General features: G+C 27.5%; 5 protein-coding genes across 6 annotated transcripts in view; 3 read left to right on the plus strand and 2 right to left on the minus strand.

The window, feature by feature from the left end:
• Window positions 1-4651: 4651 nt before the first annotated feature.
• Window positions 4652-11276, minus strand: LOC127239889 (uncharacterized). The gene is made up of 2 exons (XM_051258249.1): window positions 10819-11276; window positions 4652-4950 (listed from the first exon to the last, which is right to left on the minus strand). Exons 1-2 carry the CDS (start codon window positions 11260-11262, stop codon window positions 4792-4794), a joined length of 603 nt encoding a protein of 200 aa, XP_051114206.1. The 5' UTR covers window positions 11263-11276; the 3' UTR covers window positions 4652-4791.
• A 14008-nt stretch (window positions 11277-25284) lies between these two features.
• On the minus strand, window positions 25285-32020 carry LOC127239605 (uncharacterized). Its single transcript, XM_051257837.1, has 2 exons — window positions 31785-32020; window positions 25285-25646 (listed from the first exon to the last, which is right to left on the minus strand). The coding sequence occupies exons 1-2, from the start codon at window positions 31920-31922 to the stop codon at window positions 25497-25499; spliced, it is 288 nt and encodes a 95-aa protein (XP_051113794.1). The 5' UTR covers window positions 31923-32020; the 3' UTR covers window positions 25285-25496.
• A 2784-nt stretch (window positions 32021-34804) lies between these two features.
• Window positions 34805-38792, plus strand: LOC127239959 (uncharacterized). The gene is made up of 3 exons (XM_051258357.1): window positions 34805-35233; window positions 37012-37197; window positions 38494-38792. The coding sequence occupies exons 1-3, from the start codon at window positions 34805-34807 to the stop codon at window positions 38776-38778; spliced, it is 900 nt and encodes a 299-aa protein (XP_051114314.1). The 3' UTR covers window positions 38779-38792.
• A 7562-nt stretch (window positions 38793-46354) lies between these two features.
• Window positions 46355-49714, plus strand: LOC127239933 (O-fucosyltransferase 36-like). Of its 2 annotated transcripts, none has more exons than XM_051258318.1 (3): window positions 46355-48128; window positions 48217-48466; window positions 49190-49337. In XM_051258318.1, the coding sequence occupies exons 1-3, from the start codon at window positions 46879-46881 to the stop codon at window positions 49274-49276; spliced, it is 1587 nt and encodes a 528-aa protein (XP_051114275.1). In that variant the 5' UTR covers window positions 46355-46878; the 3' UTR covers window positions 49277-49337. The 2 variants fall into 2 exon arrangements, with proteins under 2 accessions (XP_051114275.1, XP_051114274.1); XM_051258317.1 differs by having other exon boundaries at window positions 46375-48128; window positions 49307-49714.
• Window positions 49715-67686: 17972 nt separating this feature from the next.
• The window catches only part of LOC127239842 (transcription factor bHLH133-like), a 10740-nt gene continuing 6337 nt past the window's right edge, over window positions 67687-72089 (plus strand). The window contains exons 1-4 of the mRNA XM_051258184.1: window positions 67687-67943; window positions 68578-68707; window positions 70135-70218; window positions 71511-71576. Of these exons, the coding sequence (XP_051114141.1) occupies window positions 67789-67943; window positions 68578-68707; window positions 70135-70218; window positions 71511-71576 (435 nt within the window). The 5' untranslated portion in view covers window positions 67687-67788. The remainder of the gene's footprint in view (window positions 67944-68577; window positions 68708-70134; window positions 70219-71510; window positions 71577-72089) is intronic.

Here is a 72089-nt window from a genome sequence, read left to right on the forward strand (position 1 = left end):
CCCTTCCAATTTACAATATATTACACAAATGCTATTACTTTTATATCATACAATACTAATACTAATAGGGTTAATTTAATCTTTTTACATTTATTTCTACTTTATCCCAATATAATACTAATATTTCTAAAACTCCGTGCAAAAAGGAAATTGATATATAGTTATAGGATGGAGGAAATATTATATTACAAATTTATTTTACATTCAAAATACTACATCATTATCTATTTTTACTATTTAAAAAATTCAAACCCACAAACCCAAACCCACAAACAAACAAACCATATATATATATATTCTGCCACAAATTATTCCGCAACAATATTGTATTTTTCTGGTAATTTTACTTTTCTCTAATTAGTTTGACATAATTTTATGAAGATATTTGTTTATGTATAACTGTTTTGAACTTAAACTGTCGATTTGGCTACGAAATTGTTACTATATTTTATTTATTAATTTCTTTAATAGTAAGATTCCAATTCGAATAATTGATTTATAGTTTCATAAAATATGTAATAAAAACCAAGCTCTAAAGAATCTGATTTTCATTATAAATTGTTCACAATTTCGATTTGAATTTAAATAAAAATAAAAATAAAAACAAAATCAATATCAATGATTCATGAAATTGAAATTATCCAAACAAATCTACCTAAATGCTTTAATATGTATATATGTATGTAAAAGCTAGAGGGGAAAGTCCATTTAAAGAAGATCATAGTTTTCTAAAATTATATATATATATATATATGATATATATCGTTTTAGATTATTTATAAGATGCAATTTAAATTAAAATTAAATTTTGTATCTGCATTATTATTTCCCAATATAATTTAATATTGTTTCATGTAATATAATTTAATATTATTTCATGTATATTTATTAAAGGTGTATTTGCTTTGGAAGATAAGATTATACTCCCTCCGTCAACTAATTCTGTGCTCATTTGACCGGACATGAGTTTTAAAAAAAATATGTAAAAATAAAATTTTTTACTTTTTTTATAAAGAAAAGTGATATTTTTTTACTAAAAAAGAAAACGAGAATAAATTTGGATGACAACCAAAAAAAGAAAAATGAAAATAGATTTGAACGACTGAGGGAGACATACATAAAATTACTTTAATAGATTATACTCCCTCCGTCCCATAACTAGGTACCCATTTGTTTTTTACACGTAGTTTTAGAAATATTAGTATTATACTCCCTCCGTCCCAAAACAAAGTATCCATTTTTTCATTTTAGTCCGTCCCATAACAAAATATTCATTTCATTTTTTAGTAACTGTACTATCTACCTAAGATTACAAATACCCTTACAACTTACAATATATTACACAAATGTCATTACCTTTATATCACACATACTAATAAGGTTATTTTAGTCATTTCTATTTTATTCCTACTATATCACAATATAATATTAATATTTCTAAAATTACGTGCAAAAAACAAATGGATACTTAGTTTCGGGACGGAGAGAGTATTATGATGTAATATGAATAAAGTAGAAATGACTAAATAACCTTATTAATATGGTGTGATATTAAAGGTAATGACATTTGTGTAATATATTGTAAGTTGTAAGGGTATTTGTAATGTTATGTAGATAGTACAGTTACTATAAAAAGAAATGAATACTTTGTTATAAGACGGATTAAAATAGAAAAATAGATATTTGTTATGGGACGAATGGAGTATAATAATGAGACTAATTAATATAATTTTTACTTTACTTGCTTAAATGTCGAATAATAATAATATTTAGTACAAATATTATTTGAGATAAATTAATCTTACTCGTCTAGGATTAATTATCTTTAATTAGTATGCATTTTCTATGAAATTAGAGCAAATAATATTATTTTATCTATACTAATCCATTAATCTCCTATATACTCTAATGCATTCGGCCGAGATAAAAATGAGTTTGATCCAATAATAGCAATCTGTAGAATTATTTATTGGGTATATAAAAAGTGAAAGGCTATTTTTTTCGTATCGTATAAAATGTCTAATATCATGTATATACTGTATATATTTAATAATATATTATTAAATATTTATTAAATATAATTAAAATTACAAAATAATTTAATAATGTGAGAATCCGCAGACTAGGTCGGATAAGACAAATCACACTAGGCGAACTATATGTGGTCGGTGAACCTGGAGGTGTCGGAGTTTGAATCTATACCTCACGTTTTACAAATTCACTTTCCACACCAAACCATCTCTTCCCGGACCTTTTTTTTTTTTTTTTTTTTTGTCTTTCTTCCCCTCAATTTCTTTTTTGTTTTTATTTTTATTTTATACTTTCTCTATTTTTTTAGTGCGTCCATTTTTCCTTTTATATTTGTACTACTTATTGTGTAACTTTATTCTTTTAAAGAAAAATTATATACTTTAATTTTATTTAAAAAAAATTAATTTATATATTTTTTTTAATTTTTACTAGACTCACTAGTTATTTTAATATTAATGTAAAATTGTTTCTATTATACAACGTTAGAATATGAAACTGAAATTCTCTATTTTTCAATAATAAGAATATGTACATATTTATAATGACATACAAATCGTCTAAATAAGACAAGAATCCTATAAATTTCTTAAATAAGATAACTACCATAAATATAATATATTGCTTCTAAATATATTTTAACACCCCTCTTCAAACTCAAGATATGATCGAACAAACTTGAGTTTGTCAGAACTGACCGAAAAAGATATAGTCGAGATCTTCCATGTAAGAATTTAAATTCACCAAGATTGACTGAAGATGGTGTAACTGTCCAATGGATCATAATCAAAAGCAAAACTCTCAACATTGTTAGAGTTGGAAACATAACTCGCTCCCTCACAATGGAACTAGAGCCGAAAACAGGACTCGCTCACTCTATAGAACTAGAGTCGAAAACAGGATTCGCTCGCTCACAATAGAGCTAGAGTCAGAAACAGGACTCGCTCGCTCACAATAGAGCTAGAGTCGGAAACAGGACTCGCTCGCTCACAACGGAACTAGAGTCGAAAAGAGGACTAGCTCATTCTATAGAGCTAGAGTCGAAAACAGGACTCTGAAAGGCATTAGAGTTGAAAGTAGACGCTGTCGGTGGAGTAATAGAGACGGAGACAACATGAAAATAACAACATGACCGAGTATGACTGTGAATAGAAGCAGATACATCAATAAAATATAAAAATATATATGAGATATAACGGGTCATGGATGTACCCAGAAAGAATTTGTCTCTGATAACATGTTAGAATATGAAATTGAAATTCTTTTTTTCTTCAATAATAAGAAATATACAAATCGTCTAAATAAGACAAGAATCTTATAAATATCTTAAATAAGTTAATTACCATAAATATAATATATTATTTCTAAATATATTTTAACATACAATAATTATTTTTTCTTAATTTTTCGTGTCTACGGTGAAGGAAATATCATAATCACCGCGGACGAGGGATTACTTTTCTTCTCCTCAACTTCTATTATGTTTTTTTATTCTATTTTATTTTATTTTTTCATTTTGTCTTTTTTTTGCCCTCCTGTGGTAGATTTCATTTTATTGATTCTCTTTCACTTCTCCATTATTATTATTATAGATTTTTTTTCACTTCTACTTCTATTTCTTTTCTCTTTTTCCTCTCCTTTTAATTTCTTGTTCTTTGATGTTCTTCTTCTTTGATTTTTTTTCTTCTTCTACCTCTTCTTTTAATTTTTTGTACCTCGATCTTCTTCTTCTTTGATTTTTTTTTTTTTCTTCTACTCCCTCTTTTCCTTCTCTTTATTTTCCGTCTTCATCTTTAGGTGCATCTTCGTCTTCGTTTTTCACTTTAAGATTTTTTTTCATCTTCGTTTTCATTAAATCGAGTTATTTGTACAACTCGATTTAATGAGAATTTCGTGTTACTAACCTCAGTTTTTAGCATGAAGGGCTTTTAGAGAAGTAGCTTTGGGATGATTTTTCAACAAGTTTCTTCTTGGCTGGTTTCGACTATGCAGATGTGAAAAATAAGTCTAATGTTCTTCAATATAGAAAATTTTATCTCCAATTTTAGTTTAGAACTTCTGCAATTTCTTGTGCTTATGAAATATGCAGTTTCAGATTATCTATATCCTTAATGTAATAATATATTATAGAATATCTTAGGATAAGAGAATTGAGAAAATCCCAGTATGTCCATTCGAGAAGTAATTTCTTCACTCTTTCTATAAAGAAACAACAAAGCCATTAAGATGATTACCAATAGGGTCCTTTGATATCTAATCTCATGCATAGAATAAACCATAGTAATTTGTGTTTGAAATATAAACCAAACACACCCAAATTCATATTATACATAATTCATAATATTATATAATTACACTTAAAAAAAAAAAAAGAAAAAGAAAAAGAAAAAGGAGAGATGGTTTGATATAATATAAATATGTATGATGTGATATTTTGATTATAAAATTAATTTTTTAGTGTAATACAATAAAAATATATATATTTATTTTATTTGATATAAGAAAAGAAGGGGAATATTTTAAAATAGTTAAACTAAAATTAAAATCTCACAAGTAAACACATCAATATATTTAACTGAATAAAACAACATATACAATATTATCATTGTATCGATAACTATTACAACAGAACCACCACATCCGCTTATATATATGTATATAAATATATTTCTATCATTCAAAGAAAATATACACGCGTAAAAAAAAAATAATTCGAGTCGAATTTGAAATTTGAATGGAATTATATATATGGCTAGATTTGGCCTAAATTAAAGCAGCCCTTTGAACTTTAGTCTTAAAAACGAGGATATACATCTTTTCCATGGTGAAATATATAAAGCAGCCTGTGGAGTGTGTTACGAAAGATCCGAAGCTCGAACCAACGATGCAATGCCATGCCGGACCGTATATCTTATCGAATTCCTGTAAAAAATGTATTATAGTGACATATTTGTAATATATTGTAAATTTAAGAGCAATTTTAATAGTAGGAAGGTATTAGGGCTATTAAAAAAATGAATATTTTATTTTGGGATGAACCAAAATAAAAAAATATATAGATAAGTTAAGTGATGGTCGTATTTAAGAAAATTTAAATCTAAAAATAGGATTAAAATTTGAATGCCTTTAACAATCCCAAATTTATAATAGGTATGCATTTGGCCAGCTAAATAATACTCTCTCCGTTCCATATCTATCTATCAATTTACTTTTTGTACGGAGTTTTAGGAATATTAGTATTATATTGGAATGTAGTAGAAATAAAGGTAAAAAGACTAAACTAATCTTATTAGTATTGCTTGATATATATATATAGTGGCATTTGTGTATTATATTGTAAATTCAAACAGTATTTGTAATGTTAGATAGACAATACAGTTACTAAAAAATAGATACTTTGTTATAAGATGGACTAAAATAAAAAAATTGATAGATTGTTAAGGGACGAGGGAGTAGTAATAGCCTATGGATCATGTGGTGACTCACAATTGAATTCAACATCTACTGAATTATACCTTAACCACTCATCTTGTATTAAAATTTTTTAAATTAAATTATGAATAAAATGAATACTTGTGGTTTAATTTAGCCACACTGAATTACTAAATTCAGCATGGAATCCATAATAATAATAATAATAATAATAATAATAATAATAATAAATATAAATAAATAAATTATTGGATTTTTATAAAAAAATAATTAATGAATAGTAAAATTCGAATTGAAAACCTCAAACAAACTGATATTTAGATGTGTGTTTACTTGTTAGTTCAGAAATATACTCCGTCCGTCTCATAACTATGTATCAATTTACTTTTTACACAAAGTATTAGAAATATTAGTATTATATTGGGATGTGGTAGGAATAAAGTAGAAATGACTAAAATAACCTTATTAGTATTGTGTGATATAAAAGTAATGACATTTGTGTAATATATTGTAAGTTGCAAGGGTATTTGTAGTGTTAGGCAGATAGTACAATTACTAAAAAAAAGAAATGAATATTTTGTTATGAGACGGACTAAAATGAAAAAATAAATAATTTGTTATGGGTCGGAGGAAGTAGTATTTTATACAATTTATTATTATTATTATTATTATTATTATTATTATTATTATTATTATTATTTATTTATTTATTTATTTTTTTTTTTAACATTTCAGAGTTTTGATTTAATGAAAAAATAAATTTCAAAGTTCAAATATCTAAAATTGAATAGCAAAAAAGTCTAAATGAAAATAACCAGAACAATAATTAGTATAAATATGCAATAAAATATTCAATTTTGCACCAATCACTCCCTACAGTATTAGATGAAAGATGACATGGCAAATAAATAAATCGTAAAATTGCTTATAACTCCCCCGTGGTTTTAAAATTCAGCGTAAAATCTCCCTATACTTTAAAAACTGCATGATACGCCTTTATACTTTAAAAAAACGTTGCATGAAACCCCACTACCATGAAACTTTTCTCGTGTGATAAGAAGATGATTTCTTATCTATATATTTTGCATGTCATTGGGGTTTCATGCAATATTTTTTAAAGTATAAGTGAGCGTTATGCAATTTTTTTAAGTAAAATGGAGATTTATGCTGAATTTCGAAACCACAAAGTGGTTTCATGCAACATTTTTAAAGTATAAGGGGACGTCACGCAATTTTTAAAGTAGATGGAGAATTTACGCTAAATTTCGAAACCACAAGGGAGTTATGGACAATTTTGTCTAAACAAATACATAAATAAAAAGTTTAACTTGCTTTCTCAATGCAACTAAAATACTCGTATAAAACAATTTAATTGTGATTTTATATCTGGTTGGTATATATTTAATTCATCTATAATTTGAAAAATAAATAAATAAATAGAGTGTTTCATTTAGATATGATTTGAATTATTTTAATATTTTGAAGAGTTTTTGAAAGACAATCAAATTGTATTAAAAATATGTACGTAATATGATGCAAATAAATATTGAATATGATATTTAATATATATTTTTATTTTTATTTAACATTATAAATATAAAAATAAAATTTAAATATTATATATTATATATTTTAAATATAGCTTATATTAATAATGTGATGCGTGTTGATACAATGATGCAGAACTGTAGCTGATATAGAGCAACTGCGTAGTAATTTCTAAAACAAAATATTAATGTCAATTTAATTTCTAAATATACATATAAGAAAAATTAATAAAAATCATATACTCCTTCTGTTCCATTGAATGTGTGATTTTTACTTTTTGTGCGTAAATTTTTAAATATTATTATTATATTAAAGTGTAGTAAAAATGATAAAAATATATCTATTATTTTTGTGTAATATACTGTAAGTTAAAAGTGTATTTATTATGTTAGATATGTAGTACAATTATTAAATAAGAAAATGATAACTTTATTTTAGAACGGATAAAAATGAAAAATGACAATCTTTCAATGGGATAGAGAGTATATATAACACATCTAAAAGAAATTATGATTAAGGATAAAAACAAATTTGACAAAATATGATTCTATTTACATTTATATTTTTGAAAATTTTGATATTATTTATCAATAGTATTTTTTTTATAAAAAATATTACATCAAATACATATTTTTATTTTTAATAAAATATCAGATCAAATATTTATTTTTTTACTATTTTTATTTTTTTTCAAACTTAAAAAAATTGTATATAAGCGAAATCTAAGTAATTAAAGACCACTACAAGAAAAAATCATTTTTGTAACAAAACTTTTTTGTCTCTAAATCTACTTTTTCCGTTACTAATGACATTAGAGACGGAATTAGGAACGGAATCACATTAGCTACGTGAACTTTAGGGACGAAATTCCGTTACAAATATATTATATTTTTGTAGTGCGACGTATGCACATGCAAAAGGGCGTAGGTCTCCAAACCTAAAAAAAATATTATTATAATGTGAAAATTAATTTTATTTTATTTTTTTCAATTATAATGTTAATTTTAATTATATATAATTTATTATTACATTAAAAAAAAAAGATTTTGTATCTTAATGTTACTATAGTCCCGTCCTGCACCATCATTTTCATTTTCCCTTGCCAAAACCAATGCATATTTTTTCAAAAAATTAATATATTCATTATTTTATATTATTTATACAATTTTCTATATTTTACATAAAAAAAAAAAAAAAAAAACTGAACCGTCAGTTCAAACTAAAAACCTACAATTCACAAAACATATTGGAGCTGAATTCATATAGTAAAAAAAAAAAAAAAAAAAAAAACCCAACCAAACAACTTCGGCAACGGAAAGTTTGAAAGCTAATTCCATTGTACGAGAGAAAAAGGCAATAATTGGCTACAGATCTTGTGCTGATCCGGTCAAATTAAGCCAAATTAGTATGGTGTTGATTTGACCGATCAACATATATTATAAGGATGACCAGCATATATTTATACGTATTTTTGCATACACTGTGTTATAAGAAAGTATACGCTGAGTTATAATATAATATTATACTCCCTCCGTCCAGCTACAAAGTATACATATTTATATTTTGGGATATCCAATTATAAAGTAACAATTTCATTAAATAATTCACTTTTTTCCACAAATACTATTATTTTACATCACATCATTACTTTTATACCAAAAAGTAAGGGTAAAAATGTCATTACACTACTTTTACATACCAACTATAATTAAAATACTATTATTTTTTAAACTCCGCGTCAAAAGTAAATGTATACTTATTGTTTGGACGGAAAGAGTATTATATTATAAATATATTTAGACATATGTAAATATATACTCCCTTCCGTCCCATAAGTAAGTATTCATTTGCTTTTTGCATGTAGTTTTAGAAATATTAGTATTATATTAGGATATAGTAGAAATAAAGTAAAAATGACTAAAATAACCTTAGTAGTATGTGTGATATAAAGGTAATGACATTTGTGTAATATATTGTAAGTTGTAAGGGTGTTTGTAATGTTAGGTAGATAGTACAATTACTAAAAAAGAAAATGGATACTTTATTACGAAACAGACTAAAATGGAAAAATAGATACTTTGTTATGTGACGGAAAAAGTATTAGTTACTAACATTGCTAATCCCTTGACCAAATAAACAAGTGATCCCTACAATAATTTCGGTCACCATATATAAGTGTTAATATATTTTGGTAGATGTGAAATATTCCTTGGTCACATGTTAAGTCTTTAATCCAACCTCTATATTTAGATTTAATATATTATTACCCTATCCCTATGGACAACTAATCCACATATGGAAGAATATAAATTTGACAACTAATTCTAACATAGAACATGCATCTCCTGCAACTCTTCCATTTTAAATACTATATTTATATAAAATGCCAAAGACTACGAAAATAATAATAATAATACTATTAATAAAAATCTAAATTGGAAAACTACAAATTTAGTCTATACTTATGATTACATCTGGCAAAAACTAATCCCACACGATAATAAACGGTCGGGTTAGGGTTGAGATTCTCAATTCGAACTCGACACGACAACTCAATTATAATATATTAATATTGATTAATATATTTATTATATATGTAAAATAATCATAATTTATTAATTTTCTCATAAATTAATTTAAACTAAGTTCAATTTTAAATAATTCAACCTAATTTACGCTCAAATCAATAAAAATTAACATAACACGACAACACAACAAAAAATTATTTAATTTGAATAAAGAAATTCGACTTAATTATGGATACGGGTCAACACGAGTCAATCCGAACCCGACACGATAATAAACGGGTCAACACGAACCCGATACGATAATAAATGGGTTGGGTTAGGGTTGAGTAATTTAATCCGTTTAAAGTATTCAACCCGACACGAATCGATCCATTGTCAGCTCAACTTATGATCAATTATTACATTTATAGCATTTATATATTATCACAATTTGTAAAGTTGAGCAATACTTTCAATTATACAATTTAATTAAACAAATACTGACTCAAAACTTTGTCTGATTTTTACTTATTAGCTTACAAATTATTCAAGATTTTTTTTCAACCAATAAATAATATATATATATATATATATTTAATAAAATTCTGCTGGAACAAAACTAAAATATTCACATATATATCCAAAATACTTTGATTTTGAATCGCATTATTTTAAATAATACAAATAGTTATTTGTATATATTTGGCTTTTTGCCTCAGATTTATATAGTGAAAAGTTAAATAAAAATACACAGTAAAATTATTACGAGATAAAAAAAAATCATAATTAAGTGAATGAAAACACACACACACACACCTAAATATACAGAATCAAAACTGCAAATTTTTACTTCACGTAAAGGAAAAAAAATAAAATTAGTTAACATGTGTGTTTGTTTGTAGATTTGATTTTTGAGTTTGAATTTTTTTGAATAATAAAAGTTTAAATTTAAATAATTGTTTGATGGTATATAAATAGTATATTATAAAAAAATAAAAAGAATTTAATACTTTTGGAAAAAAAATTAAATAGTAAAAATGTTATGATAAATTCACGAAATAACACAACTAATTTGAGAGTTTTTTAGTGTGAAGTTTGGTAGTATTTTGGAGGTAAGATAGTTTTTTAATATCAAGTTTTATTAAAAAAAAAAAAGGGAATGTTAGATATGTATTTTTTAAGAAAAATGAGAGGTTGTAATGAAAAAATACAAAACTTACAAACTCCATGATAAAAAAAATAATAATAATAACAATTAAGGAAGAAAAAAAAAAGATTCAAAAGGGAAATCGAATGTACTAACCTTCTTGATGTTATAAGCCATGTTCTTTAAGCTAAAGTTGTCCATACAATCATAGGTTGTCCGGGCACATCGAAAGGCGTGAACTTGCATAAACCCGGGCATGTCCGTCGTCAAAACCTTAACTTGAAGAAAGGCAGCAACGGATCCAACATTCGTCTCCACCACTGAAACCGATTTTCTTTCTTGTACATAATTAATGATCGGTCGCGCCTTTCTTGATTCCACTATTTCATTTTCATTCTCTTCTTCTTTTTCGCGCTTATTACAACTAATGATCATTTTTTCTCGATCCCTTGTCTCTTTGTATGTCTTGGATCTTGTTAGAGATCCCCAACCCTTTGAGATCATGCTTCTTACCGATGAAGGTGATGGGGCCACGGTCTCCATGTTGTACACGTATGTGCCCCCTTCTCGCCTCCTCGGCTCGCCTCCATCGGTTACCATCGATGTAATAGAAGTTTCACTAGTTGTATGTGTCTATTGTGTGTGTGTATATATATAGATGGATAGATAGATAGATAGATAGATAGATAGCCAAACAATATTATGGAAACATTGGGTTGGTTTTGTTGAATTTGACCCCACAATCTTAGCACTCTTTTGATCCCGTAGAGATAACCCCTTTGGGTCCGACACAAATATTAATAAAAATGAATATTTTATTGAAAATTAAAAAAAGTAAATAGATAGTTGAAAATATTTTTTAAAATTTGGTTAACGATTAAAGAGAATGAAGATGACGAATGTAATAAAATTAATGGTATTTGTACTAAATAAACATTGAATTAAGGATAATAGTTAAAATATTGATTTTCTTTTTGTTTTTTTTTTTTTTATTTGGTCAAATAGTAAAGAATAAATTTAGAGAAGGAAAAGAATATAACATTTTTATTAATTTAACAAATCATCAATCTTTATTTGTTTTTTTCGTTTTGGTTTTATTAGTATAAAATAGTTTTCTTCCAAAGATATCAAATAAAATACATATTATTTATTTATTATATTATGCTAAAATTTAATTTTATATTAAGAAACCATACAATACATATTTACATTACAACAAACAATTATTTCAATCAAAAATTTTATTATTCAAATCCTAAACTTAAAATTAAAACTCTACAAGCAAACACAAGTGTTGAGATATTTTAGATATTCAAATTTAGATTTAGTAGATTTATATTTAGATTTGGTCTTATCTATCGAGTCTGTTTTGTATTGTCTATATATAAGTCCCTTAATTTTTATGATCAATAAGACAATTTTCTTATTTTCCTCAAAATTTCTAACATGGTACCAGAGCTTATTTTTCTCATGCCGTAGATATAGCCTACCAACCTGCGTTTCTCCGGGTACATTCAACCTGGATTGTACCCTGAGGTCTTGTGATTTTGAGATCATGCTATCTGCTATATGTCTGTTGCCTGCGTGCAATCTGATATCTATCTGCTATCTGTATGGTGTCTGCGTGCGATCTGATCTGTTTGTTGCCTGCGTGCTATCTAAAATCTGTCTGCGATCTGTCATCTGCCTACTGCTTGTTTATTGCTTGCGTGCGATCTGAAACCTGTCTGCGATATGCCATATGTCCACTGCTTGTTTATTGTCTGCATGCGATCTTAAATCTGTCTGCGATCTGCCATCTGTCTGTGCTTGTTTATTGCTTGCGTGCGATGTTTGGTGTTTCCGATCTAGGTCGTTTTCGGCTCCGGTGGAGTCATGTCGTTTTCGGCTCCAATGGAGTCATCTCGTTTTCGGCTCTGGTGGAGAGTCATCTCATTTTCAGCTCCGGTAGAATCATGTCGTTTTAGGCTCCGGTTGAGTCATGCCGTTTTATTTTCCCCCAAAATTTCTAACATGGTATTAGAGTTTACTTTTTTCATGCCGTAGATAAAGTCTACCAACTTGCGTTTCTCTAGGTACATTCAACCTAGATTATACCCGGAAGTCTTGTGATTTTGAGATCATTCTTACTGCTATATGTCTGTTGCCTGCATGCGATCTGAAACTTGTATGCGATTTGCCATCTATCTGTTTCTTGTCTGTTGCCTGCGTGCGATCTGAAACCTGTTTTCGATCTACCATATGTCCGTTGTTTGTCTGTTGCCTGCGTGTAATCTAAAATTTGTCTACGATCTGCCATCTGTCTGTGCTTGTCTATTGCCTGTGTGCCATTTGTTTGGTGTTTGTGATTTATCTTGTTTTCGGCTCTGGTGGAGTCATGTCATTTTCAGCTCCGGTGGAGAGTTTACTGTTTTTGGCTCCGGTGGAGTTGTGTCGTTTTCGGCTCTGGTGGAGAGTCATCTCGTTTTTTGCTCCGGGTGGAAAGTCATCTTTTTTTTTGCTCCAGGTGGAAAGTCATCTCGTTTTCGGCTCCGATGGATAGTCAACTGTTATTTTTGTCATCTTATTGTCGGCTTCGGTGGAGTCATGTGGTTTTCGGCTCCGGTGGAGTTGTGTCATTTTCGGTTCCAGTGGAGTCATGTGGTTTTTTGCTCCGGTGGAGTCATCTTATTTTCGGTCATCTCATTTTTTGCTCCGGTGGAGTCATGTGGTTTTCGGCTCAGATGGAGTCATCTCGTTTTCGACTTCGGTGGAGTCATGTAGTTTTCGGCTCCGGTAGAGTCATTTTGTTATCGACTTCGGTGGAGTCATGTAGTTTTCGGCTCCACTGGAGTCATGTCGTTTTCGGCTTCGGTGGAGTCATCTCGTTTTCGGCCATCTCGTTTTCGGCTCCAATGGAGTAATGTAGTTTTCGGCTCTGGTGGAGAGTCATCTCATTTTCGGCTTCGGTGGAGTCATCTCGTTTTCGGCTCCCGTGGAGTCATCTCGTTTTCGGCTCCAGCGGAGAGTCATTTCGTTTTCGACTCCGGTGGAGTTATCTCATTTTCGCCTCCGGTGGAGTTGTGTCATTTTCGGCTCTGGTGAAGATTCATCTCGTTTTCGACTCCAGTGAAGAGTCATCTCGTTTTTTGCTCCAGGGTGGAAAGTCATCTCGTTATCGACTCCAGTGGAGAGTTATCTCGTTTTCGGCTCCGGTGAAGAGTCATCTCGTTTTTTGCTCCAGGGTGGAAAGTCATCTCGTTTTCGGTGTCGGTGGATAGTCAACTGTTATTTTTATTTATGTTTTTTTTTTTATATATATTCAACTTTCTTATCAAATTCAAGTTGTTTATGTTATACCACTTGAGATTGAGGGATGTTGAGATATTTTAGATATTCAGATTTAAATTTAGATTTGGTTTTATCTATAAATTAAATTACTTGTATCTGAGGCTATCGAGTTTGTTTTGTATTGCTTATATACAAGCCTCTTATTTTGATGATCAATAAGACAATTTCCATATTTCCCCTAAAATTTCTAACAACCACCACTAAAATTTTAGTCTTTTCCCAATTACATTTTAACTATTTAGATATAATATATTATTATTATTATTATTATTATTATTATTATTATTATTATTATTATTTGGAACATGTATGTATCTATTCTTTACAAAGTAAGTATAATAGTTTATATAAAATTAAATATTGAATTTTGAGAGAGGAAAAAAAAAGTAATTAATTATATTTGATTTAGTCAAGATTTCAAAAGAAATTGAAGGTGTTCGTTGTTACGACATTTTGTTTTTACAATATATTCATATTTTTTATAAAAATATTCTCCCAATTCCATATAATTTATTTATATTTTATATTTTTGTTTTTCTCACATAATTTTTCGTAAGTTTATTCGTACTATTAAGTCATTTCTTACCGAACACATCCTCAATGTTTATATTTCTATTGGCCTTGGATCATGAGTTACCATAGGTATGGTTGTATTTTATACTTCATATATTTATTATGTAATAATAATATATTATTATTATTATTATACCAACTACACCAACATTCATATATTATTATTTATTTGTCTATAAAAGTATATATTTAATTTAGAATATTAAAGTAAATTATCCAAAATATTTCAATACACAACATGAGATATTGGATTTAAGGACTTAGACATGATTGGGCATGCAAGGCTTATGTTCGGATTAATATTAATTTATAAATACTTATTTCAATAAATCGTCTATTGTTTAATGATCTACCAAATTTATTATATTATATTGTAAATATTTATTTTGATCCGAATGACTCCACTATGTCAATTTTTTTTTGGTTATGTTGTTACAGTGGTTAGTAAAAATTTTGAATTTGAATAGTTGTATGATGTGATATAAATATGTGTTGATGTGATGTTTTGAATGTAAAATTGATTTTTAGTATAATATAAAAAATAAAAAATATGTGTTTGATTTGATATTTTTGGGGAAAATTTTTTGGATAAATAATAGGATTTTGTCAAAATCCTACAAACAAACACACCCCAAGTGTATTTGTTAAGTAATCATTCTGTCTCGGTGGTCAGATGATCTATTTGGTTATAAATATAGTATTTTATATAATATAGTTTAATAAATTATTAATAATAAATTATTATATTATTTTATGATTATTAATATGAATAGTATTGTTAGTATTTTAAATGTTTTTTTCATTATATTTCAATACAGTATACTCCATCCATCTCATATATACGTATCCGTTTGCTTTTTAAACGTAGTTTTAGAAATATTAGTATTATATTAAAATTTAGTAGAAATAAAGTAAAAATGACTAAAATAACCTTATTAGTTAGTTGTAAGTTGTAAAGGTATTTGTGTAAGTTAGAATGAACAAACTCATTATTATCATAGTTTCCATGTAGAGATAAAGTGATATAATTATCTCATGTGAAGAAAATAGAATTTTTACAATTTTGTATTAAAAAAAAAAAAGAAATTATATTACTTTACAAAATATTGCTTCAAACTATTTTTTTAAATTTAAAACTAAAATCTAACACACAAAATTATCATATACTTGTTTAGTTCCAACACAATTGAACTCTTTCATTACTTACACGGTATTTAAGAAAAATAATGTTTAATTAGTTACTAATAGTGAATTATAATATTATTTTTTATATAATTAATAATATTAATAGTTTTAAAATAAATTTAATATATGATTAAGAAAATTAGAATATGTATTTAAATATTTTAAGGTAAACTGTTTTTTAGTCCCATAATTGGACCCCTTATCATTTTAGTCCCGTAAGTGGAGTTTGTCGCAAACTAGTCCAATAAGTGAAAAATTTTCGTTGTTTTAGTCCTCCGGCGCCCGAGACGCCCGCGTGGCTCGCCGGAGGTGACGTGTCCGCCAGGTGTCATTGACCTGACGGACATGTGGATTTTTTTATTTATTTTTTTAAAATTTTTTTTTAAATTTATTTTTAATTTTATTTGTATTTTTTTTAATTTTTTTTATTTGGTCAAATTTAAAAAAATTAAAAAAAAATAATAAATCCACGTGTCCGTCAGGTGTCGCTGACCTGGCGAGACACCTGGCGGACACGTCACCTCCGGCGTGCCACGCGGGCGTCACCGGCGCCGGAGAACTAAAACAACGAAAATTTTTCACTTATGAGACTAGTTTGCGATAGACTCTACTTACGGGACTAAAATGATAAGGGGTCCAGTTACTGGACTAAAAAAACCGTTTACCCAATATTTTAAAAAAATTATATTGCAATAAAAATATATGCAATATGCATATTATTTTATAGAGAATAAAATTTTTATAATACAAATAAATAAAAAGATACTTTTATTTTTTTATAATAATTTAAACTAATTTTGTAAAAGAGCTGAAATTTTAATGTAAATAAAAATATTTATTTTTTAGGAAAGATAAAAATAAAAATAATTTTGAATAGGTCCTACATGATTTATGATATTATATGTTATATAGTAAATTAAGTCAATTTATATAAGTTAACTCTGTATAGATTTAGTAAATTTTATCCCAAATAAAAATAAGTCGATTGTTACGAGATTGATAAAAATATAAAAAAAAATAATAATTGTTATGGAAGGAAGAGAGTATATTAATGAGGTGGAAAATTTTTATTCCATATTCTTTCAAGTACTCTCAAGTAAAATTTAATAAATACTAGTAAAGATAATGACTTTGTTCTTTTACAGTTTATTTTTTTTAATTTTAATTTTTATTTAAAAAATAATTTAAATTTAATATTCATTAGCAAAAATAATAATACCTCCGTCCAATTTTAAGGATCTTATTTACTTTTCATAGGTTAATATTTGAATATTAATTATTATATAAAAAATAGTACAAATTAAGAAAAAAAAATATAAAAATACTTAAATTAGTGTTTAGAAGAATATTTGTACAAAAAAGTTATACAAATATAAGAATATTTGTAATGTTAAGCAAAAGATAAATATGACATTTATAGGCAAACGGAGGAAATATAATTTTATAATAAATTGCAATGATTGTATAAGTAAATATAAAAATAAAAAATAATAATCAAAAGAATACACCCAATATGTGTTTGAATTTTCACATATCTATTTTCGTCTTCTGAAAGTGCGTCAAGTTTACAACATTTACAATCTTATCCGCGCAAAATGTGAGCGCGTCAAGTTTATGACGGATACAATTTTACGCACGCAAAGTGTGATTGTACTACGGATGATGAAAATCGCAAAAATATGACACATATGGAATATATTTTACCAGAGTAATAATTGGTTTGTTTCAAGTCCTAAAACACCTAAATGATAAAAAATGTAAATCATTATTTAGATTCAAAATTTGAGAAAATTCGCACTGTTCATCGAATTGACCAAACAAATTAACGATATTATTTTGTCCATTGAAGATCATTTAGGGCCCGAAAAACCCTAAACACCAAAAGAACGTACATCCACTTTTAAACTCAAAATTATACGAAACTCACACGGTTAATCTAAAACGGAGCAAATTACACTATTATTTTATGGTTGTAATTTTAAATTACACTATCATATGCTTAGTTTTATAAATCTTAAAAATTGATAGTGTAAAGAAATTGTTTTGATTTATTTAATTTACAAAAAATATTAAAATATGGATATATCTCTTTATTCTCTTCAATACTATTTTTCAATTGCGATTCAAAAATAATAATAGAAATACAAAATATTTTATAAAAAGTAAATAATAATAATAATAATAATAATAATAATAATAATAATAAATCACATACTCATTATGAAAAGTCAAGAAAATCAAATATTCAATTTAAAATAATACTACATATTTTATATTTTTAACATAATTTTTCATACCACATGCTAAAAATTATTTCATTCAAAAAAGCACGTTGGGTGAACAGTTATGTATTAAATTGAATATTTTATAAATATTAAATGAAATATTTATACTCAGATTCAAATTACAATTAAAATTTTTTTTATATATATATATACCAAAATTTCTTGTCGTATCGAATCTCATAAATTATTCAATTTATTTACATTAATGTTGTGTTAGTAAGACATATTCTATGCCGAATTAGTAAATTCGGCAGGCTGAAATTTCATCTTTACCATTGATTCTGTTAGAAATTTTGGGGGAAATAATGAGATTGTCTTATTAATCATCAAAATAAAGAGCCTATACATAGGCTATACAAAATATACTCGATAGACTCAAATTTACGCAATCTAATCTATGAATAAGATCAAATCTAGATATAAATTTACTAAATCTAAAACTGAAATATCTCAACAGATTCAAAAAAAATATCATAATTTACTTCATTACTCTTATAAAAAATTGTGATTAATTTTGTAGATTATGGTTTTAATTTTTATCTCAGCATATAATCCATGCTAGTAAGCCCATCCCTAATTATAAAGAAATAACTTAGAATATAAAATTGGTATGTTTCTTTAAATATGCTTGGGTAAACTGTTTTTTAGTCTCGTAATTTGACACCCTTATCATTTTAGTCCCGTAAATGGAGCCTGTCACAAACAAGTCTTATAAGTAGAAAATTTTCGTTGTTTTAGTCCTCCGGCGCCGGAGACATCCGCGTGGCTTGCCGGAGGTCACGTGTCTGTCACCCGGCGGACACGTGGATTTTTATTTTTATTTTTAATTGGACCAAATAAAAAAATTAAAAAAGGCAAATAAATTTTAAAAAAAATAAAAATAAAATAAAATCCACATGTCCGCCAGGTCAACGAGACCTGGCGGACATGTGGCCTCCGGCGAGCCACGCGGGTGTCTCCGGCGCCGAAGGACTAAAACTGCGAAAAGTTTTCACTTACGAAACTAGTTTGTAACAGGCTCCACTTACGGAACTAAAATGATAAGGGGCCAGTTACGAAACTAAAAAAACATACTCAATATGTTTTTAGTGAGACAAAGCATGAAACTCCAAAGAAGCCTAGAAATGTGTCATATGAATGGTCCAAATGTTTATTTTATTTTATTTATTATATATATATATATATATAAATAAATGTTGAGGATTATTGTGATGATAAAAACAACCATTAGAGGAAGCAAACCATGTGCAAATACCTGATTATTAAACCAAACAATTTTGCTTCCATATATGACTATCAAGGGAAAGATTTGATATGTTTTGTTTGGCTCTAGCAACCTTTATGTGATTATTATTATTATTATTATTATTATTAAGAAAAATTTATTTTTTTTAAGTTCGTATGTGGGTCATTTATCATTTAAGAACCATAACTAAACATTGTATTTAATTAGTACCACAATTTAAAAAAAAAAAGAAAAAAGAAAAAAAACGGCAGAGTAAGTTCACAAGCGCTAGAGTTACTTCAATGGCACGCCGGAAATTACATAGACATATGTAAACAACATTTGAGAATAATTTCTGTCAATTTTTTTTAGTTGTTGAATTAATCCAATTTAAAATATAATTAAGTTTTAAAATAATTTTCAAATAGATGTCCACGTATCATCTACGAAATCTCCAACTTACCACGATATGTCACATTAGCAACTCCGATGTCTGAAGATCATTTTTCTCAAAAGTTTTTTAATTGTAAGATTAATCTAATAAAAAATTTAATTATGATTTTATAATAATAATGGGTCAGTACATAACTAAAAAATATTCTCCATTATTATTATTATTATTGTTATTAATTTTTTTCACTATTTATATAATTTTATATAAAACAATATGTATTTTCTAATTATAGAAAAATATTCTTATATATTCTTTCATTTATAATCTCCAATCTCACATTTATTTACAATTTTACTATTATAATTTGTATGTTAAATTTATCTAATTTTTTCTTTCACCTTATTAACTCATCAATTTTTATTTTTATTTTTATTTTTTCATATTACCCTTATATTAGGTTACAATCAATGTTTTTACAACAAATATAATAATATGTTTATTAAAATAAGTATTTAAACTCATATTAGTATATACTCCCTCCGTCTCAGATACCGTGTCTGCTACACTGTAGACACGGTATTTTAGGAGGGATGTAATTAGTAGATAATTAAGAATATATTAGTGAAAATAATTATCCTATAATATAAATAATTATAAATTAAGATTAAGATAAATAATTCGTTTAATTAAAATTAAAAAATTTAAAATGAGATTAAAGTGTGTAATTATATTCCAAAAAAGGAAAGTGACATGGTATGTGGGACGGACAGAAACGACAACGTGGATATGGTATCTGGGACGGAGGGAGTATTTCGTAGACAAAGAGATTATTATTATTACTATTCTTATTATTATTATTAGATAATTTGAGGATTAACAAGGTGTGTTTCTTTAAGATTTACATCTTAATTAGATTTGAAAGACTTTAAATTGAAATAATGATGAATGTGATATGAATATGTATTTAATTTATATTTTAAATAAAAAAAATAATTATTTTTTTAATATTTAAAATAAAAATAATTATTTAATTTAATATTTTTTATAAACACCTACTATTAATAAATAATGCTGTAGTACAAGACGAAAAGTCATTCTTTATGTAATATGTCTGTTACCAAACAGGCAGTACACATGGCCCCCCTTCAATATTAATTAAGCTCTTCTTCCACAATCCACATGGCCCCCCTTCAATATTACTAACTTGCATTTTCAACATATGCATATATATATATATATATATATATATTGATTATATATATCTTTACAGTGACGAAACCAGCAGTAAAATTTTACAGAGATAAAATATCAGTTTCTTTTTATTAATTCAATATTGTCTTTTTCGATTTTTTGGGGACAATCAGGTAAAAGAAGAAGAAGAATTAAAGAAAAATGTAACAAAATTACATAAAATTTAATGTTTTTTACTAAATAAAATAAAATAAAATTTAAAGGATAAAAGTGTAAATCTAACAATATGAGAAATTTCTTTTATTATTTTCTACACTATAAAATAAAAATTAGGGAGACAAATTAATAATAAAAAAATACATAAGTTTATTATTTTTTACACCGTAAGATTTTATTTTTAGGTTTTGTTTTGGAATAGTAAAATTTTGAATTAAAATAATAGTCTTATTCGTATAAATATATATTGATGTGATGTTTTGAATGTAAAATTAAATTTTAGTATAATATAATAAATAAATTATAAATATTTGATTTGATATACTCTCCCCATCCCAAAAATAAGTATCAATTTGCTTTCTGCACGTAATTTTAAAAATATTATTATTATATTGAGATATAGTAGGAATAAAGTAGAAATTACTAAAATAATCTTATTAGTATATGTGATATAAAGGTAATGACATTTGTGTAATATATTATAAGTTGTAAAGGTATTTGTAACGTTAGGTAGATAATACAGTTACTAAAAAAAAGAAATGAATACTTTGTTATGTGACGGACTAAAATGAAAAAATGGACACTTTGTTATGGGACGGAGGGAGTATATATATATATATATTGGAAAGTTGAAATATAAAACCAAGTATATATATATAAAATTATATGTATATATATACATACATATACATTTTAATATATTTTTTAAATACTCAAATTTTTATAAGTCCTTTTTCATTTTGTGAATTTGTATGCCAAAAAAATTTAATTATTTCCCTTTTTACATAAACACAATTTCTAAGTTTACTTTCTTTTTCTTCTTATTATTATTTTTTTTCTAAAGTTTCAGAATAGTATGATAATAACTAGGGATATTGATGTAATGTAAAAGAAAATATTGACATATATTAGTACTTATCCAATAATAATAATAATAATAATAATATTGACATATATTATACTAAAATTGTTGTTCCATCGTTTCAAAGTTTATTGTGTTTGTTTGGGGGTTATAGTTTTTGGGTTTGGATGCTTGAATAATAAAAAGTTGAATTTGAACAGTTGTTTGACGTGATATAAATAGAAATTGACGTGACGTTTTGAATGTAAAATAAATTTATAATACTCCCCCCGTCCCATTGAAAGGTTGTCATTTCATTTTCGTCCGTCCCAAAAAAGGTTACAATTTTCTAATTTAGTAATTGTACTACCTACCTAACATAATAAATACCCTTCCAACTTATACTATATTACACAAATTTCATTACTTTTATATTACACAATACTAATAGGGATATTTTTGTCTTTATTACTACAATACATTATAATACTAATATTCAAAAATCTATGAGTAAACGACAATCTTGCATTGGGACGGAGGGAGTTTAATATAAAAAAAAAAAATTAATTGTCTAATGTGATATCTTTGAGGGGAAAACAAAATTAAATAACAAAAACCAATGGTAAAACGACAAAAGAACAAAACATAAGGGTGTGTTTGTTTGGGGGTTTGGATTTTAAGTTGGGATTTGAATAGTAAAAATTTTGAATTTGAATAGTTGTATAATGTGATATAAATAGGTGTTAATGTGATATTTTGAATGTAAAATTGATTTTTAGTATAATATAAAAACTAAAAAATAGGTATTTGATTTAATATTTTATTTTTTTGTTTTTAATATTGTGTTAGTATCATGAGTGTATGTGTTAGGTAAAATATTAATCTTGTTGTAATATTATTATAGGATTAACTAATAAAAATATTAATTATATTTACTGTTAATCACTATTTTATATTTTGTATATAATATATATAATAGATAATATATATACCAATATGTAAATTGTGTGGGTGCGTGTGTATTAAATATAGGGATATAAGTATATATATGATATATATATATATGTATGTATATATGATATGTATGAATATGTGATATGTGATGATGATTGAGATATTTAGCGTTTTTAATGAGATAAGGAGCACGGCGAGACACAACGAGAGGAATAGATAGAATTTGATGCGTCTTATTTCATTCACTCATACCTATATTTATAGTGAATTTAAGATTCAACGAGTGGTAATGAAGTTGCCACAATGAATACACATACAACCTACGTCGACAGTAATAAACTGCATCCACCTAGTGTACACAGTAATAATAATGTGTATAACAAATCTTGATTTTTAGATAAATATCATTTTGAAGAAAAGTGTTCAAAATCTCGTATAGAAAAAAATATTAGAAAGATTTTATCATTTATAAAGATAAATAACAATTTTTATTTATATTATATTATATTTTATTTTATAACCAATTGATTTTGCGATTATTTACTTAATATTTTATTTGTTATCTAAATTTATTTTTACTTTTTTTTTGTCATCCAAATTCATTCATGTTTATCTTTTTAGTAAAAAATATCGTATTTTTTACTTTTTTTTTACCATAAAATTTCTTTTTTATTTTTATATATTTTTTTTAAAACTCGTTCTCAGCTAAATAAACATAAATTTACGGAATGAGTAGGTATAACAAATAGAGGATTCCCACCATATGTGGATGAGATCCTTAGCCCCCTACTCACTACATTCTATTCACGCCCCTCACCAAAATTGATATATATATATTATTTGTATGTATATATAATATATTCTCTTTGTATAATTTGTTCCCTTTAGTTTAGGCACGAGGTTTTAGATATTGTGTAATTAGTACGTAATTAATAAATATATTAGTAAAAATAATTATAAATTAAAATTAAGATTAATAAATAATTTAATTTAAATAAAAAATTAATAAATTATGAATTTTAAAATGTGATTAAAGTGTATAATTATATTTTCAAAAAATGAAAGGACAAATTACGTAAGACAGACAAAAATAGAAAGAATTGACAAATTAAATGGGACGAAAAAGAGTATTATATATCACATATATACATATTGTACTACATACACAGTTGTAGAGGATCCTCACCTTATGTGTTATCTCCCTGGTTTTTTTATCATGTTTTACTATTTTCAATTCTTTTTTTCTTTAAAAATATCAAATCAAATGAGTATTTATTTTTTATTTATTATACTAAGTAGTTTAATTTTTTTAAATTATTCATTCAAAGCTATTTGTGAGTCTTAATGCTGTAATTATATATCGGTCTTATTTATGCTACCATCCACTTTTATTTATCTTATTTTTTCTAGAATTTACATTGACATGCTATTTGTTTAATTATATTTTATTTGCTTATAATAATCCGTGCTATGAATAAGTATTTTAACAATAAATTATATGTTATTTTATTTAATTTTGTTAACTTCATTTTCTTGTAAATTAATAAAATTTAATATATAATAAATTATATATATTTTTACAAAAAATTAGAGTATGTTCATCAAACATATTTCTTCTACATATTTTTCGATTAAATTATAAAAAATACAATATATGCATATATTCATACAATATATATAGTTTATACATTCTATAGAAAAAAATTGGTGTTAAGTATTTATACAAGAACACACCCTAAGAGTCTAAATAAAAATTTTCAAGTTTTCTATCCTAAGTATTGGTGTTAAGTAATTGTTGTTGTGTGTGTGTTTTTTTTTTTTTTTTTTTTTTTTTTTGTCTTCTCCATATGCCTAATTATTAATTTGTCATGTGTACATATATTTGTATATTGATGAATTTAATCTTATAAATTGTAGTTATATATACTTCTAATCCTAAAAATTTACATGATCACATCTAAAAACATGACTAAAACTATAATAATTTCAAACTATCAGATGGAAATGTTGCCAAGTACAATGAAATGAGATGATAATCATACATATAAGATTGATTTGGCCCGATCAATATATAACAGGAAAGCAAACGTGCATACTTCTATACAACACTATACGGTATTGCTATATAGATGTTGTTCGATATAAAATCTGCACGGTTTATATATCGTACTGTACTGTATAAGTATATTCATTCGGTTGAAATCAATGGTATACTATATTGTATATTGTATTATCATATATTGTCAGAATATGTACTATATATTATATTATTTTGTGTTGCAAAATATGTAATGTTTGTTTGGCTTAAATGTGTTGATTGCTGATTTGACCCAATCTGCAGCACGAAAATTGATCGGTTATAAAACAAATACACATATTCCAATTCTACTTATATTTGTTTAATATATGCCTCATAAGATGCAACACATTGATGAAAATTGTTCTATATGTCGAATTCTTTGAATTATATGAAACGTATATAGCGAAAAAGAGCAGCTAACATCTGTAAACCTTTATCCCATAACTGAAAGACGATCGGGCTTCAATATACATTATGAGATGTTGCAAAAGATCTTGTGTAAATTATTAGGGTTTCATTACAATGAAAGATTTCTTGTGTCTTTATTTATGCATTGGAAGTCATGCTGCTGCAGGTGCTGCTTTGAAAATAAGAATATTTAGAGCCTCCATTGCAAAGTAAATGTATGTTCCTTCTGAATGTGTAAAGAAGCATCCAAAATTGGATCCAACCACACATTGCCATCCAGTCCCATGAGTCCTATCGAAATCCTGTCAATTTATAGCATGCATGGATTAGTAATAGATTTTGCTTTACATATATATATAATGTTAAGAAATTCTTGTAATTAACATTCAATACTCTTTCGTATTGAAATCTAATCATGTTCAATGTGAAAATAAGTAAATAATAAAACTTAAAACTATTACCATTTATTTATTTGAATAAAAAAAATCAATAAGTAAAATACCAATAATAATTTTCTAAGAAAAATAACTACAATTTTTGCACTAGACTACAAACCCAAAAGTATAGGCACACAAATTTGGTGTGTTTGATCTTCTATATGTTGGGTTATTTATAATTTTCTGATTCGATCCGATCCGATCTGAACCTTACCCGACCTGGTTGGATCTAAATCAAATATCACCTTTGTTGATTCTTGACTTATTATGTCTTTATTGGATTTTTCCGTTCATTCTCTTTCAAAATTCTCTATGTCAATTTTTATTTCTTCTATTGTGTAACTTTCCATGTCCCATATAGGAAGTGTGATAAAAAGATGGGCCATTGGCTCCTATAAATTGAGCCCCTTGGGTCCTATTTTAAGACATGACAACAAACCTTTTTTTTTAGTAACTAGAGAGTGAAATTGAGATTTGGTGAGTTGTTGTAAAGAGGATTTTACAATTTTTTTCCGTGCAAAATTGTAATAAATATTTTATTGGATTATCCCGTTTTGGGATCGTGGATGTAGGTCTGTTGTGAAATCGAATCACGTTAAATTCTCGTGTCTTGTTATTTAGCTTTATCTCTCTTTCCTTGTGTGTTTCCAACAAGTGGTATCAAAGCATGATCATTTTTTAGCGAAGTCTTAGCAAAGGGAGGAGAGAAGGAGCAAGAGGTATTTCGAGAGAAGTTGATGGCACGCTAGCAATTTAGGTTGCAGTTCCGCAGCGAGTTCCGGTAACACACAAGATTTCTGCCAGAAAGGTCGGTTCTGCCTGATTTAAGTTCCTGGCTTTAATTTTTAGCCTCAATTTATTTGGTTGTTGGAAGTGCTTTTTTATTGGAGAGTTATTAAGCACTATGTACACTACTTTGAAATATGAGGTTTCACTCTTTTATGGAAAGAGTGATTTTACTATGTGGCAAAACACAATTTAAGACTATTTTGTGCAGCAATGTCTTGATGTTGCCTTGGAAGATGCAAAGCCAGAAGGTATGAAAGAAGGTGATTGGAGTATGATTCGGAAAAAGGCTGTTAGCACGATTTGATTGTCACCCACACCACAGATAAAAGTTACCGTGTTGACGGAAACATCGCCGAAGAGGTTGTTGGATACTTTGGAGAGTAAATTTTCCAGGAAGACGTTGACTAATCCCCTGATTATGAAGATGGATCTATACTCTTTGAATAAGAGGAATGAGGTAATATAATTGACCATACTAACAAGTATAATGAGCTAGTATGTTGACTGTTGAATGCATGAGAGAAAATTAAATAGGAAGAGCAACATTGCTCTTGTTAGCTTCATTGCCCAAATCCTACAAGCCGTTGGTGCAATCAATGTTGGTTGGGAAAACTACATTGAAATTGAATGAAACGATAATGATTTTGAAGGAGAATGACAAGATAATGAGAAATGAAGACAAAGATAGTCAAATACTAGATGTGGGGGGTTCTGAAAGATAGAGGAAAATGAAGAGTGACCGTGGTAGAAGATCGAAATCTCAGCCGAGAGATTACAGCTATATTGAGTGTCATTATTGTGGAGAGCTTGGTCACATTCAAAATCACTATTGACTTTTTAAAGAAGACTTGAGAAGTCTGAGAAATTTGAAGGGTAAGTCGAAAGTTGAGAACTCCGCGAACGTGGTTAGTTATGAAGTTGATTTACTTCTTTTAAATACAAATCCTGTTGAGAATTTTAATTGGGTGATGGATTCTGCTGTCGATGTCCATATATGTAAAGATCAAACTTTATTTGATACTTTGCTTACAAAGAAAAATTTTGTCTATATCAATGTGGGGAATAAGATGAAGCAGCGAATTGAAGGTATTGGAAAAGTTCGCTTGAACCTCCAAAATGGTAATGTCAAAATAATTTTTAATGTGAGGTATGTGCCTACTGTTGGAGCTAATGTTATTTTATTGGGCGAGTTGGCTTCACATGGGTATAGATATGTTGGCACTAAAAATCTATGCAAAGTATAAAAGGGTGATAACTTGATTATGCAAGGGAGGAAGAAACAAAACAACATCTATTATCTAAATGGATGCGCCTTGCGAGTAAATGTGGATAACAACAATGATATGAAGAATCAGAAAATCGAAAAGATAGTTTGTTTTTCTGACATGGTGGAAATATGTGAGACTATAGGAAGAGTGAGGATTTATTGTGTAACTTCCCATGTCCCACATAGGAAGTGTGATAAAAAGATGGGGGCATTGGCTTCTATAAATTGAGCCCATTGGGTCCTATTTTAAGACATGACAACAAACATTTTTCTTTAGTAACTAGAGAGAGTGAAATTGAGATTTGGTGAGTTGTTGTAAGGAGGGTTTTACAATTTTTTCCGTTCAAAATTGTAATAAATATTTTAGTGGATTATCCCGTTTTGGGATCGTAGATGTAGGTCTATTGTGAAACCGAATTACGTTAAATTATCGTGTCTTGTTATTTAGCTTTATCTCTCTTCCCTTGTGTGTTCCCAACATCTTCATGGTCGATCGATAAAGTTTGTTTGTTTCTTATGCTCTTGGATTATCAATTTCTTCCTTGCCTATATATTTGTTGGTTTGAGCTATGGATTTTGGTGTGGACTAAGTGAGTAAAGAGATAAAATAGGGGATTAGTTTTTTTGTGTGTGTGCCTGTGTGTGAAACATCTTTGTGATGGTCTAGTTCGATCCAAAATCCCATTTTTCTTTATTAGATTAGTTTTGATTTGTTTGGTGCTTGCCCATATTGTTCCTTGTTCTGTCCCAAACACTATGTGTTCATTCAATCCTTTGTGAGTTAAGTTTTTGGGTTAGGGCTGTTTCGTGTTGAACCCAACGATTTTCTCTTTTTATAAGTGTTGACTCATAGAAAGACTTGGAGTTTTTGGCGGGAGAGTGGACTTTGATCTTAGTTAACTAAATCTCCTGATATTTTTTACAAATTTTCATAGCATTAATTTCTATTTCCTTTCAATTATCACTATTTTGATTTCATTTATTTATTTATCAGCTAATTTTCTAGTCTCTTGGTGAGAAATATTTGATTGCAAGAAAATTCGCAATACTATACTTTATCGGTATTCAACGTTTTACTGTTGTTGTGCAACCACATATTACCATGAGTTTGTTATGTGTTCGTTTAGTGTGAGAATATTCTACGAGTGACACTTTGATCTTGCTCCTAATAATAAATTAAATATTACTATACAACATTTAAATTGTACAAAGTTCTATTATTGTTCATCTTCATAAACTTTTATTTGTTAGATGACACTTTAATAACTTTGCTTCTTACAAAATATTTATAATTTAGCAACCCCAAAGTTCTAACAATTATAGATTTTCCTAACATTCATTCCAATTTTGTAAATATATTAGACTACTACAATAACCTTTTAATATTACTAATTTAATGTCACGACACAACATTAAGGGTTATTATATGTAGAAGTGACCTGACGGACATGTGGATTTTATTTTATTTTTTTAATTTTAAAAAAATTTATATTTAATTTTTTTTGCTTTTTTAATTTTTTTATTTGGTCTAATTGAAAAAAAAATTTAAAAAAATTTTAAAAAAATAAAATCCACATGTCCGCCAAGTGTTGCTGACCTGGGGGACACTTGACGGACACGTGGATTCCGGCGAACCACACGGGCGTCTCCGGCGCCGGAGGACTAAAACAATGAAAATTCTCTACTTATGGGACTAGTTTGCAACAGACTTCATTTACGGGACTAAAATAATAAGGGGTTCAGTTACGGAACACAAAAAACAGGTTATCCTTAATTTTTATGTTCGTTGGTGACTTTTTTGTGAAATTTTGCATGCGTTGAGAAATACTTTTAGAGTAAAGTGTTTGTAATATATTTATACGAAAAAATAATGTTAGTTGGTTCACTTTATGGTTTTGGACCAAGTGTTTTATAATATTGAGTACAAAAAATCTTATCAATAATATAAAAAATAATATTTTGATTCAATTGTCATTTTTTTAGTAGATAGAATATGTATATTGTATATATATGGTATGTGATGTGTATCTATTAGATTTTTTAACTAATATTTATTGAAAATTGTATCACAAAAAAAAAAGCTGGATGAACACACATAGTTTGGAATGTTTTAAATTTATCGGAGTTAAAAAATTACGTAAATATCAATTGTATATGCTAAAAGATATTATAGATTTAAATACTTAAATATGTTTTGGAAATATTTAAACATAGACAAAATTGGAATTAAAATAGTTTTTTCTTTATGTTATATAAATATGTATTGAATGTAATATTTTGTGTTGAAAACAAAATTAATGATGTAATGTTTTAAATAAAAGTAAAAATTGATAGATAATGTGTCAAAGAATCGATAAATGATTTATATTGCATTTTTAATTCCATGAAATAATAAATTTTAAATGAGAAAATGTAGTATTGTAAAAAATGAACAAATGTAATTTTATTTTTAGATGGTTTAGGATACAAGGTATTTGAATTTGAATTCTATGGATTTTTTTTCTCTATCTTTTACTATCCTAATGTACAATTTTTCTAAAAGATTTATTATATCTAACATTATCTTTTTAGTTAAAATATTATATTAAATAATTAATTTCACTTCAAAATTATGAAGAAACACACAAAGGGAAGAAAAAAAAATTAAAAAAAAAAAGGACAAGTTCAACAAAAAATATAATTTAGCATAACATTATTTATTTTATAGTTATGTTAATGTATCATATAGTACATTTAACACTTTATATATTTCCAATTTATAAGTTTATAATAGATTTAAAATATATACAATAGATATGAAAATTCATATTTCTATTTAAGAATGTGAAGAAAAATTGATGATATTTATTAAAATAGTTTTCGATGATTTTGACGTTCGCTTGTTTAACAATGACCGGTGGGACATCTGTTTTTCTTATCATTGTCTTTATATCAATGTTTAATTTTATATTTTTTCAAGGTCGTTATCTTTACTAGAGTTACAAAGATACAATCCCTTTTTATACGATGCTTTTTTATATGTATACATATATAATTGAGTCAATGAATTAAAAATAAAAAATAAAATAGAAGTAATGATCATTGACTATCTCTATATACATATAGAATGGAAATTAAAGATTTTCGACGCATAAAATAGAAGTGGTTTGTGAAGGTTAATTGATTAATTGATCAAATTCGGACATCAAAATTCAAAATTGAAAATATTAATCCTACTATTATTATTAATATTAGAAGACCGTAATTTAATCATGTAAGTTATCTATATATATATATAATTTGGAGATCATCAACGCGAGCGATCAAATCGAAAGAAGCAAAAATTAGTAACTTACAAATAAGAACATATGCTCGTACAAAATTATACATTCAACCTAAAAAAGTTTGGCTAGTTTTGACTTTTAAAATAAATTTTAAATAATATCATTTTGATATACATATATTTTTTTGGACCAATTTTTACCTATATTTTTTATTTGAATTATTTATATAAAGTACATAAAGAAGGATAAAAGAAAAAACAAAAAAAAAAATCAAAATTGCAATTCCATGGTATAAACAAGAGTAGATTATGTTTTGCCTAATCTGATTTTTTCTGTGAGAAAATAGTACTTCATCCGTCCGTTTCTAAAGGTTACATTTACCTTTTGCATCATTGTACTTAACATTAAAAATATTCTCATATTTGTATAATTTTTTGTACAAATGTCTTTCTATTAGTATTATAAAACACTAAATGAAGTATTTTTGCAATTTTTTCTTAATATTTAAAGATCAACACACATAAAGTAAATGAGACCTTAGAGCTGGACGGAGGTAGTATATATTTTTTTTAAAGAATCGTAGAAATTGCTTGTAAAGATTTTTTTTCTTAAAAAGAAAATCCTAATAACTTTGTAGATCAAATACATATATAGATAAAAACTCGGATTGAATTAAAATCGAACCTTTTTTATGTAGGCTGCGATGGAAGTGTAGTCGGAGACGTCGAAGATGTCGAGGGCTTGAGAGGCGGAGGCCATGGCATGAATCCGAATCTTCTCCGGCATGTCGCTTTCCATCACCTTAGCTTTCCCTTCCAACATTATATTCTTAGTTAATATCTGTTTATATCGAAAATTATTTAGAATCGACACAAACCCTATACAGCTCAACTTTTTTTAAGCAAACTTTTTTTGAGCTTTAAGCAGACGTGGTGTTGCTTTTATGATGTGTTCTTTGTTGTTTTTTTCTTAAAAAAATATATTTAAAAATAAAATAATAATAATAATAATAATAAAAATAATAAAAATGAGTTTGATATATAGAAGTGTTAGTGAAGGGCACCTCACCTCAGCTTTTGTTGTGTTCGGACAATTAAGCTAAGGATTGATTGATCAGTACAACGTGATGAATTATATATATATATATATATATTCTGAGGATAAAATAGAGGCCACAGCTGCATTATCACTATATTTTATTTATACATACATATATATATCTCTATATCTATATTTATATGTGTATTAGCGCGCAAATCCGTGCTACTCACGAAATTATCATATTTAAGTTTAATTATTATACTCCCTCCGTCCCTCCCAAAGCTTCTTGTTGGGAGTTGACACGGGAATTAAGGAATAATAGTATTTAATTGAAAGTGGGTATAAAATATAATATAAAAGACTAAAATGTCATTTTCAACGATTTTAAAAAGTAGGTTGGAGTAATAAGTAGGGGTAATTTGAAAAAATATGAATAATCTTGTTATAAAGTGGCGACCACGATTAATAAATAAAGAACGGACAAAAATGGAAAAACAAGACAATTCTTTTGGGACGGAGGGAGTACTATTTTTATCTAATTTTAATAAATATTTATATATAGATATCTTTACTTAAAAAATATATATAAATTAATAATCTAATATATGTATATTTTATTATTTTATTTCTTCTGTAAATTGTCATTTTTTTTGTATTTTTTGTGCTTAACTTTTTATTTTATGTACGTGAGAACTATATCGTTATAAATGTCCAATATTCTTTAATTATTATGGATTAATAATAAATAATGGGAGAAAAAAAAAAACTTCCACTAATAACAATATTGTAAAAACTATAGAAAGAAATACAAATTTAAAACTATATAATAAAAGAGTAAATTACATACCTCCAAAAAAAAATAATAATAACAAAACTGTAGCTAACATAGACATAAAAACCGTAAAAAAAAAAATTAAAATAAAAAAAATATATATCAAAAATCTGAGATTGCAGAAATTTCAAACACCCTTGTACTATAAATATATATAGGATATAGGATATAGGATATGATAGGATTTGTTTGTAAGTTTAGTTTGGGTTGTAGATTCCCGCCGCGTGTTGAATATGATTTTTTATACTCCTTTTATCCTTAGATAAGTATTCGATCGTTTTTTATTAGTAGATTTTTTAATATTAAGTATAATATTGATATATAATACAAATTAAGAAAATGACAAATATAACCTTATTGTATTGTATAATACAACAATAATGATATTTATGTAATATATTATAAGTTGTAAATTTATTTTTAATGCCAAGGAGATAATACTTTTACGTGTATAGGTTTAAATATTTAATTAAAACTAGGTGTAAAATATTGAATATTTTCAATAGGTAATGTATTTTTGATATAATATTATCAATTTTGGGCAAACAAATTTGAATACATAAGAAAAAAAAAAAAGAAAAAAAAAAAGCCTAGAACTTGAAATAGTGTCTTAAATGAAAATTAAATTTTAAATATTTTATATATCAATTTATAATCATATTTTGTTTGTGTATGTAAATTTATCCAAGAGTATAAATTATAGGGATATATATTGAAAAGGTTATTTAATATTCCCTCAATCTCGAAACTGTGGTTGTGTTGGGCACGAGATTTAAGGAATATTGATATTATATTGATAATGGGTAAAAAATATAGGTAAAAGACATTTTTGTCCTTATGAATGTATTATTATAAAAGATAGTGGCAATTGTGTAATAATAATGAAAGAGTAAGGGTAGTTATATAATGATATAGTTATTTATGTAAATAAAACTATTGTTTTAGTACGGACAAAAATAGTAAACAACACTGTTGTATTGAGATAGAAGGAGTACTTTATATGAGTTGACTGTGATATAAAATAATACTAGTATTTTAAAGAACATATGAATGAGTTAATGAGGTGAGAAATTTTTTTTGATAAATTCAATATCTAAGTAGTAGTGACTTATTAATTTAATATTGAAAAGTATAAATTAAGGAGTTAGTAAAAATTATTCTCTCTATTATTATTATTATTATTATTATTTGCAATTTACGGAAAAAAAAAAAAGAAAACTGAATATAAATTTAGCATATGAAAGAAAAATTTGTTAAAATTCAAAAGTGAATTTTTTTATGGACAAAATTTATATATATATATATATATATAGTTTTAGTGGACAAGAAAATATGTTTTATGGAGATATTTTTATAAGCGGTATTGATTTGTATTTTAGGGTGATGTATACATGTATATTTTATAAATATATATAACAATATTATCTAAAGGACAAATTCTTTTAAAAGTATCCAATACATTAATTTTAAGATATTTAAATTATACATATCTATTAGATCATTTTGGTAGATTATAAATTGGAGTGCATGTTTATACTATATTTTCAATTTTATTTTATTTTTTTCATGTCAATTATTTTCTTAAAAATACCTTTACACTAAAAATTTTAATAAAATATTTGTCCTAAATTTTCTTGGTCATAATCAAAATCGTTACTAATATTTTGGTCCTAAAATTGTGGTGAATCCATAAGTTGCCTAATTCAAACTCACTTATTTTGCATTCCTTAAATCAATGCATTCATTCAGCTAACAACTACTATTTCTTTTCCGAACAAAAATTTCATTCTAATTTTTTCACAGAACAGCCAATCAAACATTCTGATCGACGATGCACGCGGCAACATCGGAGTCGGACATCACGAGCGACGCCCCTTCCGCATCGTCTCCAAAACCCTACTACGTCGAGAGCCCGTCGCTCCACTCGAAATCCAACTCCAACGATGAGACCGAAAAGTGTTCTTCCACCAATAGCCGTAGTAGCCCTTCCGACTCGCCTTTCTACCCCTCGGGGGCCTCCTCGTCCTCTAGCCGTGTCTCGGGGAATCGCCGGAGGTGGAACAAGCATTATTGCAATGTGGTGGACGAGGAACGAGTCGGGGCTCCCGATAATGATAATGATGACGACGAGGAGTGGTACGATGAGAGATTGTGTCATCGGGCCGTGCTTCTTGTACTATTTCTTGGAGTGGTTTTTTTCGCGGCGTATCTCATTGTTTGGGCTGTCGGAAGATCGTACAATATTCGAGTTGACGTTGAGGTATCATTTTGTTCCGAGGATTTTAACATAATTTTACTATTTATTAATTTTTTTTATAAAAGAATTTAAATTAAACACTTTTTTATATTATATTAAAAATTAATTTTATATTAAATACATAATGTCGATATCTATTTATATTATATTATACAATTATTCAAATTTAAATTTTTTATTTTTCAAAATTCGAACCCAAAATTCAAACATCCAACCAAACACATTTTTTTTCGGATGGATTAAGGTCGATGTCGTGTGACTAATAAAGGATTCAATTACACAACTATTTATTACAAAATATTACAAAATATTTAGAATAGATTAAATTTTACATCTTGACAATTTGGTTTTGGAAAAAATGCATGTTTACTTTTACTTTTATACACATCTACACAACAATCATGTATCTCTATATCTAATAATTTTACCAAAAAAAAAAAAATGGGTGTGCTTTCCTTTTTATTTTTTTGCAATAAGATTTTTGAAGTAAAAATTATTGTTTAATATGATATTTTAGATAAAAAAAAAATAAAAATTTACTACAATATTTATCTTAAAAATAAATATGAATTTATAAAACTAACTAATCAATTTAAGTAAACATCATTTCTTATAATTTTTTTCTAGGATTCCTCATATTTTGCAACAAAAACACACTATAAACACTAAATAAATATAATCATAAATAGATGTAGAAAAGTTTAAACAACTTCATGAAAAATTATATTTAAAAAAAAAAAGAAAAAAAAAGTTAAAAGGTATTTTGTGCAAATTTTATGTCCATTCTGTTAACCTCATTTTTTAGGAGTACATTTTTTTTTAATGATTAGCAATTGTGCAACATTGATTGATTTTAAGTGTTTGTTTTTTTAAATGTATTATTATTACTATCTTCGTCCGGCTACAAGGGTCTCATTTATTTTTTACGTATTGATTTTTTAACATTAATTATTATATCAAAACATAGTACAAATTAAAAAAAATTACAAAAATACTTTAATTAGTGTCTTATAATACTCATAGAACGATATTTGTACAAAAAATTATACAAATATAAGGATATTTTTAATATTAAATACAATAACGTAAAAGGTAAATGTAATCCTTAAAGGCGGACGGAGGAGTATTATTTTACAAATTACACCTATATGCACTTAATCATGATTCAACTTCAACGGTCTGTTAACAGGGGTGGCAATTCGGATCGATCCGATTTTTTTCGTGCCGGCCCGGCCCGAATCAATTTCAAACCGTGCTGGGCCAGCACAACCTGAATTGCAATCGGGCCTGAAAGGGTCGGCCCGAGCACGATCCGGTTTGTTCCCGCCCGTTTTTTTTTTTTTTAAAAAAAAAATTAAATTATTTTGTTATTTCTTTTAGCTTTAAATTAATTTTTAACAAAATATATTTTAATGGTAGAAATAGCCAATTGAATCCACAATCAAACATAAGAAAAAATATATAAAAAAATATTTTTTTTTATCATCATCAAGTCATGTTGCAATTTTTGTCTTTGTTCAAAAATCAATATATATATATATATAAATTTATTAAAAATTAAATATTAAAAACCGGCCCGCGTCAGGCACAACCCGACCTTCATAAGCCCAAACACAGCCCAGTTCATTATCGTGCCAGGCTAAACACGGCCCGAAATTCTTCGGGTTTATTTTTGTTAAGTCCAAATACGATTTTTTTGTGCCGTGTTCAGACTGGGTTTTCGGACCGTTCTTATTTTTGCCACTCTAACCATTTAACTACAATCTCACTTTGATTTTCAGTGGTTAAAAGTTCACAATTTGTATGTCGGGGAAGGGTTGGACCGGACCGGTGTCCCGACCAAGTTGATTACAATTAATTGTTCGGCTCACATCGTCATTTATAATTCGGCCACTTTTTTTGGCGTTCAACTCAGCTTCCCCGCAGCAAATCTCCTCTTGTCTCAGCTTAGAATTGCGACGGCCCAGGTAACATATATGTACATACATATATACGAAGAATTCCTACATTGTATGTTTGATTATTAGGCTTCATTCTAAATATAGTTTTTCCTTTTTTGTTCCCCAACGTTCCCAAAAAAAAAAAAATTACTCACATTTTTTAATAATATATAATTCCTCCGTCGTGCAAATATGTGCTTATTTGACCGGACACGAGTTTTAATAAAAGTGAGTAATAATTGTTAATTTTTTATAGTAAAAAATAGTACAAAAATGAAATGATTTTTTATTTAAAAAGGAAATGAAAATATTTTTCGATAACAACCTAAAAAGGAAAGTGGACATATATTTGAATGACGGAGGGAGTATTACTTTATCTGTCATCTAAATTTATTCTAATAATTTTTTTTTGTCATCTTAATTTATTCTTATTTCTTTTTTTAAGTAAAAAATACAATTTTTCTACTTTTTCTTTACTTTAAAAAGCAAAACTTCTATTTTTATATATTTTTAAAAAAAATTTGAACGATCAAATGAGCATATAATTGGATGACGGAGAGAATACATATTATTAAAAATATTTAAAAAAATAATAAAAATTATATCACCGAAAATACTTTACAATTTTTTTCAAAATAATTTTCAATTCTCAATGTGTAATAATAAACCAGACTGTTCCTAAAGCAATAAAAGAACATAACTTGAAGTTTAATAACAAAAAAAAAGTGGGGCATTTGATATTATATGATGTGAGGTTAAATAAGTTTTCCATATAAGTGTTTTTTTAAAAAAAAATAGTATCATACATAAATAGTGTATTTTTTTTTAATGTAAATGGGACATTTAGTTTTTATAATATATTTTTATTCCATTGTGTATATATATATATATTTTTTGTCTTGTAAGTTTTTATTTTTAAGTTATTTATTTTTTCCTAAACCCTCATGTAGCTTTTATTGAATGGTTTGAAATTGATATGAACTCATATTTATTTAATATTTTGATACGATATGTTGTGAAAAAAAAATTAATATTTTTATTAAAACTGTACATAATAAATAGTATTATTCACTTTAATATAGTACTATTATATATGATATTTTCAAAATAATTTTGTTTTAAAAAATATTTCATTCGATATAGTATTAAATAAAAATACTACATATATTTTCTAGGAAATATTTGAATAATAGTGCAAAATCAACCATTAAAGAAACAAAACATAAATTTGATGATGAAAAGTAGTTAAACACTCGAATTTATTATATCGCAACATATTTTTATCTTTTTCGAAAAAGATAAAAATCATTGGATATATTTCAGGTAAAGAGATATTACCACCCGAAGAAAAGCTGGCGGGCGATGCGGGTAGCGTTGGTGGGGCACAGTGTTCCGTTATACGGGACAGGAGCGTTGATGGAACCATCGTACAACGGTCACAATGGTATTCCTTTAACGTTGGAACTAAGCATGGAATCGAGAGGATATCTTGTGGGGAAGTTGGTTAAGACAAAGCACACTATACGCGTCTTGTGTCCGTTGTTCATCCATTTTGAACGACGTATCGATCAATTTGTTTTCTTGCACAACTCTTGCATGTATATATGATAATTGTTTTTTTGTGTTTGAATTGTTTGGGAGAATAGGTTCTGTTTACCTATACAAGATACTCCGTCCGTCCAACTCTAAATATCTTATTTACATTTTGTGTTATTGTACTTAACATTAAAAATATCTTTATATTTGTATAATTTTTTGCAAAAATATCATTATAATAGTAGTATTACAAGACACTAATAGAAGTATTTTTGTCATTTTCTTACTATGTTTTCATATAATTATTAATATTCAAAGATCAACACACAAAAAATAAATTAGACCGTTAGAGCCGGATCGAGATAGTATATTTTTTAGTTTTGATATTATTTATTAAAAGTGATTTTTTTATTTTAAAAAAAAATTATCAAACAAATACTTATTTTTCATTGAAATATTATATAAAAATATAAATTTTTATGCAAAAACATCATATTTCAATATTTATTTACATTAGTAGTTTGGATTTTGTTTATTCACATATTTTTAATTTTATTTTTGAACTATTCAGCAATAATTTTTTTGTTTTAAAAAAATCATATTTAATTAATTTTTAATTTAAATAATACATCGATATATATGGGAAAAAAATCAATTTTGATCCTAATATAACAAAAATTCATCAATTTTGATCCTAATATAAAAATCTTATCAATTTTAGTCCAATTATAAACAATTTCAATCAATTATGTCCCATTATAAACAATTTCAATCAATTTTTGTCTTACCGTTAAAAAATTAACGAAAATTGCTGACGTGGACAAAACGGATGTAACGTGGCAGCTGACCTGGAAACTACACGGCCATGTACAATTCTACACGGTCATGTTGTTACACGGCCATGTATAATTTTACACGGCCATGTACATTTATGTTTTACTCTAAAATTTTATTTTATTTTTATATATTTTTTTTTTAAAAAAATTATTTTGAATTTAAAATAGTTGATATAGTTAACATTGACAAAATCAATAGCAATTATAATATAATTAAAATTTATCAATTTTAATTCAAATATAAAAATTTATAAGATATATTCTTTTTGAAATATTTTATCTAAAATTCTATTATTCATAAAAAAAAAAAAAAAATCTCTTAGAAATATCAAATAACACAACTATTTTTTAATTTTGTATATAATAGTAGTATTAAAAATTAATTTATTATTTCAATACAGTAATTGGATGTTTGTAATAGGAATTTTTTTTTAGTAAATAGTAGAATTTTAGACAAAATCTTCCAAAATAACATACTCAATAAGTATTTATATTTGAACTAAAATTGATACATTTTAATTATATTATTATTATTATTGATTTTTTTTCTATTTTAACTATATCAACTATTCTAAATTTAAAAAAAAAAAATATAACAAAAAATATAACAAAAAATAAAATTTTAAACCAAAATAGAAAGGTACACGGCCGTGTACCATATATAATTATACACTGAAATATACATGGTCATGTAACAACATGACCGTGTATAATTGTACATGGTCGTGTAACAACATGACCATATATAATTATACACTGAAATATACAAGACCGTGTATAATTTGTACATGGCCGTGTAGTTTCCAAGTCAGCTGCCACGTCACCTCCGTTATGTCCACGTCAGCAATTTTCGTTAATTTTTTAACGGTGGGATCAAAATTGATTGAAATTGTTTATAATTGGACTAAAATTGATGAAGTTGTTATATTGAGACCAAAATTGATTTTTTTTTTCCATATATATTTGTTGGATAAAACAGCGTGGGCTGGAACATGTACACATAAAGAGGCTAACACTCCTCTAAGTCTAAGGCAGCGGAAATAGGAAACCACAAATGGTTTGCACTTCGGAAACGTGATATTATTTTGTAGTTATAACTTGTGTATCACAGATACTTGTCTATGGCCGATCAAAATTAAACATAAAAATAAACAGCACACAAGATTTGTTAACTACTTATATTTGGGGATTCTAATCCATCAGATGTCTACCAAACCTATCAACAGGTATACAACGACTCAATGACTCAACAAACAAAAATCCAAAGTTATCATTTCCTACAATCTTCTTTATATCGCAATGTACAAGAAAAGGATTAAACCACAAAATTAATCATAACAGACTACCAGTCTAACTGAGCTTCAAAACGCCATGAGAACTCAGATTCTTCTTCAAATCAAAGAGCAGTAAAAATGAAAATATGGAGAGAAAATACTCTTTCTCTCGCTAGATTCAAACAAACTTTTTACTCTTGTTCTCAAACTTATACAAACAAACACACTGTCTTATTTTGTTTTATTATGAACATTATCTAATGTTTGACAACCCATGTCCAAACAAAATTTGTGCAAAATGTGCTCAAACTGACTATACAGAAGGTCTTCAACAGCAATACGCAGCATTCTATTTTTGGTGGATAGTCATTGAGTTCCAATACCTTGAAAAAGTAGTAATATATGCCAAAATAAAAAAGAGTACTTTTGTAACAATATTAACTTCAAATATTATATTTAATATTAATTTATATTATAAAAAATACTTATCTTTTATCATATTACACCCTTAATTAGAAATATTTAAAATTAGTTGTGTGGATGATACTAATAATAAAAGTATAATATACTAATATTAGTACAAAAATTTAACGCACCACTACACTAAAAACAATATATATATATATATATATATAAAAAAGAAAGTCTTAAATTGCCTAGGTAAATATTCTCTAGATTGTGTAAATCATCGGTCAAGTCTCATTACAATTAACATAGATATAAATTAGATGATGATTATTATTATTATTATTATTATTAATTTGTCTGTATGATTGTTGGGTCTAGATATTTTTATGGTTTGGTAATCAGACAATCTCAATTATCTTCATTAATAATTTTTTTGCTTGTCCATAAATATTTGTATTACCGTATAAAAAAAAAGCAACGAATGACCAATAAGCAATCTAGAAAAATCTGTTTAGGTCATGCCGTAGTGTAATTTTTTTATTTTTTATTTTTTCATTCAAGAATTACCTTCGTTTTTATTTTCTATGTTCGAACACTTGTTTGAATATATTCTACCATCTGCATTATAATGATTTCCTAAAGACAAGATTCATATATGACTATTCTGAGCCATACTACAATGATTCGGTTACTTCTGCAACTAATCGACAACATCATTCATATGACAATTTGATTTCAAGGTTTGATTATAACTATGCACAACAAAATTATAGTAATTATACTGGTCCTACAGTCAATAATTACTATGATTATAATTATTGTTATTTACAGTTAGATTATTACGATTTGGTTGACAGTAGCCGACTCTTATTACTATGACTAGCCGCATGAGGAAAAAAAAATCACGATTTGATCATGTTGAAGCAGCAACGGTACAGGATGGTGAAGCAGCAGCAGTACAAAAGGGAATTGGCTAATATATTTGTTAAAAGCGTGTTTTTATATTTATAAAGTTGTTTTATGTTGTGCGCTTGCGCTTTCTCCTTGTATATATACTATGTTATGTTCATTTCCAGAATATATGAAAATCATATTTTTCCCTTCTTCTCTTCATCCTCGATTTAACCTTCTACCTAGTGTTGTACTTCTATCTGATGGTTCATCTAAAATGCCTAAACTTACTGGAAATGTTCAGTTGAACTTATATGTGAGGCTTATAGGGTTGTTTTATATACCTGATCTGGTTTTTAATCTTGTCTCGATCAGCAAGTTTATTATGGATCTTAAATGTAAAGCGATATTTGACTCCAAGAATTGTCTACTGCAGGATTTGAAGACTAGACAAGCTCTGCTTAAGGCTCTTCTGCATTCCACTTTATATCTCAATGATACAATTTTACATAATAATGTGGCCTTGTCATTGTTATTTGCAGATGATACAAATTCAGTGTTATGGCATTGTAAGCTTAGTCATCCTTCTTGGACAGTTATAAAACATATTGGAATTCATTTGCCAACCAGTAAAAATGGTGCCCCATGTGATACTTGTGCTTGTTCTAAATTCCATAGATTACCTTTTACTGAAAGTGACTCCCATGCTAGTGCATTATTTGATCTGGTGCATATGGATCTCTTGGGTCTTACTACAAATGCTATCTATATGCTAACTATTGTTGATGACTTTTCTAGGGGAACTTGGGTATATCTCATTAAATACAAGTCTGAAACTTCTTCCATACTCACCAAGTTCTTTACTCATGTTGAAACTCGAATCTCTAGAAAGGTTAAGGTGGTGAATACTGACAATGGTACAGAATTTTGCAATCATAATTGTGAAGAACTCTTTCATCGATTTGGAATTGTTCACCAACAGACTTGTGTTTATACTCCCAGACATAATAGCAGGGTTAAGAGGAAGCACAGACATCTCATTGAAGTTGCTCGAAGTTTGTTGTATCATTCAAAAGTTCCTAAATTTTACTGGAATGAAGCCATCTTGACAGCTGTTTATCTTATTAACAGAACTCCTTCTAGAAAATTGGGGTGGAAGTCTCCTTCTTCATTGATCTACAATAAGGATCCCGACTTAAACAATCTACATGTCTTTGGTTGCTTGTGTTACATGAAGGATTACAGTTCTCAGTTAGGAAAACTTGATCCTAGAGGAGTTAAAGGGATCTTCTTAGGCTATAGTAGCACACAAAAGAGGTATAAGATTCTTGATTGGGTTTCTCATAAGCTATGTATCTCACGGGATGTGTTATTTCATGTTTCAATCTATCCCTTCTTGGGAACTTCTTCAGACAAGGCATCCACTCTCAAATCTCCTAATAACACTGAGCTTCCTCTTCCGATAATACCTCTTCACTCTTCTGAGGCGGTATCTTCTCCTGTTCCAGCAGAATATTCACCTATGGCTACTGATCCACCATCAACTGATTCTCTGCATGGTTCCTTGTCATTCAGTCAATCTGTTTCTTCTCCATCAACTAATGACCAAGGATTGTTATGTAGACCTCAAAGGACAAGAAAATTACCTACGAAATTTCAAGATTATGTAATGCAGGTTGTTCAGCCTTCCCTGCCCTGCAGTTACAGTGAAGCATGTAAGTATACTGTTTGGAAGTAAGCAATGGATGCAGAGCTTCATGCCCTTGTCTCTAATCACACATGGGATTTGGTTGACAATTCTGGATTTAAAAAACCTATTGGTTGTCGGTGGATTTACAGGATCAAGTACAATCCAGATGGCACAGTAAGTAAATATAAGGCTCGACTTGTAGCGAAAGGTTATACACAAAAGTATGGAGAAGATTGCCATGAATCATTTGCTCATGTTGCAAAGCATGTTACAGTTAGAGTAATTATTGCTCTTGCAACAACATTGAAGTGGAATTTACATCAATTGGATGTCAATAATGTTTTTTTGCATGATGATATTGACGAGGAACTCTACATGGATTGTCCTCTTGGTTTGTCTTCTTCTTCTAATCAGGTTTGCCGATTACGGAAGTCCATATATGGACTCAAGCAAGTAGAATACTGGAGCTTAGCCTCTGCTGCCTCTGAACTTGCATGGCTTACTTATGTTCTGGAAGCTTTGAACATCTCTTGTCCTACTCCTATCCCATTATATTGTGATAATGAGTCTGCTATCAAAATTTTCAAAAATCCAGTTCATCACGATCGGACAAAGCATATTGGCATTACTTGTCACTTTGTTAGAGAATTCTATCAAAAGAATCTTTTGGATCCTCTCTTCATTAGCTCTGACTCTCAAGTTGCTGATATATTCACCAAGAATCTGTCATCTTCTCTGTTCCATCGTCATTGTTCCAAGCTCAACCTCTCTGGCTCTTTCGGCTTAGCTTGTGGGGGGATGTTAAAGCAGCAACGGTACAGGATGGTGAAGCAATAGCAGTACAAAAGGGAATTGGCTAAGATATTTGTTAAAAGCGTGTTTTTATATTTATATATACTCTGTTATGTTCATTTCCAGAATATATGAAAATCATATTTTTCCTTTCTTTTCTTCATCTTCGATTTAACCTTCTATAGATCATTTAGAGCAATCCTTATTATAATTGTTACACTTTTGATGTTAGTATATATATATTTGAAGTTTCAAAAAGTAGATTCGAATATTTATTATATTTCGAGATAATATTTAAATAGCCACTATCAATATGTTTAGAAGATACGAGTTGTTAAGTGTTGTGTCTCACATTGAAAAAATGGTGGAAATTCTCATTTATAAAGCTAAAATACAATTCTTATTATCATTAATTAATTTTTGAGATGAAATTCTGAATTGTTTGAGTCTCATTCAACAATTTCATAAATTCCAAGACAATTTCGGTAAAAAATTATACTTCTTTCGTTTCAAAACTATAGTTTAGGTTGTAAAAAAGTACATGCAAAAACTTTGTTGTCTTTTGTGAGTGTATTAGTGTAAAAAGTAATGACAATGATGTAATAATAATAATAATAATAAAGTAATAGATAGTTTTATATTGATATGATTATTTATGGAAATGAAACTATTCTTTTAAGACGGACAAAAATGGTAAAAAGGATAATTGTAATGAGACGGACGAGTATATTTTTTTCAAAAAAAATCATTCATAATTTCAGAATAAATAAAAAGAAATCGTTGTCTAATATATACAATATAAAATCCCTACACTTGGGTCGATCCTTGGACGGTAAAATTGCCAACCCGAGCCGAAGGCATCCATGGCCAAAGTACTCTCACCGTAAGAAATTGTTCGCAAGTTTGTGGGTGGGTGTCGGCACCACAGGGACACAGCCCGCCGTCTCTATGTTGTATACTATACGATCGTTAGCCAAAGCACCCCAATGGTCAGGGTGGGTGGGTGGGTTTCGTCAATCCTCTTTACATATGGAGAACGGGTGGGGATTAGACTTGTTCAAACGGTTCAAACCGTCGATTACGATTACAAATCGTCGATTACGGTTTGTCAAAATATCAAATCGAAATCGAATCTTCCGAATAACAGTTTCGATTACGGTTTATAAACCGACGATTACGGTTTGAACCGCTGGTTTATATACATTCATTTTTTATATATATATTTTTATATTTTCTATTTTTTTATATTTAAATTTTATTTGAAATAATTAAATTCGATTTTAATTTTATTTATATATATTTATTATTTTATTTATTATGTAAACTTGTATATATAGATAACTAATTAGATTATTATAATATAAAAACAATTAAAATATAAATTAGTTAATAATTAAATTAAATTTTAAATTAAAAATAATTTATAAAAATATTGATGTAAATTATAATGAATAATAAAATACAGTAATTTAAATTAAATATAATTATATAATAAAAAAACTAATATTATGATATTATCATTTTTTAATATATTAATAATCATTTATATTATTAATATTATTTTTATTTTTATTTTTATAAAAATTTACTAATTTATTAAAAGAATTAATTTTAAATATATCATTATTATTATTATTATTATTATTATACAATACACATAATTTTAAATTTTAACCTAATCATTATTTACACATCACAACTACAGCCGCCGCCGCACGGGTAGGTTTTCTCTTTCTTCTTCTCCTCCTCCTCCTTTCCTCCTCTCCTCTTTCTTCTCTTCTTCTTCTCCTCCTCCTTTCCTTCTCCCTCCTCCTCCTCCTCCTCCTCTTCTTCTTCTGCGCTCTGCGGCTCTGCGCCTGCGCAGGAGAGATTTTTTATTTTTTATTTGAAAAAAAGGTAAACCGCCGGTTCACGGTTCGAAAAAATCACAAACCGAAACCGAGCCGTCAGAATGACGGTTTCGGTTCGGTTTGGCCGCGGTTCGGTTTGAACCGTGACTGACGGTTCGAAAACAGGCGAACCGGCGGTTCGAACCGTCGGTTCGAAACCGAATGGGCAAGTCTGGTGGGGACTGAATGAGCAGTAAAATCATTCATAACAACAATTTTATTAGATTTTTCATTGTTTCTGGATCCACTGATATATGCAACTCGAGATCCAACTCCAAGGGCGTGCGAATTGGATTCGATTTTATTTGATTTGATTTGATTTTGCCAGTGCGAGTGATGTAAAGATCTAAGCGGGTGTGGGTTTGATTCTCGATTCGGTGGAAAGAGTTGAGATGATGGAGAGGGAATCTTCCGACGAGGAAGAGGATCGGGAGAATTTGATCTCGCAGAATTCCAGACCGAATGACAATGGAAAGTCTACTAATAACCGTCACATTCCCCCTTTGGATATCGAAAATGGTTTCAGGAGCAGAATTTCAGGCCGATTCCGGAAGAGGTATCTTCTCGCGATTTGCCTCCCTCTGTTGATTTTATTGCTGTACATTACAATAGATTTGGGGAAATTGTTCCGCGTTCGTGCTCAATCGGTTAGCAATGCTTGGGGCGATGATAGTAATCGAATGCGTGAGTCGGAGTTACGTGCTCTGCATTTGCTTAAGCAGCAGGAGCTTGAGCTTCTAAAGATGTGGAATTACACTACATCGAAATCGAATGTGAGCGTGGTAAATAGTAGCATGATTGATAATTCAAATTTTTTTATGGAAGATTTGAAATCTAGGGTTTATGGCCAAATTTCATTGAATAAGCAAATTCAAGGTGCTCTGTTATCATCACATGAAAATGGTGGGCTGAATTCCAATGAGAATTACACTGACTCGATTTTATCAAGCTGGAATAGATGCGGGAAGGTAGATCAAAAAGTTTCAGAGAGGAAGACGATTGAATGGAACCCTAAACAAGACAAGTACTTATTGGCAATTTGTGTTTCTGGCCAAATGTCGAACCATTTGATTTGTTTGGAGAAGCATATGTTCTTTGCAGCTTTGCTTAATCGAGTTTTGGTGATTCCTAGTTCTAAGGTCGACTTTGAGTTCCGCAAAGTGATAGATATCGATCACATTAATAATTGTACGGGGAAGAAAGTCGTGGCGACATTTGAGGAGTTTGCAGAAAGTAAGAAGAACCATTTAGGTGTTGATAAGTTCTTGTGTTATTTCTCGTTGCCACAGCCGTGTTTTATGGATGAACAGCGAGTGGACAAATTGAAAGGGTTGGGGCTGTCAATTGGTAAGATCGAGGCTGTCTGGAATGAGGATGTCAAGAAGCCAACCGAAAAAACTGTCAAGGAAATCCTCGAAAAATTCTCTTCCAACGACGATGTAATAGCAATCGGAGATGTGTTCTTTGCTGAAGTCGAAACAAAGTGGGTGATGCAGCCGGGAGGTCCAATTGCGCACAAATGCAAGACTTTGATCGAGCCAAGCCGGTTGATTTTGCTTACTGCGCAACGCTTTATACAGACGTTTCTAGGGAAGGATTATCTAGCTCTACACTTTAGGCGCCATGGCTTCTTGAAATTCTGGTATTTAGTTATTCTTGTGTTGTGACAATTTTTTTTATTTGTTATTGATCGGAAGTGTCTGATACATTTTGCTCGGTGGCTTTTCCAGTAATGCGAAGCAACCAAGTTGCTTCTACCCTGTTCCTCAAGCTGCAGAGTGCATAAATCGAGCTGTTGAGACGGCTGGTATTCCGGTAATATATCTTTCTACAGATGCTGCGGAAAGTGAAACTGGTTTGTTGCAGTCGCTCATTGTTTGGGATGGGAAGACTGTGCCGCTTGTTCAGAGACCGGCTCGTAATTCGGCTGAGAAATGGGATGCTTTGCTGTACAGACATGGACTTGATGGAGATTCTCAGGCAAGAAAAACAATCTTTACAGTTTCTTGGTGATTTTTCTTTTTTTCATCGATTAGTAGTTCATGCTTTTTATTTGTTCTGATTCCTGTGATTTTTTAACATAATGAAGATGAACTGTATATATATATATGTATGTATCTATCTTGTTCTAGTACAAATGCCGGTATTTTTAGTCTGTTAGTTAGGTAACTTTTGATATGTCAAAAAGTGGTCATGAATTCGACACTCCTTTCTGATATTACATTAAAATTTTTGGTGTAGGCTTAAAATTTTGACAAAAGTTAGAAAAAGTCAGATTCGAAGGGTTATGAGTAGGGCTTCAAAGTAGTCGAGTCAATCTTTAGTATATATTCAATGGAGTTCGATTTCTAGCTGAAATATTAGGTAATGAAGTATTTTAGAATAAATAATAAGAATATGTATAATAAAGTTATAATTCTGCTAGAATGAAGCATGTGTGAGCTGACAAACCGGTGTTTTTGGCTTGAATTAAAACTCAGAAGCCAAGATCGACTTGGCTGAGTCGAGGTTGAGTTGAGCTTTGTTTGTTTCACCCCTAGTTTTGATTCTTAATTATGGCATTATGTTAAAAATAAAAGAGAGTAAAGATTGGATTTTTCAAGATTAAATTCAAATTCTTTAAAAATGTGATTGGCATTGATACTGATTCGGAGGAGGACTTACTGCGGGTATACATATATATATATATGTATGTCTTGATAGGTTGCTGACTCTGCTCTCTCAAATACAATAATTATTGTGGAATGGGATCGACAACTTAGGGAATATATGAAAAAGGGTTGTGATTAATTCTAGTACAACATTATTTTGGTGATGAAGGTGGAAGCTATGCTGGACAAGACTATTTGTGCCCTGTCTTCTGTTTTCGTCGGATCTTCTGGTTCAACATTCACGGAGGATATTCTGCGGCTGAGGAAGGACTGGGAATCAGCCTCGGTTTGCGACAAATACTTGTGCCAAGGAGAAGTGCCTAATTTCATTGCAGAAGATGAATAGTCGGGTGCTACAGGTACATTAGTTCTATTTCTGCTTTGATTAAACTGCTTGTTTATGCTTGCCTGAGAAAAGAGAAAAAAAAGTCGGAATAGTTTTCTTCCATTGTTTTTCATGCTTGTTTGGACAGGACAGTTTGGATCAATTGAGTAAATGGATTCTAACTGGATTTTTGGATGTATGTAATGTAATACACGTTTCGGCTGTCTACAAGAAAATATCATTTTTTTTTTTTCTTTTTTCTCTTAATCTACTTTTTCTATGTGTCTATTTGTTTTTTTCGTACGTAGTTGACATTTGTGTAATATATTGTAAATTTTAAAGGTATTTGTAAAAATATTTGTAACTTTAGGTAAACAGTTACTAAGAAAAGAAAATAGATACTTTGTTATAACTGTTATGTGACCGATTAAAATGAAAAAAAGATATCATTACATGCATATATATATATATATATAATATAAATGATAAAAATATGAAAACCCTTCAATTAATATTATTATTTTTTGATCTATTATATACTTCTTTTTTTCGGTAACTGAAGAAGTCTTATTGTAGGAGTGAATTGAATTTTCTTTACTTTTTGCTTTTTTTTTTATTTTTTTTTTAATTTTTTTTTTTATACGACGTAGGAACTTACAGTCATTATTCGGGAGTGCAAATTGGGTATTAACATAATATTGAATTTTTCAATATTTTTTTCTCATTTTTTTCAATTTTGGTTATATTATTTTTTATCTTTTTCTGAAAAAATTAATTTGAAATTTGAATCGAATTTGGAATGTATAAAATTTTGAAATTATATATATATTTTAAGGACGTAATTTAGGCAAAATTAAATTTCAACAAGTGAGTTATATATATTATTAATTTTATAAAAATGAGTTATACTAATTATTATTTATAAAATTATATTTTATCTCATTACTTTCGGTAATAAAACCAATTTATGAAAAATTTTATATAATTTTGCTTAATTAGTATAAAGTTGAATCATACTACCAATTATCATATTTTGTCCCAACAATGATATTAAAAAAATGACCATTTTAGAAATTTTAAGAATTAAATCATTATTATTTATCCATAAGTATTGTTTTTTTTAGAAAAATAGATATTTTTTAATTTCAAAATTTATAAATTTAAAATATATGTAATTTTATGTATAATATTTTAAAATAAGCCATCCTCTCAATTAAAATTTATTTATATTTATTATTAATATTTTAAAAATAATTTCGTTCTATATTAATTGTCTTAAATAGGAGTTTAATATATAAATTCTCTTCTTTGTACCAATAATTTATCTTAAGTTTTACTCACACAAAAAAAAAATATAATATTATATATATATATATTTGCCCCTAGAAAGACAAGTTTATGTAACGAGTATATTATATATTTCCGTTGAGTTTACGTAAATCTACATTCTCTACTTACTCTACTTTCTAATTTAACAAATGACATATGCGATTCTCCATAAGTATGGACTTTGGTATTAGAGGTAATTACATACAGAATTAAGAAATATACTTCGGTGTGCAAAATTTCATGATTGAGTGTGGAGAAACCCCTAAATCTGAACAACATACTCCTAATGATGACATATGTTCCACATTTAACTAAACTTACATACTTCTAACACAATTTCATGTACTCTTATTAATGAATAGATTTTATAAGTAACTATATACATATGCGACATATAATGAAAAGATGTGAACTCACCATACTGTTCTGAAAGCACTGATAGACATGTTCAATGTACACATCAATGACTAATACTTATAGCATGGACAATCCTAATATGTTGTATGTATAATATTTATTTCTCATACCTTGTAACACATTTGTTCGTTGAGAATATTTTTTCTAGTCTATAAAATGTTGACATTGACAAAGCCAATAAAGAGTGTAAGGACCGAGACATATCTCATCAGTTATCCGTTAACTCATTGATATCTCTTACCATGATCCATAATGATGTTATGTCAAATTTATCTTATGTGACATTCTTATCTACTCTTGAATGCATAAACAAATGATCTCAATGATCGTTTCGGTAGTATTAGTTGATAGAAACCAATATTTGACGAAATTGAAATGATCTATTCAATGTAGTTGTCTAAGCTAGCCACAATCATGACTGGGTGTCGAGAGACCCCTAAGTGAAAGTCACATACCCCCAATGATGATATTTGTTCATCTATTTCAGTAAGTTACATACTTCTAAATTGATTTAAAAATACTTGTATTGAGGAATAGACTTTATAAGTAATTTTATACATATACGATGTATATTGAAAAAATGTGTACTCAATAAAGCTTCTAAAAAACACTAATTGATACATTGCTTGTACACATCAATAACTAATATGTTCCTCATACGTAATATTTACTTACTATACCTTTTAACACATTTCTTCTTATTGGAAGTTTCGTTCTAATTAAAAAATATATATATATATTTGCACGGACAATAACGATACAAAAAACATCATGTATCATCAGTTATACATTAACTTCAAACTATCCATTATTATGGTTTACCACATGATATGTTATATCATATCTATCTTAAGTGACATTGTCATCCACCTTTAAATATATGAATAAATGATCTTATAAGTCATTTTAGAAATATCCGCTAATGCACGGTAACTTCCAAGAAAGTGAGTGTGATGTAGTCAAGTAGTAATTGTTTGATCCAACAACAATCAATGAAAAATTCTGGATAGATAGTTAAAATACCCATGTTTACAATAATTATACTTGTATACGAATACGAATACTTTCATACACAAAAGCGCACACTCTTACTCAGATATGTATACATATGATACTAATAAATATACTCCCTAAACGTCACAGCATACTCGTATTTTCATTATAGCTACTCCTTCAAAAATATTATATACCCTCATAAATAAATTTGATTTATTTCAATACAGTTTCAGATAAATGATGGGGGTACACTTTGAGTCATGTTATATCATAACGAGTATTTAAAGGACATAAAGAACCTCAAATATTACATAAAATTTATTAAGAAAATTACAATGTAATGTATTATCGTTATTAATAACTTTTACTCCTGATCATATTTTATGTAATTATAATAACTTGTAACGTATTTTCTTTTTGAATTCACATACTCTAGTTTTTTACTTTGAAATGATGAGATTGGATTGAAATGTACCCCGATATAATAGTTTTATTCACCTAGTAATATACAAGGGAATATTATCAAAATTTTCAATCATTCAATAGTGATCTCGTACACAAATCTACGGTCAATGTACAATTTTCCAAAAACAAGATAATTTATACCACAAGAAACACGTAAAAAATACATATGTTAAAATCTTCTTGTAACTTCATCGGTTGTGTCCTAGACGACCACAACAATTATATTTTTTTAATTTGTCTCACCTATTATGATTCAAATCATATTTTCTTTGGCCAGCTTGGTTGGACAGATAATGTGAGAGAAATTATCTTTTTCTGCATGTCGTTATGCATCACTTCCATATCATGGGTTGACACCGAGTTAATGGATTCATCGTAGACATCCAATCGTTAACATAAAGAACAAACTTTAACCTCTAGCAAAATCATTCCCAATTTTCATTAGTTTTGGCAGAGACCGCTGCACAACTACCAAATTTAAGAAAATTCAATATATAAACACATAAAATAATATCAAGGTTTATAGATGACTAATCATAGTATATACCAACAATTTCAGGGTATTTTCAAATAAATTGAGCATAAAATATCAAACAATATGGATATAATATTAATAAACATAAGTATACTACATTGAAAAAAAAATACCTGTAAAAATGCCCACATAAACTAGCAGAAAATCGCAATAGCTCCTCATCACACACAACTTTTTTTCCTATACACACCGTCCTAACGAAAGATTATAATAAAAACTCAAAAGAACAACAATTACCAAAGAAATAGTGAAAAATTTATTGGAATCAGTCGCAAGCCCTAACAACACCATCGTAATTAATCAACAAAATTATCTCATCAAAAGAACATTCAAAATCAAAATTTCGTCTTACCCGTTTCTCCCTCGCGCGAAATAAACTTGGATATTGGAATTTAAATTTGAAATCCATTATAGATCCATCATCGATTACAAATTTCTTCGTGCGATTGAAAGCAGACGCTAGACAAAATCAATTCTTTGCGAAAAAAAAATCTAACGAAAATAGAAAAGAAAAAAATAAATGATAAAATGGTTTTTTTGACAAAGAGACAAGGAAAATATAGAAAAAGTGATAAAGGTAGGAAGTTAATGCCAATAATTTTTTAAAAAAGAGGGAGTGCAGTGTTTTTAAAACTTCTATAGTGACTTAATTCAAAAATAAAAATAGAGGTAGAAATTTATTTCAAATTGTCCGTTTAATCAAAAAATTTAATTAGATATAGATAAAGCATTTTTAGTGCAAATTAATTTAATACTACTGTACAACTGCGCCCGTTTTCTTTCCATTTATGAAACAGTAGCCAACCAATAAGCATGTACTGTACGGATGTTGATATATATAGTTGCAAAACGGTTAGTTTGAACTGAAGCTATATAGGTTGCTCCATTCATTCTTACATATATATATATACTAACTTATATCATATGCAGTTGCTTTTACTTTTATTCTTTCAGAAGGAGAAGACGTTCGTTACATTGTCCAGGGTAGCTTTACCATGCGGATTCAATCATCCAATTTGGCGATGAATAATAGGTTAATCTTATTTTAGAAAATTCCAACATTTAAATTTAAATTTAAATATGAACAAAATCCTAATTAATTTAGATTGATCATTGGTCAGGTCTTGTTGATCGATCGAAGAAACGAAAACCCACCATTGTTCTCCCATAATTTAATTTTGTATGTATGTATTATTTAATTTTGTATCTATCTTAATTAATTAGTGTAGTCCACCCCCACCCCCAATCACTTCACTGTTATTTGTTCTGTGCAGACATTATAGTATATTTTAGCAAAGAACTGATCAACTGCATGGAGCTTCAGGCCCTCACCCCCAAAATATATATGCAATAATTAATTAATTTGTGCTTGAGATTTGTAAACTATAACATAAACATTTATACTCGTATGTAAATATGTGTTTTTCATATATATATATATATGGATAGATGCATGCAGGCAGCTGAAGATAAAGCAAAATAACAACTGCGCTCCATGCATACGCATCACCAGTCATCGACACAGAAACATTACTTAATCTATGCATATTATCCTACTAATTATAATAAAACTATGCATGAACCGAACAAGCAGCAAACTCCTAACTAAATCATAAACGAGACTAGCAACAACATTAAAACATAAACGAGACCAGCAACAACCGTCAGTGATCTTCCCAGCAAATCTTTCCGCCACCACCATCCGTCAGTTCTCATTCTCAAGCTTATGTTCCAAGTACGAGTGGATATTAACTTTACGGTATATATTCCTTTAACCAAAATCTTCCAGGACCCGGTTCCCACAACCTTCAACATAGCTATCCATGTCGTCTGTGGTCATGAATGTTTTGGATGCACCTATGTCGGCAAGAAGCTTTTTGTTCCATTGTTTCTCCAGTTCGACAGTTTGTTCCACAATTTGTCTTATGTCATTCTCTCCAAGCCTGTTCACGACATTCTTGTATAGTATGCTAGCAAACTCAAGCCGTCTACGGTGGTCCTTGACAATATGCTTTACCCCGTCAACCACACATTCCAGTACTCCGGAATGACCATGAGTAATGACATACATGTAAATCATTGCAAAGTAGCCCCCGCAACACTCGATTCTTTCTTTGCATCCGTATAAAGCAATCTTCGTGGCTAGTCCTCCATTGTCCATCGACTCTTGAAGTCATTGGTTCCTCCTTTCCATTAAGCTAGAAATAATGTTACGCAACAACTCCCTCTCTCCCGCAATGTTTCTCAGGAGTGTGTCCAATACCTTACTCTTGATTTTCTAGTTGACAACTTCCATGGTAACCTGAAAAGTACAAAAATGCTTACCTTAAATGTCACCAAGTAGTCCCGAAAGTACCATTTGCATATTTGGATTTCCAAGCTCATTTTTGTTTGAGTAAAGTAGTAAAGTCAACAATCGCCCAAGGAATTCCACCTCTACTTGTTAGAGCCTCCTTATGTCTTCTGAAACATCATTGATGCCAACGAGCTGTATATTCCACACTTGTTCTTGAGTTGTGGAATATATTTTATAGATTTCAAGTCTAGGGATTAGTTGTTGGCCAATAAAGCGTTGGAGATTTGGGTTGTAAAGCAACGGCTTGACAAGGGCAACCGGAACAAGCTGGGACAAAGAAGAAGACATTATGATATTAGAAGTTGTCACTCTTTTTGTCTAAACCAGAAACGGTTTGCCCTTACATACTGCTAGAGAGGGGAGAAAGGAGTTATCTTCTTCATTTAATTATATATATGTATAATGTGCAGAAAAAAATTAAGTGCAGTGTGTTTGTTTGCACTGGGGAAATTGCGCAGTTGTGTTGTTTATTGTCCTTCATAGTCTAGTCTAATATAGTCTAATTAAGTTTACTTTTTTTTTCTTAGGATGTGTTTGTTTGGAATTCATATACTTAACTTTATAAGATTGTATGGTTTGTGGTTTTTTATTAGTATATAATCCTATTTTTTTTATTTTTTTTAAAAAAATTTTGATATAATGTTTTTTTTTTGTTTTAAAAAAATATACACTATATACATTATAATAAAAATTAATTTTAAATTATGTAGGTTGATTTATAACTAAATTAGGTTAACAAACATTTGCCTTATTTATTTTTTGGAGTTCAGTATTTATTTTCTTAACAGTGGGTTGTTATAACTGTGAATTAACCATATTTCGGGAAATTGGCCCCATTCAAGGAGTTCATAGGAGCTTGGTCGAGCCCCATTTTTTAACATCTAGTATCATAGTAGTCTTTTCTAAAATGGTGAGTAGATCAATTCACAGTTCTAAAAATTAGTAAAGAATGTAGTTCAACAACCTCCATTGTTCGATGACACAAACTACAAAAGTTGGAAAAGCAAGATGAAATCATTCCTAATGTCCCAAGAAGAAGATGCCTCTAAAACTTTTGAGTACTCATAGTCTCATCTCACATTGACCAATCAAGGAGAAGTTAATGTTTCTATTATTGTGATGAAGTTAAAACAATAATGGACTTTAGATGAAAAGCTGTTAGAATTGCTAATTCGAAGCCCATTACTCTATCTTCAATGTTGTCAATGAGAAACGGCCCAAGTTAATATCCAACTAAAAAATTGCTAAAGAAGCATAAGATATTTAAAAAAAATCTTTCGAACGATCTGCTTAAGTTCGTGAATCCAAGCTGGAGTATGTAGAAACAATGTTCGAAGCCTTGAAAATGAATGAAGATTAAAGTATTGCAGAATATTACAACAGGTTTAAGGACATTGTCAACTGCCAAAGTGAAATACATTGTTTCGGGTAGCTGCTATGTTTAGCTGTTGTGGGTTAGACAGATGTTGAACGATTATGAAATTGATTGTGACTCAATTCACATTTTTTTGTGATAATACAAGCACGATCAACATCTCGAAAAATTCGGTACAACATGGTAGAATGAAATATATTTGACATTCACTATCACTTTATCAGGTATTTTGTTGAGAATGGTGTGTGTGAATTACAACACGTTCGAACAATGTAGCATAAAGCATACATCTTCACAGAAGCATTGGACGCTGATCTTTTTTAGAAACTCCGATGAGACTTGGGTATATGTTCATGCTTTTTTGAAAAAGCATGCAGGACTAGAAAATAATTTCTCAAATTTATGTTTATTAATATATTCTTGTTGAATCTTCGAGAGAAAATATTTTGGAAAGAATTTTTTTGAAAAATTCAAAAAGAAAGAAATATTGAGAAAAGATTTGATTGGTGAATGGTTAATTTAATAAAATAGGTGTTGTAAGCATAAGGTAATGAACTGCTTTAATTTTACAATGCTGGAAAATATTTGTTGGAAAGAAGTTTAAAATTCAAATTTTGAATTTATAGTGGTTAAAACTTATCCTATCTTCATGTCGTCATATTTGCTTGTGTTAAGGAATTCAATCACATATTCTTGACATCTCGTTTGAAAATCATTCTTGTTGGTGAGGCTGCAAGGTTGCTGCTGCAACAATTTCTCAACAAATTGAAGCTGAATTTGTTTTTGAAAATGAGATTGTGAAAACTGATATTACGGCTGCACTTATGCCGGTAAGAAGTTTTTGTTACATTGTTTTTCCAATTCTACAATTCGCTTTATATCATTTTCTCTAAATTTGTTTACCATATGTTGGTATAGCTTTGCTACTAAACTCAAGTCGATCATTCAAAATACGCTTTGCTTTACACAATTGATGACACATTTCGAAACTTCGCAATTCGCTTTATATCATTTTCTCTAAACTTGTTTACCATATGTTGGTATAGCTTTGCTACTAAACTCAAGTCGATCATTCAAAATACGCTTTGCTTTACACAATTGATGACACATTTCGAAACTTCGCAATGCTTATGAATAATGACGTAAATATAAAGCATGAAAAAGGAGCCCCATAAAAATCAGTACCTTTTTTGCAGCCATACAATGTAATCTTCACGGAAAGTCGTATGTCGTCTATTGGCTTTAGAAACTTTTGTTCTTACTTTCCAGGAAGCTGGAAATATAATTACATAGACGTTCCCTCTCTCCAGCATTGTTTTTCAGGATTAAGTCAAGAAGGTTGCTCTCGGTCTCCCAATGGATATTTTCATGGAAGACTAAAAAGTACAAAAACTCTTAGCTTCGGTGTCACCAAAAAACTCCACAAGTAGCGGCTGCACCTTCGGATTTCCGGGGTTATTTTGATTTGAATAGACAAGGAAAGCAAACATCCGGTTGAGGAAGTCCACTTCAAAATTTTCAATTGCGCTTATGTCAAAATCTTTGATGCCAACTTGAAGTATTTTCAATATGTTTTGTTGAGTTGACAAGTAGATTTCGTAGATTTCAGGCCGGGGGATTGGTTGCTTTCCAACGAGGCGGTGAAGAGTTGAGTTAGGATGAAAGACATGATGATAAATGAATTAATAAATGATGATGATGAGTGATCGTTGTGTCCAAATACAAATTATTGCCCTTATATACTGTTAAAATGAGAGGAAATGTTATTTTCTCCTCTTAATTTCTATATATATATATATATATACTAGTACTTGTGACTGGCTACGCTCCGCTAACAAGTTTGTAACTATGTGTATAAATAATAATTTGAATGTGAAATGATTTTTATTATAATATAAAATAGAAAAAATACATATCATATTACGTAAAAAAAAAAAAAGAACGAAAAAGATGGATGGTCTTGCATAAAAGAGATTTTTTACCATTTGAAATTGTCACACATATTCGCATGTGCACCATCAGTGATCGATACAGAAATATTACTTAATATATATGGTCATGCAAGCAGACATGCATGCGTGCATATTTTTCTATCTAGTTATAACTTTTCATTAAATCATGAACCAGCAGCAGCAACAGTCATCACCCATCAGTGATCTTCCCAGGTCTTTTTACCACTGTCGCTCAACTCTTTTTCTCAAACACATGTTTCAAGTACCTGTAGACATTCACTTTATGATATATCCCTTCATAACGAAAATCATGGTTCCCACGAAACTAAAACTTTATTTTTGTATTCTTGTAAATATTTGAGTCCAATAATTTATTGTGCATTTATCACAAATCACGAAACTAATATAATAACTCAATTTTAAGTCACGTGCATATCCAAAAATAATAGAGTTTCTAATCAAAGCATATGTAGATAGATGAATATGATATAATTTCTAAAAAAATCAAACGTAAATTTCAAAATTAAACAAATCAATCAACATAAGACCATAAAATAGGATTGCGACACAAAATAAAAAACTCAAAAAATGAAACAAATCTCATATCCGATCACAAAAACAAGAACAATAAATCATATGGCCAAACAAACAAAAAAAACCTTAACATAAATGAAAATTATTTTTTATTTAATTGAGGTATGTACATCGAATATGTCTGCCGTAAATTTCAAAAATAATTATTTTTAAAGTACATCGAAGATTGTAAGTTTGAATAGCTCTTTTATTTAATTACTTTATTTTCCTAAATAAATTAGAATGGCAATAACATAACAACTGGTTTGTTGTAATTGCAGCGTGCAGATCATGTGAAACGAGCCTACGTGTGAACAAGGATGACGGAAATGAGTTGAAATCTTGGAGCAAAAGAATAAACAAAATGAAAGTCAAAAAGTATATCTTATTTATGTTAATAGATTTTATCATTGTCATATATATATATATATATATACATATAAAGAAGGTGAAATGATGATTTAGGCGATAAAACTTAATAGAAACTGTGTAACACAAGCACAGACGGAATTACATAGGGACTAGGGGGCAGTTGACCCCCCAACCCCTAAAATATAGGATTTTTTTAGTGTAATAAAATCATGTATTTTTTATTATTTTGTCCCCTTATTTTTCAATTTTTTATGTTATAGTGTAAAAAATAATAAAATTTTTGTAGTTTTGTTGATTTATACTTTTAGGTTTTAATTTTTTAGTAGAAATTGTTGAATTTTATTAAATATTTTTCTAAAAATTTAATTTTTAGCTATTTTTTTTGTTTATCCGGTTGCATTAGAAGAAATAAAAAAAAAATATTAAATAAAAAAAGAATAAATTGACATTTTGCCCCCCTAAGTTTTAGGGTTGATTCTACCGCTAAACACAAATATTGATATCCATGTTTTACATGTGATATCATATTATTGTATATATAATAAATTTGATCAATTTATTTTTAATTTTAATTTATTTAATTTATTGCATGTATAAGTGAATCGTTAATGATCGAATGTTAACTCAAAAAAAACAAAGACAAACGATATATATATATATATAAAAGTAATGAAGCAATTTTTTTTTTTTTTATTTTCATACAAATTATATATATATATATATTTTTTTTAATTTTGTATTTTCTTTTCTTTTATATTTTTGCTAAATAAATTTTAATCTCATTTCTTATTACTAGCATTGTATGACAATAAAGTTTGAAAGTCTAGTTATAAATGTATGGATATTTGTAGTTATTCATTTTCTCAGTGAAAGGCTAGAATCTTCGGGTGTGTTTGTTTGGGGGTTTGGATTTTGGATTGGGATTTGAATAGTAAAAATTTTGAATTTGAATAGTTGTATGATGTGATATAAATAGGGTTTGATGTGATGTTTTGAATGTAAAATTGATTTTTAGTATAATATAAAAAATAAAAAATAGGTGTTTGATTTGATGTTTTTGGGGGGAAAAAATTGGATGAATAGTGGAAATCCTTCAAAATCCTTCAAACAAACACACCAATGTATTTGTACTATCCAGTATGTAGAAGTTTCTTCATAAATAAATTATTTTCCAAAATACTCTATAATAAAATTTTATATTCCTTCTAGTACGCATAAATTATTTATATTTTTTATTTTCGTTCGTTTCATATAATTTGTCCATTGTTTTTGAAAATATAATTATATATTTTAATTACATTTTAAATTTTATAATTTATAATTTTTTTAATCTAAATTCAATTATTTAATTATCTTAATTTTAATTTATAATTATTTTCATTATATCATAATTATTTTTACTAATATATTTTTTAATTATTTATTAATTATATTTTACATAAATTCTCGTATCTACGGTATTATCAAAAATTTATCCAAAGACAGAAAAAATATAAAGTACCAAATACATCTTTTTAAAATTTTGCAAAATAAATTTACAATTGACAGGTACGTAATAGGATGTGTTTTTTAGAGTTTTCCCTTTTTTTAAAAAAAATAGTGGTATGATTGTATATTTTTTTTAATAAATATATTATTAAATGAAATTGTTATTATTATATAATTTAAAATTTAAAATAAAATTCTAAAAATACACAGTGGGTTTGTTTGTTCAGTGAATGGTTTAAAAATATAATTTTTATTTTTTTATTTGAAATATAGAGAATTATTTAGTAATATAAAATAAATATATATAGTGTAAACTATTTTTTTAGTCCCGTAACTGGACCTTTTATCATTTTAGTCCTGTAAGTGGAGCCTGTCGCAAACTAGTCCCATAAGTGAAAAATTTTCGCTGTTTTAGTCCTCCGGCGCCGGAGATGCTCGCGTGGCTCGCCGGAGGTGACGTGTCCGCCAGGTGTCCCACCAGGTCAGCGACACCTGGCGGACACGTGAATTTTTTTTTTCATTATTTTCTTATTTTTTATTTTTTTAATTGGACCAAATAATAAAAATAAAATTTAAAATAAATTAAAAATAAGTTTTAAAAAAATTAAAAAAATTAAAAATAAATAAAAAAATCCACGTGTCCGCCAGGTCAGCGACACCTGGCGGACACGTCACCTCCGGCGAGCCACGCGGGCATCTCCGGCGCCGGAGGACTAAAACAGCGAAAACTTTTCACTTATGGGACTAGTTTGCGACAGACTTCACTTACGGGACTAAAATGATAAAAGGATCCAATTACGGGACTAAAAAAACAGTTTACCCATATATATATATAATATATAATTTCTTTTAAAAAATATATATTTTTAGAGAAACGTATTTTTTTTACACCAAAGATAACTACACCGTGGGCTTTAAACTTATGATTTGTTATTTTGAATTATGTATGTTATAAATATTTAAATACTTATCTATTGAACAACAACATTAATAAATTACTAACGTAATATCATGGAGCAGCATGAAAAAATATATTGAATCACATTAAAAATATATAGTTTTAAAACTAGGATATAAGGATATTAAACTAATTTGATCATAGGAATCACATAAGAATGCATTTAAACACATTAAAAGAACAACTAAAGTGAAATACTCCCTTTTGTTCCATATTTATATATCTATTTACTTTTTGCACGAAATTTTATAAATATAGTAGAAGTAAATATAAAAAGACTAAATTGCCCTTATTAGTATTGTATGATATAAAGGTAATGACATTTGTGTAATATATTGTAAATTGAATGTTAGGTAGATAGTACAGTTACTAAAAAAAAATGAAATGAATAGATTGATAAGGGACGGACAAAAATAAAAAAATAGATAGATTGTTAAGAGATAAAAAGATTATATTAAAATGTGAATTGTTCAATCTTCCAATTTCATTACTAAATCTACACTAATTTAATATTAATGGTAGTTAGAAAATGACAATAGATAGAAGATTAAAAAAATCAATAAAAACGTCTATTTTGAATGCTTAATATATAGATTAAATAATGAATCCAAATGTAAATTATATAACATCTCATTGTGTTTTTAGTAAAAATATATAAAATATCCCGTGTTTTATATATTATGTGAAATTTTTTTGTATTAATATAAAGTTTGAATGAAACACCATCTTTGTTCAAATCTGATGTTTGGTTCTAAATATGCAAATTTTACACAAATAAAAAACGTAAAATATTTTAATAATTTTTTGAATAAAATAAATTCATAAATAATTGATTAATCTTTCATTTTATAATTTTTGGGAGATAAATTGTTATATGATTTTTATAAAAACTATAAAAATAAATTATATAATCAATTATTTATTATTTATTTTATTCAATTTTTTTTAAAAAAATTTATGTTTTTTATTTGTATAAAACTTGCGTAATTTTTTAATTTAGAACCAAATATCAGTTTTGGATAAAGAAAGTATTTTATGCAAACTCTATATTAACACAATAAGATTTCACGCAATTAATAAAATACGAAATATTTTATATATTTTTACTAAAATACAAGTGGGTGTTATATTATTTACTATATTATTATATTATTATTAAATAATGGAGAGAAACATAGAGCATCAGTTGGTTACCCCACTTGGTTGATAAAGCAAAAGCAAACAAAGAAAAGGAAAAACATATAAAAAGAGTGAGAAAGAAAAAAAAAAATGTTAATGAAAGAAAAGAAATTTAAAGAATCTACACTAAAAGACAAAAGCTTCCCAAAACCCTAAGCATAGCTCATTATTTTCTAATTTATAAATAAAATAAGGTAAATATGTTTTTATGTGATATTTAAAATTATGAATTAATATTTAATATAATATAAAAATTTGATGTTTAATTTGATATTTTATAATTGAAAATTAGTTAATGGATATATTTGATTTTGAATTTTATTTTGATGTTTCACAAAAATTTAAAAAATAATACTCTTTTTATTCGTCTCTAAGAGTTATATTTCTTTTGTACGTCATTATATTTAATATTAAAAATATTTTAATATTTATATAATTTTTGTACAAATGTCATTGTATTAGTATTATAAGATACTAATAGAAGTATGTTTGCTCTTTTTTCTTTGATTAATTTGTATTAGGTTTTGATATAATAATTAATAATCAAATATCAACATTAAAAAAAATAAATATAATCCTTAGAGCCGGATATATGTAATATCTATTTATCACTATGAACGAGTAAGAATGAAAATTATCAAATTGCTTAAATAGTGCTTGTACCCTATGAAAAAACTACAAAAAAAAAATATCGAAATGATTGTTTATTATAAATTTTTATATAGTATGATACCGTACTTTTTCAGTAGGTAATTATATATACTTTTTAGAATTTTTGGTATTTTAATATTCGATTTGTCTGTATATATCGATAATTTAGTATATATGAATAATAAATAATCAGTTTTCTAATATATTCTTAAAACTATAAATTATTTTTAATTTTGATATTTCAGTGTAAATATTATATTCTGATACCCTACATACATTTCGATTAGAAATAAATCAATATGATATACTAACAATATTGGACCATATTGTATACCATACCAAATTTTTTGGTACATTAAAAAAATAATAAATACCATACCAAAATCGTTCGGTATGGTATCATGTCATCCCGAATTTTTCTGTGTACCAAATTTTGATATCTTCAGTATTTTTTGGTTCGGTGTGCATTGTTTTGATGATTCGCTATTTTTTTATTATCTAGAAATTCACTATAATAAATTATTGATACAATATCTCGTTACAGTAAAATAGCATACAAAAAATTTTGATACATTATATATGATATATGGTATAAATTTTGATATGTATGTAATCGGTAATACCAAATTATCCATACCAACAATCAAATTCAAGAAATTTGATGTATTATTGATATTAAGAATATTATTATTACGATTTTTAATTGTATTTAAATTTTTATTTTTTTATTTTTATCTAATTGCATATTTTTAAAATAAAATAATTTCAATAAATAAAATATTCAGTATTTAAAAATTAAAAAATATTTTAATTTTTATTCAATATAGTAGCAAATAGAAAATATTTAAAATAATATTTTATTACTAATATTACATCAATTAATCAAATTAATTAATTATACAATTCAATTTTTTTTAATGTGAATGTTAAAAATAAAACTGAATCAATTTATCGAAAGGAAGCATATTTCTTAGAAAATACATATGTCGACACTGGCAGATTTGGGGTGCGTTTGTTTGGAGGATTGGATTTAGATTCAACTATTCATCCAATTTTATTTTTTCAAAAAATATCAAATCAAACACCTATTTTTCATTTTTTATATTATACTAAAAATCAATTTTTCATTCAAAACATTACATCATACAACTATTCAAATTCAAATTTTTACTATTCAAATCTCAATCCAAAATCCAAACCCCCAAACATAAATACATATTTAATACTCCCTCCGTCTCAGATATCATGTCCACGTTGTCGTTTTTGTTCATCCCACATACCATGTCACTTTCATTTGTTTTTAAAATAATTACACATTTTAATCTTATTTTAAGTTTTTAATTTTATTATTTTTTAATTTTAATTAAACTAATTAGTTATCTTAATCTTAATTTATAATTATTTATATCATTGGATAATTATTTTTACTAATACATTCTTAATTATCTACTAATTATATCATTCCTAAAATATCGTGTCCACAATATAACGGTATCTGGGACGAAGAGAGTACATATATTAATAAATACATATACTTTGAGCGAAACCTCCTGGGTAAGGTTCATCGTTTTAATTTTTGTATTTTACAACTGTTTTCAAAGTATTTTATTTTTTTCAAAAAATATTATATTCAAATTACTCCCTCGCGTTCCACCGGAACCTTCTGATTAGATACGGTATTTAAGATGAAAATATTTAATTAATTAATAATAATTAGTTATGATATTATTATATTATTATTTTTTATAATTAATAATATTCATATTTTTAAAGTAAATTTAATATATATATAATTAAAAAAATTAAAATATATGTTTAAATATTTAAAAATTATATAGCAATTAAAAAATATATGCAATATGGATATTATTTTGTAGATAATAAAATTTTCTATAATACAAGTAAATAAAAAAATATTTTTATTTATTTATAATTAACATGAATCAATTTTATAAAAGATGTGTAGTTTTAAATATAGATAAAAATATTTATTTTTTGAGGAGAGAGGTAAAAATAAAGGAGTTTTGAGTTGTCTTACATCATTTATTATATTGTATGTTACATAGTTAATTAAGGTAATTTATATTTGTTAAATATGTTTTAATTTAATAATTTTTATTAAAAATAAAAAAATATCAATTGTTATGTGACAGACCAAAATTAAAATAGTGTCGATTGTGGTGGGACGAATAATATTGCATGTATAACCAAAAACCTAAAGTTTAAGTAAACTATGCATAACTTTTAAATTTATAGTTTAAATGAGAAATAACCTGTGCAATGGTCCCTAAATCTGGAAATTTTGAAATTTTTGAAAATTGAGTATTTATTTGATGTTTTGTTATATAAAAGTATAATATGATTTAAAAAGAAAAAAAATACTGTTAATGAACATTGCGGGTGTGTTTGTTTGGGGGTTTGGATTTTGGATTGGGATTTGAATAGTAAAAATTTTGAATTTGAATAGTTGTATGATGTGATATAAATAGGGTTTGATGTGATGTTTTGAATGTAAAATTGATTTTTTAGTATAATATAAAAAATAAAAAATAGGTGTTTGATTTGATGTTTTTGGGGGAAAAAAATTGGATGAATAGTGGAAATCCTCCAAAATCCTTCAAACAAACAAACCCGCAAAAACTTTTAAAATATTTAAGTAGATAGAGATATTTTATTACCCTCTCTTCATTCGCTTTGGGGGTTTAGATTTTGAGTTGAAATTTGAATAGTAAAAATTTTGAATTTGAATAATTATATAATGTGATATAAATAGGTGTTGATGTGATATTTTGAATGTAAAATTAATTTTTAGTATAATATAAAAAATAAAAAATAGGTGTTTGATTTAATATTTTTGGGAGAAAAAATGGAATGAATAGCAGATTGAAAATCCAATCCCCCAAACAAACACACCCTTAGTAACCAATCTTCTCATTTCCGATCGACATCTTCTGGAGTTTTTTTTGAACGAATCTATTTCTATGGAAAATTAGAACGTCTTAAGAACCTTTTAGTTAAGGTTAAGAATTTACTACATTTTTCATCATTGTAATTGTATTATACAAATTTCCTTCTATTAGTATTATAAGATACTAACATAATTATTTTTGCTTTTTTCCTTAGATTTGTATAATTAATATTCAAATATCAACATGCAAAAAAATTAATGAGACTCTTTGAGCCGGACAGAAATAGTATTTTTTTTCATAAAATATTATATCAAAATATTATTTAAACAAAAATTCAAATCTAATACTTTATTTCAAATCAATATCAAATAAGAGTCGAACAAACCAACCTGTATTTCTTTTGATGAATTTGGAAAAAAAAATGATTTGAGTTTGGTATGAAAATAATATTTGATGGGATATTTTGTAAAATAAAAAAAAAAAAAAAGATAATTTTTTCAAAAAATACAGAATTCAAATAGTAAAATTTAAAAACTTCGACTAAAGAAACGTACTCAGACCTCCGAACACAAATAGACACACACAAAATAAAATAAAATAAAATAAAAAAGAAAAAGTGAGAAATACCGAAAGGTCAAATTCAGAAAGTGAGATTAGAGCAGACATTCATCTCCATCATCATCATCACTCTTTCTCCAACTTGCAAAATAAATATATAAAAAAAAAATACAAATTGAATTAGCTGCAAAGAATTAAAGATCGATCCACGCCATGAACCACGGCGGTGTCCAGAGCTCTCCGCCGCAGCAGACGGCGGCCGCAGCCGCTACGTGGTGGAGCTCCAACAACACTACTACAACTATTATTCGACCTCCGCCGCATCACCATCAGCTCGAGCTTCCTCTCTCTTGCAGCCAACTGCTCCTGTACTGTACTCTACACTTTCTCTCTCTATACATACATACATATATATATATATACACATACATATATTTCAATTCTGTGCATGGTACCCTAATTAGAATTTACAGCAGGCTTAATTTTTTAAATTTAATTTTAGACTAAATTGCACAAAATCTAACTCCTTCAACCGTCTTTATTTAACGATATTTAACATAAATGCGCTCAAATTGCAAATAAATTTTAAAATCTTAGTTTCTAAACTCTCAATTTCTAAACCCCTGAAATTACAAATATATTTATTATTTTTATATTTAGCCTTAAAAAAATAGTTAATATAAAAAAAAAATAGTTATTTTTTTCTAAAAGTTTATTTTTCTGTTTTTTAGGCTAAATATTTATAAAAAAATAAATATATTTGTAATTTTAGGGGTTTAAAAATTAAAATTCTAAAATTTATTCGCAGTTTGGACGCATTTAGGTTAAATACCGTTAAATAAGAGCCACTGAAGGATTAGACGCAAAGTTTATTGAACCACGAGGGAGTTTGACGCAGTTTTATAAGTACGGAGAATTTCACCTAATTTCATGAAACCACAAATAGATTTTGTACAATTTAGCCTTAATTTTATAACTTTGTATATGTATTTTGATCTGTAGAGCAGAGCTGGTTGGTGAAGATAAGGAATCAGGTTTAAGAAGATTGGAGAATTGGGAGCAACAACACCTTCTCACTCTAACTAATTCATCAGATTTGAAGCATCCTCACAATAATCTCTCACCTGATCAGGTCTCTCTCTCTCTAGCTATCTCTCTCTCTCTATATGTATATATATATACTGCAAATCATTTTGTTATAAATCTAGGGTTTAAATCAGTAAGTGAAAAATAATTACTTTCCAAAACTTTATTGTTTGATCGATCCATGTTTGATTTCTGATCTTACATATTAATCATGAGGCTTGAGTGGATCAAATATTTTATTTTCAAGAACTGATTTTATTTTAATTTGAGTGTATATTGTTTGATTCTCTCTTCATGCAATCCCTCCAATTTTTTTTATTTATTTATTTTTAAAAATTATATAGATCTCGAAAAAATGAAAAATAAAAAAGAGGGTAAAACACAAATGGTGTGTTTATTTGTAGGATTTTGATTTTAAATAGTAAAATTTTAAAGTGAAATAAAAATTTTAAAGTGAAATAATTATTTGATGTGATATAAATATGTATTGATGTGACATTGTGAATGTAAAATTAAATTTTAGTACTCCCTCCGGATAAAGTATACATTTACTTTTGGCGCGTGTTTAATAAATAATAATATTTTAATTATAGTGGGTAGTTAAAAGTAGTGTAATGACATTTTTGCCCTTGCTTTTTTATATAAAAGTAATGATGTGATGTAAAATAAGGGTATTTGTTGAAAAAAGTAAGGTATTTAATGAAATGTTTACTTTGTAATTGGACGCCCAAAAATAAAAATATGTATACTTTTTAGCTGGACGGAGAGAGGAAGTATAATATAATAAATAAAAAATATGTGTATGATTTTATGATTTAAAGGGAAAAAAAAAAATAGAATAATAAAATTAAAATGAAAATAGCACAAGTAAACACACCCTTGGAGAAAGATGAAGGATATTCATCTTTGTCTTGTAAGTCTTCCGAATTAGATCCACATAACATTTATATATTATTATTTTCATAAAAAGTTCATAATTTTGAATTTTGCTCACTATATATATATATATATATATATATCTATATATTTATTTATTTTATAAAAAAGTTACACTTTATTTAAACATATTTTCACTCAATTGGCACTGTTTATTTTATAAAAAATATCACATCAAATACATTTTTTCTCTCACAAAATATCAAATCAAATACTTAATTTTTTACTTTTTCCAAAGTTTCAAATTTTTAAAAACCTCCAAAAACTCCTATCTAAAAATACCCTTACGCTTTGTTTACTTGTGAGATTTTACACCTAATTTTACTATTCCAATTTTTTTTTTTCTCGAAAAACATCAAATCAAACACTCAATTTTTATTTATTTTATTACACTAAAATTTAATTTTACATTAAAAACATCACTCAATATATATTCATATCCTATCAAACAACTGTTTCAATTAAAAAATTTACTATTTAAAATAAAAACTCAGAACTAAAACCTCGCAAATAAACTAACAATTTTGAATTTTGCAGTGCAATAGCATCAATAGTGCCATAACAGGTGGGGCAGCCAAGAAAGCAAGAATTCAACCTCCTTCACTACAGTCTACATTCAAGGTGTGTATATATATACTCCTTCGTTTATTTAACAATCTATTTAATTTTTTATTTTTGTTTATTTCATAACAAAGTATTCATTTTTTTAGTAATTATATTATTTACCTAATATTACAAATATCTTTCCAATTTATAATATATTATACAAATATCATTACTTTATATCATACAATAGTAATAAGGTTGGTTTAATCTTTTTTACTTTTATTGTTACTACATTCCAATATAATACTGATATTTTTAAAACTCTGTGCAAAAAATAAATGAATAAATAGATATGAGACTGAGGAATATATATTATACTTTAAAACAAGAGTTTTTATTTTTTTTAGAACAATAATAATTAATTAATTAATTTTATGTTATTTCTAAAAAAAAAAAAAAAAAAAAAAAACATGTCCCACAATACCATCTTCTCATTTTGGAACTTGACTCTCGTCTTTCATGGTTGTCCTGATTTCCTCTTCTTGATGATTCTCATTCTATTCTATCTCTTATTTCAGTCCACACAAAATTATGAGTGAAAGAAACATACACTACAAAAATATATCAATTTTGTAACAAGATTTTTTCGTTGTTAAATCCATTTTTTCCGTTACTAATGATATTAGAGACGGAATTTGAGATGGAATTACGTTAGCTACGTGAACTTTAGGAACGAAATTCCATTACAAATATACTATTTTTTTGTAGTGATATATAATTCAGATATACTTCCTCCGTCCCATAACAAAGTATTCATTTTTTTATTTTAGTTTGTCCACTAACAAAATATTCATTTTTTTAGTAACTATACTATATACCTAACATTACAAATACACTTACAACTTACAATATATTACACAAATGTCATTACTTTTATATCACACATACTAATAAGGTTATTTTAGTCATTTCTACTTTATTCCTACTACACCTCAATATAATAATAATAATTCTAAAACTACGTGCAAAAAGCAAATGAATATCTAGTTATGAGACGGATGAAGTATTATCATTCATCAATCGATCTAAATCAATGTAATTATCTAATTTATGTATGCGTTTGGAAATAAAATAATTGATTAACGGCAACTATTACGGTATTGATTATGATTGCACATTATATATAAATCTACAACACACATATAAATAGAACTAACGGTACGTTACTAAAATTTTATACCACGGGCATTATCTGCTATATATTTTGATATGTTATTTATAGTATTTTCATGTATTGATTGGAACGTGCGCAATACCTGTTGTGCTAATAAATCTCGAATAAGTATTCTAACGTAATTAATTGACAGGTGAAAAAAGAAAAATTGGGAGACAAAATAACAGCCCTCCACCGGCTTGTTTCCCCATTCGGAAAGGTAAATATTTATCCAAATTAACTCAATCAAAATCGACCACACGGGATGAAACTAATTAACACTTATATTATGGATCGATCGATGAAAAATACCACTATTAAATTTTAGATTTTATTATTATTTTTTCTATGCAATTAAGAATATTTATATATATATATATATATAAAAATAGAAACCAATTATATTAAATCTTTTTAATCTTTAAGGTTTTAATTGAAATATATATGTTATTCCCTCCGTCCTAAATATAACATTACCGTTACTGTAGATACAAAAATTTAAAATGAATATAATTAGTAAATAATTAAGAATATATTAGCAAAATTAATTACAATATAATATAAATAATTATAAATTAAAATTTTAAAAATTTTATGTTACGGAAATTTTCAGAAAATCAAGATGAGATAACAAAGACAAAAGAACACAAGAATTTGGTAACCCAGTTCGATCACGATGATCTACGTCTGGGGGCGCTGCCAAACCAGGAATTTTACTATAAAGTACGCAAAC

This window comes from Andrographis paniculata, unplaced genomic scaffold, assembly GCF_009805555.1.
Source record: "Andrographis paniculata isolate CXL003 unplaced genomic scaffold, ASM980555v1 Contig78END, whole genome shotgun sequence".
Classification (NCBI taxonomy): domain Eukaryota; kingdom Viridiplantae; phylum Streptophyta; class Magnoliopsida; order Lamiales; family Acanthaceae; genus Andrographis; species Andrographis paniculata.

What these genes read in the sequence shown, in the direction of transcription:
- LOC127239605 (XM_051257837.1), bottom strand. Translation starts at nt 31,922, where the DNA reads ATGTTGGAAGGGAAAGCTAAGGTGATGGAAAGCGACATGCCGGAGAAG. An exon ending in TCGCAGCCTACATAAAAAAG is followed by an intron (nt 25,647 to 31,784) that starts GTTCGATTTTAA and finishes ATAAATTGACAG; the next exon opens with GATTTCGATAGGACTCATGG.
- LOC127239889 (XM_051258249.1), bottom strand. Translation starts at nt 11,262, where the DNA reads ATGGTAACCGATGGAGGCGAGCCGAGGAGGCGAGAAGGGGGCACATAC. An exon ending in TGGCTTATAACATCAAGAAG is followed by an intron (nt 4,951 to 10,818) that starts GTTAGTACATTC and finishes CATTTTTTACAG; the next exon opens with GAATTCGATAAGATATACGG.
- LOC127239933 (XM_051258317.1), top strand. Translation starts at nt 46,879, where the DNA reads ATGATGGAGAGGGAATCTTCCGACGAGGAAGAGGATCGGGAGAATTTG. An exon ending in CATGGCTTCTTGAAATTCTG is followed by an intron (nt 48,129 to 48,216) that starts GTATTTAGTTAT and finishes TGGCTTTTCCAG; the next exon opens with TAATGCGAAGCAACCAAGTT. An exon ending in GACTTGATGGAGATTCTCAG is followed by an intron (nt 48,467 to 49,306) that starts GCAAGAAAAACA and finishes TTGGTGATGAAG; the next exon opens with GTGGAAGCTATGCTGGACAA.
- LOC127239959 (XM_051258357.1), top strand. Translation starts at nt 34,805, where the DNA reads ATGCACGCGGCAACATCGGAGTCGGACATCACGAGCGACGCCCCTTCC. An exon ending in ATATTCGAGTTGACGTTGAG is followed by an intron (nt 35,234 to 37,011) that starts GTATCATTTTGT and finishes TTTGATTTTCAG; the next exon opens with TGGTTAAAAGTTCACAATTT. An exon ending in TTAGAATTGCGACGGCCCAG is followed by an intron (nt 37,198 to 38,493) that starts GTAACATATATG and finishes GATATATTTCAG; the next exon opens with GTAAAGAGATATTACCACCC.